This window comes from Calypte anna, chromosome 3 (genome assembly GCF_003957555.1).
Source record: "Calypte anna isolate BGI_N300 chromosome 3, bCalAnn1_v1.p, whole genome shotgun sequence".
NCBI lineage: Eukaryota > Metazoa > Chordata > Aves > Apodiformes > Trochilidae > Calypte > Calypte anna.
In genome coordinates, this window is record NC_044246.1 from 20,329,809 (window position 1) to 20,401,897 (window position 72,089).

The 72,089-nt window shown below is 38.8% G+C and overlaps 1 protein-coding gene and 1 non-coding gene across 3 annotated transcripts; one reads left to right on the plus strand and one right to left on the minus strand.

Moving 5' to 3' along the window:
- Positions 1-6,231: 6,231 nt before the first annotated feature.
- TRNAI-UAU lies at positions 6,232-6,325 on the minus strand. Its single transcript has 2 exons — positions 6,288-6,325; positions 6,232-6,267 (listed from the first exon to the last, which is right to left on the minus strand). It is a non-coding gene; the product is annotated as a tRNA-Ile (tRNA).
- A 5,746-nt stretch (positions 6,326-12,071) lies between these two features.
- Positions 12,072-47,291, plus strand: HAAO (3-hydroxyanthranilate 3,4-dioxygenase). 2 transcript variants are annotated; one of them, XM_030448056.1, is made up of 11 exons: positions 12,151-12,238; positions 15,453-15,487; positions 16,245-16,323; positions 27,561-27,644; positions 29,213-29,319; positions 32,208-32,297; positions 33,031-33,074; positions 42,327-42,472; positions 43,517-43,585; positions 44,734-44,816; positions 46,159-47,291. In XM_030448056.1, exons 3-11 carry the CDS (start codon positions 16,267-16,269, stop codon positions 46,235-46,237), a joined length of 759 nt encoding a protein of 252 aa, XP_030303916.1. In that variant the 5' UTR covers positions 12,151-12,238; positions 15,453-15,487; positions 16,245-16,266; the 3' UTR covers positions 46,238-47,291. The 2 variants fall into 2 exon arrangements, with proteins under 2 accessions (XP_008494812.1, XP_030303916.1); XM_008496590.2 differs by lacking the exon at positions 15,453-15,487 and having other exon boundaries at positions 12,072-12,238.
- The last annotated feature ends 24,798 nt before the right edge of the window (positions 47,292-72,089 follow it).

A 72,089-nucleotide genomic window follows, 5' to 3' on the forward strand; every position in this document is an offset into this window, starting at 1 on the left:
TGCATAAGCAGAAGGCTTCTCTTTGGCCTGACTTACTTACCCTGTAATTTGTACCTCTGTTTTCAACTAGTATTTACTGCTGAATCATGCCAAGAATCACACATACTGAATATTGCAGTGGGTCATACTTTAGCCCCACAAATACCCCAGCTTTCTCCCAGCCAGATACAAACTTCCCATTACTTTGGGCCAATCTTTATCCTCCTTAAGGAACATGAAGCAAATTTACTGACATCAGTGAAAATGTACCCATTATACATTAATACTGCATTAAAAAACCCAGTCACCTCAATCCTGATTCCCTGGCAGTATGGACTTTAGTTTGAGGTACTTAGATGACAGAAGCTACTCCTGCTAGAGTACTTCAAATACTTTACATTTTCTGCAAGAGGTCTTCTAGCTAGATATCCTTTACAATATCCAGATGCTTAGAAGCAGGTAGGCAAATATCTACGTCAGGCAAGCATCCCTAAGCAGCTCTAAAAATAAGTCCAAGAATCCTGTAAAAGGCCTGCAGTTACTAGGAACCTAAAAACACCTCTATCAACAAATTTGCCTTCAAACATAATGACACACCATAGCACTCCTAGTACCTCAAACGAACCACAACTCTCCAACACCTATAAAACTCCCCTAAACCCTAAGCAAGGTGGGCATATTTTTACTTCTAAGCCATTTTCAGCTTGCTGCAACAGTGTAGGAGTTCCTGCAAAAGTGAGAAAGCCATTTTCCAGGACACAGCTCACTGTCAAAGCTATAGAAATTTGCATTATTAACAGCTTTTTAATATTTAGCAGTCTTCATATAGTCTAGCTCAAGTCTGATGTGGCTTTCCTTAAAGACTCTTTCTTTAAACAGCATGTAAGTAGTGTTTAAAATAAGATGTGTAGTTAACAAAGTCTCATCCTCATCAGCCAAACCTTGCAAATAATTTTGGTGTTCATGTGTAAGATTAATTTGACAGCCTCTCCAATAAACCATAAAACCATACAACTGCCTCGAAGAATTTCAGTCTTTTCAGAAGACAGATGTTTAAAAATTGTTGCTTAATCCTTCCCCACAATCTTCATATGTATTAATTTAATAATAAAATTTCTCCAAGTATTTCTTAGAGCTACCATAAATTTGCTGTCTCATATGCAAAGATCTCTCAACTATAGCTGGATAGATGTCTCAACTAAACACACTCAATTGCCTCTTTCAAGGGAGCATCCCTCCAAAATTTTTAATTACAGACTGACTATCCGCAATTTCAGCCACTTCCCCGCTTGTTCTTTCTCTAGGTCTGGTTCAGCTTGTTTTGCTGTATTTTGACTCTTTTCCAAGGTTTCAAATAGTTTGGTTGCACCAAAACTATTTGGAGAAACCAGAGTCTTTTTCCACCTTAAAAGCAGAGCCTAACACAGCAAATTCAGCGTAAGCAAGAAAATTAAATGGGCACAAAACCCAGTACTGATTGTCCATTTCCTTCCTTTTCCAAACGAGAAAGCTGAGCTCTCTAGCCTTCCCAACACTAGCCTCAGTCCCTAGAGAGACCAAGGGAGCTCTTATATTGCCACACTAAAGTAACCACTCAAAATACACAGAGAAGAAAAACCTTCCTGTTGAGATCACTCTTTGCTCAAGCAAAACATATGGGCCAATTTGCTTTCTACAGCAACTCCATCTTGGGTCAGCTCGACTGGCTAACACTTACTCATTTGTTTTTCACTGCCCTAGGCAGCACATTCATACAGCTAGAGCCAAACAACCCATTCCTTTTTTAAAAAAAAAAAATTTTTTTTTTAAAGCTTCCTTACCTATGCTCTTCTACCTGCTTCTCTGTCTCCCTCCCCCTTTCTTTTGTTCTTCTAATAAACACTTCTCTGGTTTCAGAGAGCAATTGCACAAATTATTGCTTTGAGCTTACTTTTCCACTGACCTTCCAAGTTCTTCTCACTTCTCATCAGCCTGTGTGAGCCCAACCATCCCCTTCATCTTTCAGCCCTTCTCTTCACCAAGGAAGCCTCCACATGACTACTAATTTTTCTTTCCCTTCACAAAAGCAGCATGTTCCTATTTGGTTTAAAAGTGTCTTTCCCCACGATTTACAAGCACCTATATTGTGTTCCTGACTTCCCAGCTGCTACTTCCAAGCTTAACACCTCCATAGCATGAGCACCCTCAGTGGGAAGCAGCTGCCTGGACTGGAGGCAGCACTGCAGGAAAGCCTCTAACACCAGCTATTCCTTAAAAAATATTGTTCAAAAGTTGGGCCTGTTATGCTAGCATTTTGACAATGTACTAAATTCACACAGACCTTAAAAAAACATAATACACCCTAAAGACCTCCGTTACTCCAAATGGAACTAATTGATGGGGTTTAATTTCAGAAAGGTCCTCAAGATGTTACATACAAATGGGAGGGGGAACTCAAAAACCAAAAGGATCCATACCTCCAGTTAACTTTGTTTTCTATGCAACCCTTGAAAATTTTTGCCTATTGTTCTCTGCAAGCACTTGGCAAGTGATTTTTATTTTTAGGATGTCTGGGAATGCTTTGGTTTGGTTTTGCTTTGTGGGACCACAGTGCCATCTATTGGAAAAGTTATGAAGAGCAGGCTCCTGATCATTTATTATTTGTAAAGACTTAATATATTTATTACTTGGGTTTCAAAACAAGTAAGTGGGCCGACTGTAAATCGTCGGCTTTTATAAATGTTTTTGACGATAGAAAGTGCAATTCTATTGAAAGTTCCTGACTGACACTTTCCAACAAACTCAAGGAAACACTTGAAGAGCCTAATACCAAAACACTAACATACCAAAAACTGTACTAACATACCAGAAAGAGAAGTTGCCACTTTTCAAATAAAAGGTCAGGAGTGGCTATCCTGCATGAGCCTGGCTTTTCTCATAGGTCCTAAATCTCCCATTCCAGCAGTCACCCCTGCTTCAGCAAGATCATACAGGAATGAACACAAAGCCTTCTCTCTAACCTGACTGCTACTAATTCTCAAAAAATCAGGCAACAGCTAGATCATCATAAATTCTCTCTCCAGCAATCAGCAATAGGCATGCCAAGTGAATTCTGCATTAATAAACTGCTCTTTCCATTAGTCAGCAGGAACTCAGAGCAGCCAGAACAAGCCTGTAGAGCATGTATAGTTCATACTCAACTTTAAATGAAGAGCAACACAAATTTTAAGAAGAGGGCACCTTTTTAAAAGGGTCCCTGGAAGGATTTCAGAGAAGCTGGGGAGATAAAGGCTAGCAAGCATGCTATCAACACCAGGCAAATTGCTAGAAAAAGAAACACCATGGCATAGGGTAGGAGAGGAAGGGCAGTAGATAAACCAGTCAGTGTAGAAGACTCACCATGGGAAGACCTTTTCCTCCAGAGGGCATTTCCAGGAGCCCCTCTAAGCTGCCCGAACCCCTGACCACCTGGCAGCAGACACCAGGCTGAGATCAGGGCTCCCCAGCCAGCACCCACTAATACAAAGCTGAGCACCAGGCAGGGAGAACAAAGCCTGAAAATTGGTTTTCAAAAGGAAAATGAGGCACAGGTGAAACGCATTATTATCTGGGGGGTGAGGCAGGATGGGGAAGGAGAAAATACCTCTCACTAGAGCACAGAGGTACAGCTGGCACTTTGCACCTCTCTCACACAGGTGCTTTTTAAATACATTATCTGTATATATTAAAGACTTAGAAAACAAGATGGCACTCCCACGCAGGCACTGGGAGCTCTCCAAAAGTGGTGTGTAAATATCTTTACATAAACATATATCAATATACATACATATATATATATACTTTTATGTATTTACATATCAACTGTCAACAAGCATAACAGCATTAACCACCAACTCAGGACCAAAACGCCAAACAAAAAACACCTTACTGTGAACAAAACCGAATACTTTAATCTTCATATGCCTGCAAGACACCCAATTTTCAGGAAAAATTTGCAAATCCAAGCGACAGCACACGAAGCTCCATGCTTCACCCTATCAGACCTGCAGGGTCACAACAGGAGCACCCTGGCTGCCCCAGCTCAGCACCACACAAGGATGTGCTCCTTGGGCACTCAGGAGAAACACAGCAGAGGCCCAAGCCTCCTTCTCCTCCTGGGCACAGCTCCTGCCGGCTCACCTCTCACCCCCCCAGCAGCTCACCAAGCTAAAAAAATAAAACAGGCTTGCTAACCTCTGCTTCTACATGGCACCATTCCTCCCAGGCTCTGCAATATCATCACAGCAGCACTTCTGTGCGGCAGGGCGGGAGGGGGGTCCCAAGACTGCCCCTGCCCAGGTGCCCATGGCTGCGTTCCTCCACAGGGGGTTACTCCATCTTAATTCACAGCCCTTCCTCTGGCAGGACAGAAAGCCCTGGTTTTTCTTTCGTTAGATAAATAATGTTCTCTTGCTGTACGGGGATTTTTAATGAATCACATAAATTTTCCTGATTTAGCACGATTTCCAGTGTGAAATCCCCGCCTCAGAGCATTTCCCTCAGGTATCAGGCCATCAGGAGATAAGGCCTCTCCCATAGGAATGCATACAAGTGTCACTTCCTTCACAGGGCGATTTTATTTTGGTTTGGTTCGGTTTTTCCCCCAAATGCAAGGCAAAAATAATCTCAGAGTGAGAGTAAAGGTCAACGTAGGACTAAGGGGATGAAAGAAGTCTCAAGGCTACAGCACCGTGCAGCTCTCACGTGGTGAGGTGGCTCTCTGCCACCTGAGAAGGGTCGCGAAAAAGCTGTGAATGCAGATGAACACCTGCTACGTGCACCTCATATTTGGCAAAAATTGTTCAATCAACCCCCCCACCACACCAAAACAAGGCCCCAAATGCATAACTAGCGGGTCCTCCTTGGTGAGGACAAGCAGCACTGATCCTGCTCAGTTTCTGGAAAAAAGTGGTCTCTGTCCAGTTCCTCTTTCTCTGCTAGTTTTTTGAGGAATTTGTGGGGTTTTTTGTGTTTTATTTATTTGTAAGTTTTTGTGTGTGGGTGTTTTGAGTTTTTTTGTTTGGTTGGCTGGTTTTGTTTTGTTTGTTTGTTTGTTTTTCCTATTGCACTAAACCAGCACTCTCACTGTATAGTATTTCAAGTACTTCTGCAAATACTCATCTGTACTTAAGCACTCACATAAGTACAAACATACTCCTCGAAACTGGGACATGGCACTCCTGCATGAAGATCAAAATGAAAAACTCACTGCAAGCACAAGATCAATTTTATTTACTGTATGATGTATTCCAAACCTCTCTTAATGATTTATACCTCCTTACACTGATCTGGTACATGCTTCAGGCAGGACCACACTGTCACTGAAAGCAATAGCAATGCTAATGCAAACTTCAGAGGGACAAAGCAGGAACCAGAAGTGGGAAGAAGTGGTAATTAAAAACCTTAGTGTCACCTTAGGGAGTTAACATCTGCAGTATACACTATGATTTGGGAAATAAAGTGCCTCTGCCTGCATGATTTTAAGGGTCTCGTTGAACTTTTTTGTATGCATTGCACTGTGAAAGTAGGAAACTAGCCATTAACATGGAGGTGGGTTCATAAGATCCAGGCCTAAACATTCAGGCAGTGTTCTCAGCTTTCTCTTTCAGGAAGTCCTGTGGCGTTGCCACCTCTCAAGTTGTGAAATCTGAGATTGTTTAAATTACTTTCCTTCCTGCTATGGCCTACATATCTGTGTAACTTGTAATGAGCAGTTACAAAGACTGTCGCTGATGACAGAGGCAACTAAGGGGCTTCTGTTACCCTTCAGCTGTAGTGACCACACCATGAAGTATCTACTTGCACTTTCTATTAAAAAAACACAATATAAAGTAACCTTTATTTTATAAAGTAACCTTTATTTCATGCAAGTTCACACAAGCCGCTCTTACCAGGAAAGCGTTCGCTTATTCCACGCTGACAAGGTGCCCTAATCACACCGCATTACACTGATACATAAGCACATACGCCTGTAACCAAACACATGCACGCAATAAAACGCCTCATGCGAGCACTCCACCTCCTGGTGTCACTGCCACCAGTGCTAATCCTGGGACGCGCATGCCTCCTCTCCCGCACACCAAAACCACGGCAGCGTGCGGGCGAGCAGGCTGCACAACTATAGAGTCCATACCCGGCACCGCGGCTGCATAATTTTTCCGTTAAATTCTTTTTTATTTCTCCGGAGCGCGGCAGCGCCCAAAAAAATCCCGTTTTGCCCCCCAAAAAGCTCTGTGCTCCAGGTGAGGCTCGAACTCACAACCTCGGCATTGCTCGGCTTTGTACTGCTATATAAGTACCGCGCGCTAACCGATTGCGCCACTGGAGCCCTGACACTCACTCCTCCCGAACGCTTTATCAAGGCTCGCCCGGCCCCGGCGGGGGAGGGGCGGAACCGGCGTGGTGGTACCGGTGCCCTGTGCTCGGCCCCGGCACCGGGCTGCCCGCTTCTCTACTGGGGTCAGCGCTCTCGTCGTTAAACAGCGGTAAACAGAGCCGCGGGGAGGGCAAGAAAAGGGTCGCTGAACCCTGCGCCCTTCGTGGAGGGCGGCGCCCCAAAGCACGGGAGGAAGGAGAGCGGCTGCGATGCCCGGCACAAAGCCCTCCCGTCTCCCCCGCCGTAGGGACAACCGAGCGCCGTGGCGGGCTGCGGCGGGGACGGGGGGGGGGGAGGAGGAGGGGGGCAGAGCCCGCCGCCGGTCGGGCGGGGCCTGATTTGCGGGGCGGAGCGGGGCAAGGAGAGCGGCCTGCGGGCGGCTGGGCCCTTCGGTCCAGGCGGGTACGTCCGGCGAGCACAGCCGGTGGCGGGCGGACATCGGGAGAGGGCCTCCCTCCCCGCCCCTTCCAATCCCTCGACATCGCTGCCGGCTGGAACGGCGGCTGCAGTTCCGTACTCCGGAGGGGAGGCAGACAGGCCTCGGTCTGGGGTCCTGTGGAACCAAAGCTCCTTTGGTGAAAAGCTTTAGCTTCTGGGTCAGGGAAGTTTATCCTCTTTCGCATTAGTTTATCGCTAATTCGCGTCTGCAGGGACATAACGCACCCGTCTGTAGGGCTCAGGTCCAAGCCAGAGAGAAAAGCAACTAAGTGCTGCCAGTAAATTAAATTTATGATTCCTAGAGTATCGCTAGCTGCACGCCCCCGGGCTTTGCAGTCTTCTTGCTATTCCGCTGCTATTGTGTGCAACACGAGGTGTGCTGTGGCACTTACAAAATATGCGTTAAGAGGACATAAAAAAATTGTTTGAATTATGCTTAATAGAAATAACAAAACCACTGGGTTTTATCACGGGTGAATAATTAATTGAGGGCTTACTTTAACTTGACTAACTTTATGCTACTTCATTATAGTACTTGACCAAGTACAGGGCATCTGTGACTCAGACATCACATAAGCAGGGTCTAAATTGCTTGTTTCAGTGCTTGAAGGTTTTGCCTTGCTGTTTGCCTGAAACTGAAGGATGGAATCAGGTGCTCCAATAGGAAAATGCTCAATAGATCTAGAGGCTAACATTACTGACATGTGGAAACAACATAGTGTATTATGATGTATCATATGCTTAGAAGCGGTTATTAGAAGAAAACATTTCTTGTTAAAGCATGCTGCTAACATGGATTTATTCTGCAGTCAAGGCTGTCTATGCGGCAGGAAGATGGCAAACCTACTTGACATCAGCAGATATTTAAACCCGACTAATGCTTGAACACTGTTACACGGTTGAGACAGAGATAAACTTTTTTTTTCCACCCACAGTTAAGCATTGTCACAATATTTACTTAGCTCTGTTGGGTTACTGACCTAAGTACTACAAAGCATTCTCCTTTCTGCAGCTACTTTCCTGTGAGCAAAGCAACAAGCTCTGGGCATTTCATTATAGTCCGAGTGCTTGTAGGGAGTGCTACACAGCTCTTGGATTTCTGTGGCCTCTAAAAATGTATTATAGGTGGCCCAGCAGCAGATGTCAGGCACTCCACCAGTTTTAACCATCACTGATTTCCCTACTACTTTTGGCAGATTGAGTGGCAGTTCTGTGCAACTTCATTACCTCCTTCCCCACCTCTCATCCATAAATGAGCTGAAACCTTTTGAAGCTGTTCTGAGATGAGGTGCTTCTCCCTTGTCAAGTTTTTTCCTGCTGTTGGTACTATTACTGTGGGGAGTACTTAGAATATCTTCCATGGTATGGATCACTGACAGGTGAAGCAACATGCAGTTGATACATCTGGCCATTGATGAAGGTGGCTGGCATGGAGAAAAAGAAAAAGCTAACAGTTCATTTGAAAAATAAATTTTCCATAATCACATAGGTTTACTGGCATAACATAAAATGGCAGCTGCCTTCATCACCCTTAGAAGTGCAGCGTTGCACTAGGAAACAAACTTTCTTACACCACACAAATGTTGCTGTGAACATAATTGCATCCAAGTGCTTTTTTTTGGCAAATGCAAGAATGTGGGGAAGAATCAAAGCTGTGAATGTACAGACAAGGTCTTCATTGCAGGTTTTAACTGAGGCAAGAGGGAGGATTCAGCAAGTCTCAATTAGGTGCTGGTATGGATTATAATAACTTCCTGTTATGTTTTAATCAGTCTTCCCATAAGGAGTGATATCAATGAAAGTTCCGGGATCTTTAACTCTTCTGTTGTGCTATGTGCTTGTTTGTCCCCACAGAGACTGAGGCCCATGATAGTGTGTTATAAATGTATATATAGCAGTGAAATTTGGCCATGTTAATTAGTATGTGTGAACATAACTGTACTTGTTTTTTTGAATATAAATAATTTTTCATTTTCTTAAAAGTACCTCATTTGTATTCATTCTCAAAGAACAAATAGAAAAAGCACAGACCAAAACCGGAAAGCATGTTCAACTGAGTTACAGTGATTATTTAATCATATCTATTTCTTCCTTTTTTCCATTTCTTTACAATATTTAAAAAAAAAAAAAGGAAAAAAAGAAAATAAAAAGAAGCAGTTAAAGCTATCCTAATGCTGCAGAAAGTTACTTGCTTCCTGCTGCTTGCACAATTCCCAAATTATCATTTGATTGTCGCTCCATTATTTTAACACCAGTGTAGATAAATCAGTCTCTGTAGTGGACAGGAACAGAAAGGCAAAATTGAAATTATAGTAAAAGGATTTTGCCCTCAACTTGCTGGTGAACTCAGACCTCCCCTGGTAAAGATTTTCCACAATCCTTTTTAGCATTAGGTATGAAAAAAGCAAGGCTTAAGAGTCAACTTTTACAATGCTGTTTGCTTTCAAGAGTAAAATGGGCACAGTGCAGCAAGCAGCCTCTGTGCTTGCTGGTTTTATGTTCTCTTCCCTCTCCCCTTCCCTGGAAATCTAAACCATTGTAGGTCTTTAACATCAACTCTTTGTATAGAATAAAAGGCAATAAAGGAAGTTACAGAAAAATGACAAAATATCAAATATAGAAAAAAAATCTTGGCCAATGAACATGAATACCTCTTCTAACTAAAACCACATAGCTTATATGCTTTTTCTTAATAAATGCTGCTTGTTGTACATCTGATAGTAAATTTAAGTCTCTAGTAGGTCTGGTGCTTCAAGAAAACAGAAAAATAGAGTAGGTGATAATCTCATTTTTTTTCCACTAGCACATTTTTCCTGTACCCTCAGAGCAAAAATGAATTATTTTTGTGTAGCAGTTTTGTATTTCCGTAGTCCTGCACTCCCCTGGCAGCAGAAGCTGAAAATCAGGTCCTTACCTTTGAATAAAGAGAAGGATCTGAGCCAAAAGAAAAAAGCAGAACCCCCAGCTAATGGAACATGGCATAATGGGTGTGAAGAGTCACTGTGAAATAGATAAGCAAGAAAAATCCAGGCCCCAATCAGGTCCTTGTTTATTTAGTCTCACAGAGGCTGCAGTGGTGGCTCTTTTCTGTGCCTCTCCAATACACTTCACAGGAATCAGGTTTCATGCTCCCATATTTCCAGGCCATACAGACCATTTCTTAGCCCTCTTCAAAACCCAAAAGAACAAAGTTCCCTTATGCCTCTTATATGGACAGGAAGACCATTAACTGCGTTTTTCAAAACCAATTGATTTCAGAAGGTTGCAGAAACTGCTGCCCTGTGATAATAAGCTCAGCTTCATACTAGCAGTGAGCTCTCTAAGTGAACTCCATTTCTTTTTTTTGTCTTTGAATGGACGTAGCTATCAGGTTTTCATACTTCAATCTAGCCACAAAATGGATATATCAGCCTGCAACTGAGACTGTTTTCTCTGCAGGTATTAGTACTTTGTATGCTGCCTAGTGGAAGAATGTGGAAACTAGAGATTAGAGTGGGGGCTGCAGACAATAGCCCTGCACTTTAAACTGGCACATTAATACTGTGGTGAACAAAGCTCTGCTCTATCAATTGCAGGATCTGTGTGTTTCCTGCTGTGGCTTTGTAAAATCTCTTGGGTTTTGTGCCCAACAAATGGAGTCCTGCTCTGCAATACATTTTACTAATGATGAGGCAGAGCTTTACAAAACCATGGTCATTAAAATAGTGTCTACAGTTTTCCTGGTCCCACCAGGCTGGGTCACAACCCTCTAAGTGAAAGTGCATTTTAAATAGGTCTGTTTCCTTCAAAGCTAAATACTGTGCCAGAAAGCCTACAGTACAAAAAATATTGAAATACTCCTCTCTGTAGGTCCAAAGCCAGTCCTAATGACTTAGGTACACACTAGAAATTTTGTGGGTAAAAATAAATAATGTGGATTATTTTTTTTTTTTTTTATAACTGAGTGAAATAATAATGACTTTGGGCTTATTCCAGGGGATATTATTGGCAGTCTCATTGTGATTGTATTACTAAAGCAGTAATTCACCTGTGGAACATCTTATCCCCACAAAATATAGATTATTTTTTTTAATTATTATAATATTAAACAAAACTGCAAAGTAATGATAAGTGATGAAGGGAAAATAGAGTTGCCCATAAACATACTGGAATAAGAGCATGATACTATTTCAAACTCATAGTCTACTGCATTTTCATATTGGAAAGTTATTATGTAAGCTAAAGAATTCCCAGATTTGTATTGTTCCAGCATACTGACTCTTCAATCCAGCAACTGCATTGCTCATATGCATAAGCTATGGAGGATGTATCTCTCAATTTAAACAAATTGAATTATAACCTTATGCCCATACATATTCACTCACCAAGAAAAATGTAGGTATAACAAGAAGACAAGAGCAACAGAAAAGTGCTAAAAATCTATGATGTCTTGATTTTATTTTTTTTTATCACTCAATATATTTCAAGTATGAATGTAACTGTTAAACATATTAAAAAATGGGGGTGGCAGGGAGTGAGCTGTCTCATAGGAACTATGTAGATGTTGAACAGAAACTAGTGGTGGAATAAAGACTAAGATCTGGAAAGCCCAGTAGTTCTCAGTTTCTCATTTGCTTGATAATTTGATGACAAGATGCTGCACTGCCCCAAAGGGCATCAGAGAAGGTTCAACTCTGCAACCAACCCTGCTACAACATAGGTAAGGAGTGCATCAAAGTAAAACGAGCATTTATGGACAGCTGCTTTTGGTCTTAGAAATGCAAGAGACATCTTTATTTTTGCTGTCTGGCAGAAGTAATTCCTAATATTTTCAAACACACTCCCCCAAACATTTAGCCTAACAAGGTTGAGAGGAGGTGGGAAAATGAAATGGGGTTCTGCTATCAAGCCTGACTCATCTATACATAGATAAACATGTATAAAAACTTCTTCTACGGAACTAAAATATAAGTGACTGCTCACAACTTGCATTTAGCTGTGACATCTGTTTCTACATGAGACTTGAAGGATGTGCATGCCCCAGTCCTGCCATTTTCCTTACTCTGTAGCAATGCAATTTCACACACACTCCAGCTGATGCAGTGAAGAGACTCAGAGACCTTCTGTGGGCCAAATAAGTCTACGATGAAAAAATACATTTAAAAAAACAGTAGTCAATTATTAGCTAAACTGCTGGAATATCAGAACTCTTTACAAAGTAACCTTTGGCTGATGGACCTGTCCCCTCTGACGCTGAAGCCTGAAGGAACCTCCTACCCAATCCGCTCAGCTCTGGGGATGGAGTCACAGGCAGTTTGCACTCTGCAAACTCCAGCATCTCCCTCAAAAGTTTCATAGCTGGCAGACCATGGAGCTCCTTGTAAATGTAAAAAAATGGATAGAAGAAAACAAAACTGCCTTTTTGCCACCTGTGTGCAATAAGCTCATGTAAGTAAAGTTTTTTTGTTTGTTTGTTTTACTTACCTAGACATATGAATATTCATAGCTACAAGAGGAAGCTGCTTAAATGGGTACATGGTAAAGATTGGTAAGAAACTGCAGTTCTTCTGAAACTGCAGTCAGAGCGTTGTTTTGAAGAATGGAAATTGACTAAGATCTGGTTTGCAGTAACTCTTCAGAAGCTGTGAAGATCAACATGAAGATATTTGCCTCAACTCAGTCTCCTCAGCAGTTAGACCAAGTCAGGGGAATTTGTGTCAGGCCCTGTGACAGTGAACTCAGAGCAATCAGAAAAGACAGGATCACATCCACAGATGATAAGATTTAGCTAACAGACTGGTGCTACCAAGTTACAACCTGAAACAGCTGCTGAGAGCCTTTCAGCATTCCCGAGGAGCCAAAACGGAGTGATCAGAATTCATGGAACATACCTTGAAAGATAAGGAGATGTGAAGGGCAGGGGAACTGGAGGAGCAGGTATCCAGGGCATTTCCAGGGCTGTCGAGACAAGGGAGGACCCTCTGCTCAGTGAGAGGCTGAAGAGGCAGTGCTTCAGAGCTAAAGGGTAATATAAACTCAGGTTTTATAAATAAAATAAGAAGCATTTTTCTTGCTTTTAATTTTTTATGCCTTTCCTTCCTACTTCAGTAATTAAAAAAATACCAAAGAACATGCCTCTTGTCCTACCCTGGGGGTAGGATTACCTTTAATCAAAAGCTGAATGGGCAGCACAGTAGCAGTGATATTAATTTCCACTCACAGGTTCAAGGGTTACTTTTCTAAGCAGTGATTGCAAGATAAAAATAAGGTAAAGGGCATCCTTACTGAGATGGCTTCTTTGAAACTACAGTTGCATTTTTAACTGAGAAATTAGGAAACTTGAATCACTACAATAGTTTCAGAGCAGGAGAGAATGGAGTCTTCTCCTCGTGTCACTCATTTAAAAAAAATTAGGAAGCATTCTGAAAAGCATAGCTATTTCTAAAGCTTACCAATGATGGTGGTGAAACTTAAGTATTTTACAGTATGTAGAATATTCATGGGTTTATTTCTTAATCAGCACCTTTTGTCACTACTGCCCTGCCCTGTCTAGCAGCAGTTCTGTGTAATCCTGCAGTAACTCTGGGTTGTGACATTATATCTGAGGTCAGGGAGTCACACAGATCCCTAAGTGCTGGGTATTAACAAGTCTTCCCCATAAACATTGCAAGAAGCCACAGTGAAACAAAGAACATTCTTTGTCATAAAAATTGTGTAGATTAAAGAATCAATGTTCCAACATAGCTTGAGCCTGTGAAGGAGAGGAAAGCCATTTACTATCTGGATTCTAAGCCTCACCACCTGCTCCTGAAGCCATCTAAATGCTTTCAAGCTTTTCCAAAAAGGTTTTAGATGATTTTCCCAAAAGTGACTAATAGATTTTCAGCATTTTTCCAAAGGCTTTGGTTCTTCCTGTGCTGAGTACAGATGTTTAAGACAGTCTTTTCACAGTCTCCTACATCACTGCTAAGCGACCACCTCAAAACATTTAAATAACTCAAAATCCTGGGTTTCAAGAGGGAATAGTTAAAATCTAAATCTTACAGCAAATCAGCAGGACTTTTGGTGTCTACATTTATTATGGCTTTCAAGCATTTATTCAGTCATGTTCCATACCCTTGAAAGGGTCAAAAATTATAAATATCTATTTGGATTTCAAAACAAAAGCACAGTTCCTGAACCACCACCTGTTGAGAACTTTGCCAGAGTCAAGAAAAGGATCCAATATAAGAGCTGCAGTTTAATTAAATGTAATTAAATGTAATTTAATGACACTATCTTGCAAGTTTAAATGCATTTAACCTTGACAATGAGCAATTGGTGCAAAATTAGAACACTTGAAATAGCTGATTTTTACAAGGTAGCTATAGTACTTTTAAAGCTCTTCTTTGAGGTCACATTAACTATAAGGAGACCTAACTGGGGTCATGTACTATCTGATTCTCCATGGTCCTAAGACTTTTTCAAAAGGTTGCCTGGTAGTACCATTTTCATTGTATGATTAAGAAGAAAGATACAGGAGAATGTAAAACTTAATAGGTCATTGATGAGTACCTTATTCTAAAAATAGTGCAATTGAGTAATTTTCACCCCTGAAACCTTTATGATACTCTAATGGAATTTGGGCAGCCTTGGCTGAAACTTCTTTACTTCATTGTGATTTTTCTTCTTAACTTAATGCAACTATGTTAACCAGACAACTTTATTTAGCAATATGAACAAAAAGCCCTATTGTAATTTTTGTATGTATTTGATAGCTGGAATTCTTTTATGTTGTCATTATATATTTGTTAATGCTAGGAGTGACTATCCTATGGTTGCCTGTTCACTGTGTTAAAACCCAGATAAATCCACAGAGTAATAGAAATAACGATAGATCAGGCAAACAAAATGTTAATCAACAATGATTTTTAGACCAGTATTTTCAGTTCTAGCTACTGAACTAAGAATGAATTTGTATGGATTTCTGTAAAAAATTATTTCATGTTAAAAGTAGCGTAAAAGATACCCACCTCTTATTTTATTCTGTTGGGCTAATTTTAATTTATTTCATTCATTATTAATTGTATAGTTACTTTTCTGGTCTTCCTGCCCTTCTTTAGTAGAAGGGTTCATTAATGCAGGAGTTTTACAAGTGTTGTTGAAAACAAATATTAAATCTGCATGGTACAAACTGTTTTGATTTCAGTTCCCTATTTTAGGACACAGGCATGAATCAAGTGCTATAATGTATACAGCTTCCTATGGTGAAAATAGTCAATTTAAGAATTACATTCTGATTTAATTATTTAGACTTTTATTTAATCAAGGAATTTGTCACTGTTACGTGTTATTTCTTCTACATTAATCCCTACTGTGTTCTTCATTATCATTTAAACCCTTTTTAAAGTAAACATGGTAGTAACAAATTGAATGCATGTGTTCAGCAGATCAGAGTAACTTCTAATTAAGGCTTACAAGGTGCTGAGACAGAGGCACATTCTCCTTCCCTGGGTGGCCACCAGAGAGGTGGCTCTAATGGGAATCTCCTTGCTGCAGAGTAGAGGTCAACACTCCCCAGTTCACACATCAAAAAAGCTTAAGGACAAATTTTGAATCATAGCTAACAGACCTGATTTACCAGCTTTTGGGTTTTTTGGGTTTTTTGGGGTTTTTTTCCTAGGAAATGAAAGCCTGCTACTTTACCCCTTGATTAGTGTCAGTAGACTGATAGATAATTGGGACAATATCTATTTGTGTCAGCTGAGAGAAGTGCTCCTTGGGGTTCTTAAAAGGGGAAGCACTAAGATAAAAGAAAAATACTGGATTTCTTTTCTGAATCAGTCACAACCACAGTGAAACCATTATAATACTGTTCCACCTTAGCAAAACCAGTACAAATAGCAGAGCAATTAGCTGATAATTCCTACCATCAGTATCTGTAGTAATTCTTCCAATGGAGAAAAAAATATGGGTTTGCTATTATTAGGCTTAAAAAGTGTTTTACCTTTACAGAATCCTGCCCTTATCAATTTATGTTTAAAAGACATTTTCCTGTCATTGCTGTCTCTTACGTAGCAATCTTTATCTTACAGTTCAAAGCCCTTAAACTCTTTCCCCAGCTGGTAAATATAATTGTCCCCTTTTCATAGCTGGAGGCACTGAAATGCCAAGAGGAAGGTAGCTGGTCCCCTGGCAGGACACTGACAGAGCAGAGAGATGTACCCTAGGTTTTCTGAGTTCTCATTCTGGATGTTGCTTGTCACTCAGTGTTGTTTCATTGGCTCACTCAGTAAACTCCCCAAAGAATTAAAAAAAACCCAAAAAACAATCAACCAACCAAAAAACAACACAAAACAAAACCCAAAAAAAACTCAACAAAACCCAAGCCCCAACACCCTCAAGAACAAGCTAACATTATATGAAATAAAGAACATAAGTGGAGGTAGCTTTAAAATGTCACTTCCTTTTCTAGGCATCGGCATCAGCTGAACGTGATGTTTGTTGGAGGGCCAAATGAAAGGAAGGATTATCATATTGAAGAAGGAGAAGAGGTAACTCATAGGTTTTTTGTGTTTTTCAGGCTTAACTGATCTATGATAATTAAAATGTAGCTACTTTTGAAGTTACAGCTACAGTTTAGCAATGCCAAACTCAATGATGTTGTATTTATTTGATCTATTAAAAGACCTAAACAGAATCCTTCTCCACAACCATGTACCATCTGTGAATTTTCTTTGAAACAAGCACAGGAGATCAGATCTATTTTGCTATAATTACTTGCCAACAGGAAACCAGAGGATGCATTCTAACATATAAAAATGTCTCATTTCAACATTTTGGAACAAAACTTTGGAAAGGTTACAATATTTTTCAGTGATATTTTGTAGCAGAAGATTGATCTATATTTCAAAAGTGACTTTGTATTTAAAAAAAAAAAAATCACAATTATTTGTTTGGATTGGCTTGAAAATATATTTTCCTGGACTTTATGAATAATACCAGCATTTCCAGTATTCATTCATGTTTGGAACGATGAAGAACAGTCTTAAATATTTTTCAAACCACTCTCCTTTCCTCCTTATCTTCTGCATCAAAAGAAAGCCATCCCACTGCTTTGGGTTGTGAGTAGCCACTGTGCCAAATGCAGAATATAGGAGGAAAGAGTAGCAAATAATCAAAATTGTAACAATCTACATCTAAAATTTGTTTACTCTTTTATTTTCATGGAATTGTCTGTTTGGCCTGAGGACTCCTCAGACATATCTCTGAAGGAACATTAAAGGAAGGGGAACACTGAAAGCCTGGCAGTAGGGACTTCAGATAGGGAGACAACTTGCCTTGCTTCCCAGCAGAATAATTTAATTTCACAGTAATTCCTCTAAAATTTGGCCACCTAATTTTAAGTGCCTTTGGAAACCCGAGCCTAAGCATCTGTATTGTTCAAGACAGAAGTGAGTGAAGTTCAGTAGACCCTTTTACAAAGAAAAAAACCCCAAAAGTTTACTTATCATTGAATTGCTTCTCACAAAACCAACCCAAAAACTTCATAACAGCCTTTGTCAATTTTCTATTGCAATTGTGCCATGCAGGTGTTTATAGTCATTATAATTCTACTGCTTTGAAAGAGCAGTTTTCAACTGCCCAGTTCCAAGCAGGCCAGATTCTTGCCTGCTTTGCTTGGTCACCACTGCCTCACAGCCACCTCTGGTCACCTACCAGGTTGCCCAAGATGCTGAATCCCATCCCCTCTTACTGGCTGCACCTGGCAACACCTAGGCACCTGTTGGCAGGTTGCTTGGGCTGGGAAGGAGGCAAGCCAGGTCTTGGGGCTGTGTGTATGAAGTGATTGTTGCTATCCAGAAGAATTCAGTGTCCATGATATGTTTACAAGGAAGTTCCAGAGATATTTAGCTGGGAAAAACAAAATGTAATTTTGTCAACATGTTTATTTATGTCCCTGGGAAAGGAGCAAGCACATCTGTAGTGTGACCACTCAGAAAGCCCTGAGAAGAATAGCTAATCTGTACACTGGTGTTATGGCATATGATTAGGTGTTATATACTAGATTTAAAGTGAGTGAATTTTATTAATGAAGTCAATGACATCAAGGTTTGGCAAAGCCTAAAGTGAAGGTGCATGTGGAAGTTAATAATTCCAAACAATTATTTCTGTAACTTAACCTTTTTGGTTTTGTATAATTAGTTTATTACTCTGAATAATACATTAGGGCTATATATACACTAAGAGAGGAACACAAAATACCAAGCTGAAGTTTAGCAGGGACAAAAATCTGCATTACAACATCAAATATACTTTTTTTCTTCATGGTTTTGTCTCTCCCTGCACCTACCAGTTTGTACTGGATTATCCTCAGCCTCTGAACAATTCCCGTGCCTCTTCATTTTATTTTTTTTAATTAATCTCCTCCTTCCCTTCCTTTCAAATAAGAGTTCAATTAATTTACTTTTTTTTTTTTTTTTTTTTGTAGATATTCCCTTGTTTGAAAATAATTTGGCCTAACTTAAATAAGCCTAGCCCCATTATATCACTTCCCAAGAGGAAAAAAAAATTAGTCATACCTATAAAGGCATAATTTATATCAACACTATAGTAAATTAGTGCTTATTTAAGTGGATGTAAGATTTTCAGGTATCAATACATCCTTGTTTATATAGCAATTTTCCTTGCAATTACTCAGCAGCCAAAAATGGAAAGATAAAATTCCTATCTGATAGGAAAAATTGGCAATATACACATCATAAGGATTATCAGGTACAGGTCAGTTTAATGTGTGGGCTAATTTTGCCACTTTTATGGAGGTACAGTATAGTCAGGTGTTGCATTTTAACATAGCTTTTGAGCAGACACATTTGCACCTTCCAGTGATCTATTTAGGCCTTTAGAACAATATTTTTCATTAGACAAGTATTGTGAGGCAGAGTAAAAGGGCATATTCCTAGTAAAAGGGCATACTCCTCAATTAGACTTGGGATTAAAAAACCAATCATATGCAAAAACATGTTCACCTCATTATTTTGGCAGGTAAAAGGTCATTTATAGTTCTGAGTGATAATTTGAAAGACAAACTGTAGAGGCATACTGTTAACAGCCCAAATAATACATGTGAAAATCCACAAAAATCCTTTATGCAAATTTATCTGATGCTGTCCTACTCGTATTATTCTGATAGCAAAGATGTGTTGGTTTAGAAAAGAAAGTTAAATTTAGGATTGTTGACATCTGTTTACTCGTTATTTTTTGCCTGTTATCATGCAGCTGATAGCATCTCCTGTGGCACAACTTGCACTTGTCAGCAGCAGGGGGTTCACACCCAGAGCTGAAGCCTTAGGAGCATCCTCCAGCTGCCCAGCTCTTCCCTGCAGGCACTGCTAATGTGTAGGTGTGTTGGGAAGATCAGTGGTGACTGCCTAAGCATGAGAAAAACTGGAGACTTGATTTCCACTCTCTTCAAAATCTTTTAGGATTGTTTCCTGAACATTTGTTTAGGCTAAAACAGCAGCTAGTCTTGCACATTTTTTTTTCTCCTCTCAGCAAGCAGGAGATCCCTAAATATCTAACTTTTTTCCTTCGTTTTCTCTGCACTTCTTTATTTCCTTCTTAATTTTCTGTGCACTAGGTATATGCATCCTTCTGCACAGAAGTACTGCCTCATACCTGAGACATTGTTTCCCACTGGGCAGGTTTATAAGGAGCCAAAACAAGCTTACAAGAGACAAACCATTCACGTTCTTTGCCTTGACTTGACTCTGGGCTATATGCATTCTGTTTCCTCTGTGTAAATGTTAAGTTCCTCCTCGCTCCCTTCATCATCAGAACAGCGATAGAGTTAAAAACCACCTGCTTGGACAGTCTCTGTCTCTAAATTGGACTCATGCTCAAAATTAAACAGAATAGCTTTGAGAAATGCATTTTCTGTTGAAACATGGCAAAAACCTGATCTGAGAGTGGGTTTATATAGCTAAATAGACAAAACTGTCATGATAAAAAAGAGAAAGTGCTTGTGCTATATAGCTAGTTCTGTTAGTTTTCAGTGGGATGCAATGTACCTCACTTGTCAAGAGAGTTTTGGGTTACATGGACTAGCTAATACAATTCTTGTGTAGTCAACTTGATGCATTCACTGAAAGCTTCTTTGGTTGCCCTCATGGCTATGGTGTAGCAGATACATTCCAGGTACCAGGGAGTGGTTCTGGATGTACCCTTCCCTCGTGAACTTTTAATCATACAGTCACATTTGAGACTCTTTGTGTTGCAAAGCCTAAGCTAGGGGGTGGAAAAAACCTCCAGTCTTATTTTACAAGGTAACCTTATGACTTTCAAGAAATAAGGTAAGTGAAAACTGTATGTTTTAAGGGAAGTTAATCAGTCTGGGATTTTATATACAGCCTTGCATGGGCTGCTTTGTGGCAAAGTGAGATATGCTAACACCTAGGATCACAGGAGTGATAGGTTAGATATTAGAAAGAATTTCTTTACTGAGAGGGTGATCAGGCATTGGAATGGGCTGCCCAGGGAAGTAGTGGATTCTCCATCCCTGGAGATATTTAAAAAGAGACTGGATGTGGCACTCAGTGCCATGGTCTAGTAACTGTAGCAGTAGTGGATCAAGGGTTGGACTTGATGATCTCTGAGGTCCCTTCCAACCCAGCCAATTCTATGATTCTATGATAAATATTTAGGATCTGTCTTTACCCACTTCAGTCCACCATTTGCACACAATGAATCTCAAGCAGCTGACCGATTGCTTAACAGTTTATATTCTGATTTTGAGTCTACATAAAACAGTTCAGTTCCATGCAGAGAAATTCAAGTAAGCCTTCCATCTACCACCTGCAATACTTTTGCATCTCAGTGTTCTGCTTGGTTTTAAAGTCCCTGCTTCTTGTTGTGCTGTGGGTATTTCACCTTAAGTTTTTGCGTTCAGCATCTAGGTTGTTTTCTGTGGGTACAGCTCCCTAAGTCCTGATGCAGCCGCACAGATCAGAGACACTTCTGTCCTAAAAAGGACTCTCAGAACTGAATTTTCCTCTCCTTTGATCATTTTGGCCAATCTCTTCAGCTTCTTGTAGCGTATTTATACTGTCTGCTTGAGATATAGTTACATCTTACCCTGAAACATGATACAGATTTGAGGTCACATCTGCCAAAGCTTATTTGAGTTTTCTAACCTGAGTTTATATTTATCTTTTTGTCCTCTTCACATGCACACCACAATTAAGACTTGGCTCCAGTTTTTGACAAATTACCTGCTTAAATGAAGCCTGACCCCTTCTTCTAGTGTTTGCTGCTCTCTAGGCAGCATTTTGAGAAATTCTTCTCTGGAAGTTCCATTATCCCTTTGGATTGTATGGGGATATTGGATACCTAAGAAGGGGAAAGAGGGGCTGTATGAGCATTCCAGTAGGTGGTATTGTGGTGTTTATCCCCTGAATAAAGCAGAAAATGAGATGCAGCAAAGCAAGAGAAAACTTTTTGCTTCTTTACATTTTAAACCCCCCCCCACTGATCTCATGATCTCTTTGAGTATTTTAATAAGAAACAAAGCTCCTATTACAAAGGGATAAGCATGATGATCCCTTTGCATCAGAGGTAGATTGTGTCTTCAGAAATAATTTTGCTGCATAAAATCATTGGGATGAGTCTTGACTAGTGATCAGGTTTCACAGATGACTTTTAAATGAGTAGAGGGTAAAAAAGCACCACACCATAACAGTTTTCTCTCCCTTCCTCATCTGTTTACCTCCCAGATTTCAGATGGCTGAAACACCTTGTGATGAGAGAGAGAGAAAATTGTTTTTCTGGTCTCAAATAGACCAATCATGGCTGAATTCTGGAGAACACCCAGGCTCTACTCCCACATCATAATTCGGTTTGCTCTGCAAAGTAATTCAGTATTTAGCAATCTGGCAAGTAATACAAGCCAGGATATGCCAAGTCAGAGCCTAATCCTAGAAGTGTCTGAGCAATCCCAAATTCCACTTTCAGAAGCAGTCAGTACTTGAAATACACTGAAAATTGCAGGTATCTTTAGAGGTCTGGGAATAAGCTCTCAGCTACAGAAGCCCTCAGAGTTCTGGGCTCCAACAGCTAGGCAGAGAGTGATATCAAAGGTGGATCTAAATTAAATTGTATACATTACTGTACATAAAATAAAATAGACTTGTTTTTTAATTGGCCTACAAAACCAAATTAGAAATATTTTGCTTTTCTGCTACTACATCCTTGCTTCCCTTTCTGCTAGGATACCCATACCTGGATGAAGAAGCAACACAGTTCTCACCACATTAATCCAGTGAGCTTGACAGTGCTCTTTTTAAAGTAGTGTCTACACATTATACTACCCTGTTAAAATTAATTCCTACCAAGAGAAGTAGCTTTCGTGATGCTTCCAGAGAAGATAATAGTGAACTTCCACCCCTCTGCATCTCAACATGTTTTCTACAGAGATACCTGCATAATTTATAATGAGTCTGCATAACTGAGTGGAAATATCCCTTTACAGACTTGACAATGATTCAGCACTGGTCATGATGGCTTTCATTGCTGCTTAATACAATACTCTCATCAAGCATCATCAAGAAGGCTGAAACAGACTGAAAAAAACCAGCATGCATTTCTCCTACAGTAAAGAGAATGTAATGAAAGTTAAATTAGTCTTAATCTTAAGGGGCTTTCAGTTTAGTTTGCACTGGTTATAACTACAGCTTTAATGATCATATTGAGCAGTGTTATGTAAAATATTATGCTTAAAGAATGAGTTCTAGGTGGCTCAGCTTCCAGAAGTTAGGTGAGAATTAATAAAATGTTTTTAATGTAATTGTAAAAAGAAGATGCTACAGAGTAAGCGGGAAAATTAAAAGAAAGGCACATTTAGTAATAAAAGGGATAAAAAGAATGGTGAACATTTGCTTCTCCCTGAGCCACATTTCTCACCCAGAACAAAAAATCCATGTCAGATTTTACCATTATGCAGTAGAAATGTACATATATAGACTTTTTTTTTTTAAAGGTTATGTATTTATATTTTACACATATCAGATACTTTGTTATTAATAAGATACTATTAGAATGAAAATGCTACATGTTTCCTCAGTTTTCAGTACTACTGGGAAGAATGGAGATCAGATTATCCCAGTAAAAACAGACTAGGAAAGCTAGTATGGCCAGGTGGCATAAACTCTACTGACTTACCCTCTATATACACGTATGTATTTGTGTATATACATAAATATGTACATGCACACACACACCAGTACTTCCTTACTCAGGCCTTGATTTTCCAGGAGATACTTAGGATAAGGTTACATTTGCCCAGAGCATGAAACTCAGCAGTTAGAAAAAATAAGATTCAAGCAAAAAGACAGTACAGGACTGCATTGCTAAACTGTCCTGTTAAATGGGCATGGACTGGAACTGACTGAGAAAACGACTGATGGTTTTCTTGGTAAAAGTTCAGGGTATAATGTAAGCATAGCAGTAGAATCAATAATTACTGCCACTTATATTAATCACAGTTACATCAGATGGCTTATGGATGACTGAATAACTCAGACATTTTTCAAAAAAGATTTTTGAAGATTAGACTATAATTTATAGTCAAAGGTGCTATTTAAATTCAATCAGAAAAACACTTTTATCAGCAACGTGTAGCCCACCTTGTTCCTCCTCTCCCATTGCAAAACAATTCTTTTAATTCCAAATTCAGTGTTGAGTCTTCACTTATAACAGTGATGTTCAGCTGTTGAATTGAATGGCTTCATTCCCCTTCCTAGTCTCTCACTACCAGAAAGCTGCTTAGTTGTGTGATTCATGAATCACAGAATGCTTAGGTTGGAAGAGACCTCCAATATCATCCAGTCCAACCTTTGACTAACACCACAGTCAACTACTAAACCATGTCCTTAAGGACCAGGTCCAAATGCCTTTTAAATACCTCCATGGATGGGGACTCCACCACTGTCCTGGGCAGGATATTGCTATGTCTGACAACCCTCTCAGTGAAAAAATATTTCCTAACATCCAGCCTAAACCTCCCCTAGTGCAGCTTATATCCATTTCCTCTGCTCTATCACAGTCCACTAAGGAGAAGAGGCTTTTTCCCTCCTCAATCCATCCTTGAGGTAGTTGAAGAGAGTTATAAGGTCTCCTCTCAGCTCCTCTTCCCCAGACTGAACACCCCCAGCTCCCTCAGCTCCCTCCTCACAGGCCTTGTGCTCCAAGCCCTGCTTGAGCTTTGTTGCCCTTCTCTGGACATGCTCCAGCATTTCTATGTCCCTCCTATAGTGAGGTGCCAGAACTGAACACAATACTCAAGATGTGGCCTCTCCAGAGCTGAGTACAGAGGGACAATCACCTCCCTATTCCTGCTGGCCACAGTGTTCCTATTACAAGCCAGGATGCCATTGGCCTTCTTGGCCACCTGCACACACTGCTGACTCATATTAAGTTGACTGCCACCTAATACCTCCAGGTCCCTTTCCAATTTACAGCTCTCTAACCACACTTCCTCAAGTCTGTAGCTTACCGTGGGGTTGTTATGACCCAGCTGTAAGACCTGGCATTTGACCTTGTTAAACATCATGCAATTAACCTTGGCCCCTTGGTCCAACCTGTCTAAGCCCCACTGTAAGGCTTCCCTACCCTCCAGCAGATTGACACAGCCACCTAGTTTGGTGTCATCTGCAAATTTACTGAAAGTACACTGAAGCCCCTCATCCAGACCATAAATGAAGATATTAAAGAGAAGAGTCCCCAGTACCGAACCCTCAGGAACACCACTTGTGACTGGTCATCAGCAGAATAAGACTCTACGTGGTCACAAGCAGAATAAGACTCTGCCTCTGTTGTCCTTTCTCTGTTCATGTGTCCTGTACATGCTCAGTAATAGCTCCCCCAATGGTTATAGGGAAAGTAACATGCCAAAGCTCAAGGTTTCAGAAAGGATTTTCAGTTTCAGCATTACCAGCTCCATATTACCCATGGCCTCTGATAATGCACCAGGATCTTAAGGTCTTAGATGAGCCCTTTTTGAAATGAAGGAGAGACCATTTCCCCACTCAGATCACTTTGTGCTGTACGATGAGCATTTAGCCTTGCCTGATGTGCTCTGTAATGAGGGCTGCTGTAGCATTTTATACCATCATTCAGTAATGCCAAAGAAAATGACAGGAAAAGAGCATGGGGAAATGGAGTACAAGGAGGGCCATTGAGACAAAAGTTACAATTTATAGTGGTGAAGTGCCTGGCACAAGGTGAACTTTTCACTCATGTCAAGAGCTCTTTTCCAATACTAATTCAACTCTCTCTACAGTTTCATTCCCTTGGCAGCGTACTTATTCTTTCTTACTTTCATAAAGGTGTTTCTGAAATTCTCATATGCATGCATTAATATTTAAAAATATCTTCGGAAATAATTCTAATTATTAAAATTTTACAAAATCACAGAATTGTCACAGTTGGAAATGACCTCTAAGATCACTGCGTCCAACTGTCAAGATCCCCCCCTTCTGAATAAAATATATGTATCAAGATCTGTATCACCCACTAGAGCATGTCCTGAAGTGCCTCATCTACATGTTTTTAAAATGTTCCATGGATGGCAACTTCACCACCTCGAATTCCAATGCCTAACTACACTCTCAGTAAAGAAAATAATCCTCAGATCTAGTCTAAACCTCCCACGGTACAACTTCAGGCCATTTCCTCTAGTCCTATCACTGTTCACTTGAGAGGCCAACACCCACCTCCTTACAACCTCCTTTCAGGCAGTTGTAGAGAGTGATGAGGTCTCCTCTCAGCCTCCTCCAAACAAAACAATCCAAATTCCCTCAGCCTCTCCTCATAGGACTTGTTGTCCAGACCCTTCACCAGCTTGCTTGCCCTTATCTGAACTTGCTCCAGCATCTCAATGTCTTGCAGTGATGGGCCCAGAACTGAACACAGTCCTCAAGCTGTGGCCTCACCAGTGCAGAGTACAGGGGCATGATCCCTTCTCCTTCTGGCCACACCGTTCCTGATACAAGCCAGGATGCTGTTGGCTTTCTTGGCCACCTGGGCACACTGCTGGCTCATATTCAGATAAGCATCAAGCAGCACCTCCAGGTCCTTTTCTGCTTTGCAGCTTTCCAGCCACTCCTCCCTAATCCTGTAGATTTCATAGAGTTGTTGTGCCCAAAGTGCAGGACTGGGCACTTGGCCTCGTTAAACCTCATTTTGTTGACCTCTGCCCACTGTCCCAGTCTGCCCAGGTCCCTTTGCAGAGCTGTCCTACCCTCGAGCACATCAACACTTCCATCCAACTTGGTGTCATGTGCAAACCTATTAAAGAAGCCCTCAACCCCCTCATCTAGATCATTAGTGAGAATGCTGAACAGGACTGGCCCCAAAACTGAACCCTGTGGAACACGACTGGTGAGCAGCCACCAACTGGATTTAACTCCATTGACTGCAACTCTCTGGGCCCTGCCATGGATCCAGTTTCTAACCCAACAAAGAGTATAAGAGTCTATGCCATGAGCTGCCAGCTTCTCTAGGAGAATGCTGTGGGAGATGGTATCAAAGGCTTTACTGAAGTCCAAGTAGACAACATCCACAGCCTTCCCCTTGTTCACAAGGCAGCTCACCTGATCATAGAATGAGAACAGGATGGTCAGGCAGAACCTGCCTTTCCTGAACCTGATCCCCCGGCTGTCCTGCACTTGCCATGTGAGTGCATTCAATATGAACTGCTCCATAATTTTTCAGGTGGTTTCTTCTTTCTCCTATTTATTTTTCATTTTGCTAAACTGGTAGCGAATTACCATAAATAAATTTATTTTAATTATAGTTCTAACTTTAAATCATGTTTCAGTCAATTTCAGCTGCACTAGCAATTATATGAATTAATCTGTTTGGCTTCTAGGTATGGCAAACAGAGCGTGGAAAACATATAGAAGCTTTGCAAAGGGTGGGAGAAAATTAAAGTTGTCTTTAAGTATTGTTTCTATGTATTATATAAAATGAGGAAATAGGTGTCCATTTTTCCAGGTCAAAGAGGGACCTGCTCACAGATCATAGCACAGTTCTGCTATGAAACATGAGGCTAGTTCTGAGTACCAACAAAGGCTGTGGAAAGGCCACTGAAGACAGAGCAATGGGTTCAGTGCTTCTATCCATATAGGTGCTTTTAATGTAATTCTTTTACACACATACAGTAGGAAAGTGGAGCAGCTGTTTCTGGGGTTTGAGGGTATCCACAGAAATAAAGCCGAACACAACTTCTAAATGGACAGTTATTCCCATTTGACAGAGAGAAATCCTCATTAAAAAATAAACACACACCCCCAAAAACTGCATGCATATTTGGAGCTTATTTGGAAAGAGGGCATTAAATTTGACTAAATGTAACACTCAGACCCTGCTAAATCTGAAATGAAGCTTTATATACAGTGTAACTAATGAGTGTCTGAACCATGATGCTGGAGTTCCACAAAGTGTAATTCTCAGTAGTAAATACAGTGTAATTGTTTTCCACTGTGTTCACAGAATAGCTCTACAAGCAGCTACAGACCTCTTAGGTAGATTGTCAAGTAAAGGAAATCATACAGATTTAGTAACATTTTCAAAAGCAGCAAATATTGGAAGTCTTATTTATTGCTAGGAAAAAACCCTGCAAATATTTGCAATTACAGACTGAATGTGTTTGTACATGCATCCTTTATATATAGAGACTGCAAAGCACAGAAGGTTTTGGAGTAGGTGCCTTAATATTATTTTACTATTCCTTCAGCTTTTTTACCAGGTTAAAGGAGATATGTGTTTGAAGATAATTGAAAATGGGAAACCAAAAGACGTTGTCATCCGAGAAGGGGAGGTAAAACCGTGTTATTTTTCTGTTATTGTTGTAAACAGGCACATTAAATGAATATTTTATGAGGTATTTAAAAAAAAACAATTTATGATGTGCAAAAGATGGCATCAGAATTAAAAAAAATAAAGGAAAATCCTGAACAATAAGCAGACTGCTTAGAGCTTAGAATATTAAGAGATTCAGTCTATTTTCAGTCCTCTTTAGTCCTTGTAGCTACCCTCCACAACCATCAGTGGTTTAAAAAAGCAGTTTACTGATAACATGTATGCAGCAGCACTCAATTGTTTTTCCTTATAGTAGTGGACATACTAAATCATAGAAATATAGACAGGTTTGGGTTAGAAAGGACCTTAAGGATCATCTAGTTCCAATTCCCCTGCCATGGACAGAGACGCCTCCCACCAGACCAGGTTGCTCAAAGCCCCATTTAACCTGGCCTTAAACACTTGTAGGGAGGGAGCAGCCACAGTTTCCCTGGGTAACCTATTCCACCCTCATATTAGGATATTCTACCTAATATCTAATCTAAGTCTACCCTCTTCCAGTTTACATCTATTCCCCCTTGTCCTATTGCTACATGCCCTTGTAAAAAGTTCCTCCTCATCTTTCCTGTAGGCCCCTTTCAGGTACTGGAGGGGACACTGATATGGTGTTACTACAAGCTATTATATGGGATACAACTGCCAGTCATTATTATTGTCCCAAACTTGAACTGTACTTGGTCATCAAAAGGATTTAAGAGATCTAGTGAGGCAGCTTTTATAATGGAAGACAAATGTTGGCCCAAATAGCCTGATGCCATTAGAAGCATTATTTTCAATGAAATCTATGTTTTCAAAGCCATAAAGAGTGAGGTTCTGGTAATACATTTCACATTGGAGAAGTACACCCAGCTGATATCTTGACATGTATCAGAAGCAATAATGAAAAGGAACACACCATATCCGTACTGGGAAGACTGACACTAGTGATGGTGAGGCACTATCATTAGCTCTGCTTTTCAGACAGAGAAAATGACTTGCCCAAACTTGGCTAAGAAATCTGTAGAAGAATAGTACAGTATAATCACCTTCCTACATAGTCAGATAGCTGCTGGAAAACAGTTTATTCTCAGACTTCAATAATGAACTTGTCCCAACCAAATGTCATGTGGTAGCAGGTAGTCACTGTGTTGGAGGGATACATGTGGTTGATTAAACATTTTCTTGGGCTGACAACAAACTTGATTCTTATTCCCATTTCTGCTACTCAGAAATTGCAGTACATTTATAAATTCCAGATGAGTAACTGGTTAGGTTTGTATTTCAGTTGTGTCCAGCAATGATGATCAGACTGGGAGAAGAGCACCAGGTTGCCAGGCAGGCAGTGCTGGGTGCAGTCAATGGTCATCATGCACTGAGAAAGCAAGAACCAGCATCTATTGGTACAAAAGTGAGTGGAGCTGCAAAAGAGCAACACAGGCTCAACAAAGAATAGGGGAAAAGAGGATTTTGGAGTCTGGGAAGCAGGGGAAGAACGCCACAAAGGACAAGAACTTACTGGCATTGATGATTTGCCATTTCTTTGAACAGATGTTCCTTCTACCTGCTAGGATACCTCATTCTCCTCAGAGATACTCCAACACTGTGGGTCTTGTGGTTGAGAGGGAAAGATTGAAGACAGAAATCGATGGACTTAGGTGAAGTATAAAATGTTGCCTAATCTGTTAGGATTCATAATAGAAACTAATTCCTCATGTCAATACAATACCATATTTTCCTCTCCTGGCAATTTATCAAACTCATCCTGGCAGTTTCATACTTATTTTATCCACACATCTATTTATCTGTAAATACATAAGCAGAGGTCTTATTTTTGCATTTGATCTAGTTAAACAAGAAACATGTTGAAATGTCTCAGATGAATGTTGTGGTAATAGCTATCGACTTATGTGTCACCTACTACTATTGCCTTAGGTTTTAAAAATGTTGGAGCTCTCTAACAACACAAATCAAAAAAGATGTGGTTTTGTGTTTGCTTTTTTTAATCAGTTCTGGCAAGCAGAACATGAATTCCTTTGTAAGCACTGAAGGCAAAAAGATGAAGATGAGCTTTCTTAGCAAGTGTGTGGGAAGCTGGAAACAGAAGCCAATTTTCTTAACACTAACCCCTCTGCATTGCACACACCTCTGCCTAGGTTTTATTGCCTTATGAGAACTACATCCAAAAAAGCAAAGGTTTTACCTTGTATTCTAGTGAGGGCAGAACTAAGCCTTTTCTTGTGGTCATACAGAATTCATACATGTAAGTAAGAAAGTCACATCAGTAACAATAGCCAAGTTAGAAAAGCTGTGTTGATATTAACCAGGTACAAGTGACCCAAAATTATTTACAGCTATTCATGTAATTTGTAAAGATTTAAATCTGTGGTAATATCTGTAATATGCTATTTCTGTCCCTTTCCTACAATTGACTGTTGCATAGGCAGTGTCACAGCAGGAAGACTGCAAATAAGTGGAATTAGGAAGATAGATTTTCATTCCAATAGAGAAGGCTAAAGGAAGAAAAACTTAAGGGACCATTCAAAAAAACACCTGATTGAACTCCAAGCAAAAGACAAATCCAGTTCATTTAAAACATTGTTCAACTATACACAAACGTTTTTTTCCTTTTAGTGCATGTCTGTGATTTGTACTTGTATTATCAAAAAGATATTTTGAACTAAAAACAATTGGCCAGTGATTCAAATAATAATGTTTGTAATAAAGGAACATAAGCAGTTTTAGGTAACTTTAAGCAAAATAAGCTGGAGCAGTATGTCCAGTTCTGGAGTCCCCAACATAAGAAGGTCATTGAGCTCCTTGAGCATGTTCAGAGGAGAGCCACTAAAATGATCAGAAGGCCAAAGCACCCCCCCTATGAAGACAGGCTGAAGAAGCTGGGGTTGTTGGTAATTAAAAATTAAACTAAAAGCTAACAAATGGCTTGCAAAATAATTTTGAAATATTTGAAAAAAAAAAACTGGCTTAAAAAAAGCACACTCTTAATTGAAAATATTAATCAGGTACCTGAAAATAAATCACTTGGAGATTTTTGGTAACCTTGTTTTCACACTGACACGATGGTTACCTGAAGCTTTAGAAGTGAACAGTCATATAATACTGTTGAACCTACATTCTCTCTGTGTGTTTCTGGGAGAGATGGAGATTTACAACCAGAAGCTCTAATCTCACAATTTTCTCACCCCCAGCCACCTGCAGCAAAAACTGTACAAGAGGAAGTAAAAAATAAACTTTGAAGTATGCTGACTCAAGGTCTAATACTACATTACTGTTCCATTATTTATGATGCCTGCAAGCTTCAGTCATTAATCAGACCCCCTAGCATGCCAATTATTGTACAAGTGAAGTACAAGTAGTCTGCCCCTCTGTTTCAGCCTAAGGAATGATTACATGCTTTGTACTGTAAGAAAAAATGCACTGGCTAACCTTAATCCTATGGCAAACAAGTAGAGAAACAACTAAGTTTGATGTTCGTTGTGTGGTCGGATTCTTCAGTACTTAGTAACATGCAAAAGCCTTCCCAGGTGCAAAGTTTTCTCCTAGCTGAGACATTTGTAATGTCTCCTCTGTAAATCCTCTGTCTTCAAAAATCTGTGCTCATAGCACAGCTTTTTCCAAATTTTTTCAAAGCTCTTCCAAGCACCCTGTTTATGCAAAAAGGAGATGTGGAGCTCTTAAGCTTCTGAACAGCATGTATATGGATATATGACATATACATATTCATGACATATACACATTAATTTATATAAGCCTTGTTTCTGTCTTCAAAAAAACATTCTAGTGACTTTAACCTAAAAAACATTTAGGACCTATTTACAATCAGTCACAGTAGGAGTCTTTGTACTGGAGCATCACTCCCTTGCCAGTTCATGAAGTCTTTTGAAATACATAGGTAAAGTATGTCTTTGGCATTACAGCAACCTTGACCTATTGATATCAGCATAATTTATTTGTTGAGACATAATATAATACAAGTGATACACTACATTCCTCTTCAAAGCAGTGAGCTAAACAAAACCTCTCAAATTTATGCAGCTGGCAAATATTGTTTTTCAAACAAGTCCATAATCTACCTTGTTTTCTTATCACTCCACACACCAGCAATAAGCAAGGTGACTCACTTAAACCTTAATATTTATCTTAGAGCTGAATGGAAACAGCCACTGGAAATGGTATTTGGGGCCAGTTATTTTTGCAGTAACTACAGTTATTGGTCCCAAGGAACTATGACACCACTTGTTTCCAGGATTAAATTTGCAAAGTTTGCTAAGGGAATTTGATGATTTATCTGTGGTTCATCAGCAGAACTACAAGGTTGTCCATAGAAGTGTGAGCACCCCACCCATCAAGTCAGCTAACCAGGGAAACAAAGCATCCATAAATAACCATTATTCAGACAAAAAAAGTACACCAGGCTTGAGAATAACACTCTTACACAACATCAAGTAGCTATTTTATTGAAAAGACTGAAATTGCCTGATCAGTTAGTTAATAAAAAGATTGACAAATGTTTTTACTTTGTCAGGTACTATGTTGGAGAATCAACTAATGTCCTCTTTGAAAAATGGTTTCACTGTGAAGATCTTGGCACTCAACTGATACCAATAATTCAAGAGTAAGTTTTTCTCAGTTTAAAGTTAAAAGAACTGTTAAATATAATCTAATATACCATTAGTATATGGCTTACATAGTTGATTTCCTATTTATGCTGCATTTTACATAGTCTTTTGAAAGTTAATTGCTGCTCTGCAAATTTTTAAACTCACTAAATCGGATTTAAAATAAAGAAAAATCAGATGTGCCTTCTATCTATCTAGAACATATTTTTGAGCAAGTAAAAGCATAGTGCTGCTAGGTGCAAAAAGAACTGAATGAAAAATTAACACTGAATTGATGCTAGGTTAACTAAGTAAATGACTACTTTGCCTTAGGGCTTCTTTTACTCTTGCTTTAATCTAAGCACTTTCAATCTATATCATTCATGAATAAACAGGACTGCAGCACATTCAGTAGAGAGCTGCTTTCTAGGAAATAAATACCTGTGGCTCATCACTAAACTAATCCATTTCTTAAGCAATTGCTAAAGGTGAGCAAGGAAGTGGTTTCGTGACACAAATTTGGGAGGACTTTCAGAGAAACCCTCTGCCCTGTTGGGTACATTGATTCAAGAGAGTAGAGCTCTGTTGAATACATGTGACAGTCACTGAGCTTGCAGCACATCCATACTCAGCACAAAGCTTAGTGGCCAGCATTACTGCTCAGTCTTCTCTAACTGACAGAGTAGGTGACTTTTTTTTTTTTTATGTGAAAGTGACTTTTTACTGTTGTTTAAATGTTTGTTATTCCAGGTTTTTTAATTCAAGACAATATCAAACTGGAAAACCCAATCCAGGTAATGCAAGTTAATTTCAGAATTAGAATAATTATTGTATCTGGTTGAACATTGATCTCTGAGGTCCCTTCCAACCCAGCCAATTCTATGATTCTATGATTCTATGATAATGACCAGGGTTCTGTTTTTCTTATGTAGACTAAAGTTATTTTGGGAAGTAATTTCTTTCATTACCCAATCCACAAATAAAATCCATGTGTGTGATTACCAACATCACCTTGGTTCATCTGATGCCATCATAATGGTGACTGGTAATGGTAACTGCAGAGTGTGAAGTTTCAGTATCTTTATCATTGCATGCCATTCAAGCCTTATACTAGCAAAATTTCATTTCTCAATTTTCATTTTCAAATGTTTTAGCTTCTTTAGAAATCAGATGCCTCAAACTTGTAACAGCACCTTCAATGGGAAACTTGTTTTGCTGAAATCTTATAATGCTGTTGGCCCCCAGCTCTACATGAGCATGGAGCATCTGCATCATCCATTGCTATTAATATAAATTATATGCAAAATGCCACCCATCTGTTTTAACCATGTATGAAAGACTACAGGAAGTGACCATTTCTGCACCCGCAGGAATAGTTTCTATGGACTGTTTGCCTGTGTTTTGCTTAGGTTCAACCAGGTCAGTTCTGATACAGGAACTACCTGGAGAGTCTCCATGACATTGCCAGGTTCTTAATGTGTGGAAAAGTAAAAAACAGCATAAGTACAGGAGGAGCTGCCTGAGATTGTCACCTGGTGAGTTCCTGCACCAGTTAGCCAAATGCTGTTCTGAAGGCCACCAGTTCAGTGAATCCCATTGCTCATTTAGGGTTGTTGTTTCAGATCAGTCTATTGTCTCTTCTGTGACAGGAGAGACTGACTGAGGAGACATCCTGCAGGAAATTTATGGCTCAGGTGCACTGCATGTGCACACATGCACAGCTATAATACCCACCTATGCTACTCTTAACAAGTACATAAACTTGAATGTCATCCTTCAGGCACACCCATAACTTAAATTCCCTAGCTCTTGCTACAAGTTAAAGACAAATTTTATTTCCCCTCTAAGAAGCTTTTGGAACCAGTCATTCTTTAGCTCCATATTCACTCCTGGATGTCTTAAATTGACTTTTATGGATTACTCTACTGGAGCCAAAACTTCTAGTGAAATATTATTTCCACATCTGTCCCTCTTGATAGTCACCCTAAAAGTGACAGTGCTTGCTGCCTCAGCCAATAATGGAACAAAGTGCTTATTAAAATCCTACAAAAAGGGAACAAAAGTTTTGGGGTTTTTTCATGAATATCACCTTTCTTGAAAATAGTCAATTAAATCATCACCACCAAAATAAAAAGTTCACAGAACAGTCCTGTGTACAAGATGGCAACTTTACAAGCCTTTGCGATTAGGAAATGGTAACCCAGTTAGAAAACCCACCTGAAAGACATTACATCTGAACCAGTTTATGGCACTGGCTCTTTGACTGACTGGGAAATGGACTTCTCAGCAAAAGGTTTGCTGTTTCATACAGACAAAATGTTATCTCCAATATCTTCCTTTGTAGCGAAACAAGATAAATCAGGTGCCTCGAGTTGCCAAAGAGTGGGTGTGAGTCCACCTGTGCCTGGTTAGGACAGGCCCCCTATTACCAGGGGGCCAATAAAGGTGGGACACACACCCACAGAGAGCAGCAGCTCACTCTGGTGTGAGGCATGAAGAGGCCAGCAGCTCATTGAGCCTCAGAAGCAAGAAAGGTTCTTCCTGCTACATTCCTTTTCTTTATATGCACCATCAAAATGTTTTTGTTTTACTCTGAGCATGTCACCAGTGTGATGTTTGGGTGCTGATGATTTTTGGGGTTTTTTTGTCAATTTGTGGGTTTCTTTGCAGAGATGAGAGGTAGCGCAGGTACTGTCTCTCACTTTGTTTAGCAAAGAAATGATAATTTCAGATGAAGCCTCTAGATGCTGCTATAGTAAAAAAAAAAACCCTCATGCATACTATGCTTGTGCAATACAGTGATTTCCAAAGAGCATCTCTCACCACGTTGAGCTAGGAGCTTATATCTCAGTAACAAATCAATTATATCACTGCAGGAAAACAAAACATTAGATTTATGTTTTTAATATTTTTGCAGAAGAGTAGAGCTCAATAACAAACCTGACAATCAGTCAGAAGCTATGATATATCTTGACTTTTTTCTTTTAAATATATAATGGAGAAATTTTTATAGCGAAATCCAGTTAATTGGTTCTACCCTTGTAATTTACACACAGCTGTAAAAAGGCTGAAGAAAGCCAAAAGGCACAAGGCTTCCAATAAAACTAAAAAAAAGCAAAACAAAAAAAACCCCAAAAAGAGGTTCCTTCAAGATAATTAAAACAAGTACATGTTGTTATTTTGCTCAGAGCTTGGTATATATTTTTGCCCTGAATTTATTATCTTCTTGAGTTAGCCATCAAGACAATAAGAAGCTCAAAATCTCAGTAAAGTCTTATATAAGATTAAAATACCCTAGATTTTTAGTTACAGAAGTTTTTAGCTGGCAGCTCCTGTAACTGCCAGTGAGACTTGTGTTAAAAAAAAAAATTTAACAAAGTTCAGCTGAGATATGAGTAAGCTGGTAATAAGTTCCTTCTGGATGCAAACCCAACTGATGGATAAATAATGCTTTGGATTTATTCCCTCAGCAGATCTCTCCTTTTTTTTTTTTTTTCCTCTCTTAAAAAGTAGAATTCAACAACCAGCCTGACACTTGTAACATATAACAAGCTACCACTAGTTTCTCAAGATACTTCATTCCAGGCATATTTTAACAAGATCTGAGCTGGCCTATGCAGAGGGCTCAATTTCAGCCTCTTCCTTCAGTTTTCTTCTGAAGACCTAGAATCCCCTAAGTTTGAAAGTGCCAGCTTAAGCACTCTCAGATTTCTCTCTCCATAAGCCTGAAGTGCCTCCCTGGTTTAGAGATAAATAGAGTAAAATTGAAGAAAAACATCGTGAAAGAATCCCTTGATTGCAGTTGACTCACAGAGGAAAGCTGTAAGTTGAATAAATCAAGCTCCAATTGCTTTTTAAAAAAGCACCACACTAGTGGTTTTTTTGTTGTTGTTCTTTTCTAAACGACAAAAAAAACCCCAAACAACCCAACCAAACAACAATGAAACTAAAAAACAAAAAACCAAACAACAACAAAAAAACCCCACCAGACATCCCTTGATTTATGGTTTCTGGCTCAGACACTAGTAAGGCAAATCCCTCTGAAAGCAGGGTACTCAGAATAAATGAAGAGATAGCAATAGCTATTAAAAAGATAAATTTTTAGAAGAGGGGCTCGAGTACCATCAGGTGAAATACAATCAGAAACTCACATTGCATTCAGTCCTTATCTTCCCTGGAACTGAATTACCAGCCTCTTCTTACCACAGGTGTAGTTAAAGCCTGAGAAAACTCTCATCTCCTTTTATCATTAAGGGTGAATGAATATGTTTAGGCTACAGTCTTAACATGGAACACTCAAGATAGGTTGGTTTGGTTTACTTTACACAATTTTTGACATGAGGAATTAGTTATCAAAACAATATTTGCTACATGCAGTTCAATCAGACTGGAAGCAAGATTCTCTCAAGGTTTCTGTTTAATCCCAATTGTATAGTCCAGAGGACAAGACACAATTCAGACAATAAAAGTTATAATGAACAGTGATGTAGCGGGAAGAGCCTTTCTTGCTACTGAGGCTCAACGAGCTGCTGGCTTCTCCATGGCCTCGCACCAGAGTGAGCTTCTTTCTGTGGGTGTGTGTCCCACCTTTATTGGCCCCCTGCTAATAGGGGGCCTGCCCTAACCAGGCACAGGTGGACTCACACCCACTCTTTGGCAACTCGAGGCACCTGGTTTATCTTGTGTCTCTACACAGTGATGGCTAAATATTGTTTGCAAAAGGATCCAGAAGTTCAAAACTTTATCCTGCCATGTTGACTGAAATAATACAGGCTTCTTTTATGTGAAATTTGGTGGGGAAACGTGCAAGAAAATACTTTCCCTAGGTCAAGCTTGTTTAATAATGATCTTCAGGAACATTAATGATATAGGTATGTAGAATGTTAGTTTTTTGTTTATCCAAATTAAATAATCAACTTCTAATTATCAGTGAACTTTTAATTCCCATAAAAACTTTCTTGTCTGTGGACACAGACAATATACTGCAAAACCCAGTCCTATAATTAATTCACTGGCAAAACTTTCTTCATTTCTAGGTGTATTACAAGTTATTTACACTCTAGACTTAAAACTCTGGTTAATATTGTTAGAATACAGCACAGTTCCATGCTTGTGATTCAAAGGATCTGAAAGTATGAAAAATTGGGAGCTTTCTTCAGTCAGCTGAAGGAGGAATACCATATAGTCTAGGGCATGCTCTATAAACAAATGTTTTCTGGGTTCAGTAGTGCTGTTAAACAAATAATAAAGGTGAGTTCAGTGCTATAAAACTCAGCTTATGTGCTGTCATCCTCTGTAGCTAATTGAGTGCATCCTCTCTAGACAGTATTTGCTTTTCAGTCTTGGTTCACTGGTGTACAAAAACAAGCAGAACAGAGTGGTAATAACTGAAATTAAGAAAAAGCTAAAGAATAAATATAACTGGCTATTAGATAATACTAATCTAGTTAAAACTACCTCAGAAAAATACATCAGGCTCCCAGAGCCCACGACTGCTAATGACAGCAGTCAAACAAAAACTAACAAAAAGTCTCCAGGTCTGCTTCTCTCTCAGCTGAGTCTCCTCAAAGAGAAGCAGAACACAAACTGTAATCTCCAGGAGCTCTCCTAATGTTTTATCATAGGAACCAAACCACTACTGCCCTTTAGTTCATAATGTATATAATTAACCTATCAGGAAAACTGGAATAAGTGCCCTAAAGTTGTTTTCCTTTCATAATTTAGTGAAAAACCTAATCTTTTAAGAGCTCTGAAGCTCAGAGAACTTTCACAGCAGGTATTTATTTCCTAATAAAGTATTTTCTTTCTTTGTAAATGTTCCTCAGACAACCTCTGAAACAGAAAACTCACTAGTTGAGTCAGCCTGAGATTTTCCTTAATGTTTCTTAGGCTATTGAATAGTAATAGCTCACACATGATGTACAAATCCTTGTTTCAAAAACTTAGTGAGATATCAATGTTTGTTATAAACTTCAATTCTTCTTCTATGGAAACAGAAGTTATGCACAAAGGCTATTAATGAAATGCCTACAGTAATATAAAAGGCAGATTCAGACATAAAAATTAAGATTCCTGAGTTTAATATTGGAACAGTAGTATTTCTCAATACAATGTACAATTCTTGATTTTAAATTATTACCAATTCATTATTCATTATTGATAGAACTTTATAAAGTATTAACCATTGACCTAGCTGTATCATTAAGAGTTTTCAAACAATTTTGGCCTGAAATTTGCAATTCCCTTCTGTCTGGCTGGTGATAGCTCTGTGTGCATAGGGCACCTTTATTACAGAAATATTTTTTAAAGCTTTCTTTATCATCGTTTCACTTAGGAAAAAGAATTTGTTTAGTTTCCAGCATAGATTTAATGACGCAAAGGAAAACGTCCCTAAAAATAATTACAGGAACATGTCATAAATTATCAGTCAAACCAATTCTCAGGGCATGCTACAAAACCAAATACACTGACACAGGGAAATGTAGGATTACACCAAGTGAGAGCTGTATTTTTGACTAAATGTTTCTGCATCTCTACTCAACAACAGTGAAATGAATCCACTGCACCCAAAGTAGTCAGTTACTGTCGGTACTATTACTTTGGATTTTTATAGGCTATGAGCAAGCTACTTGTTTTTTAAAACCCAGATACATGAAATTATAGCCCCCAGACCACAGGTTTTGTTTGCAGTGGTACTAAACGGCTACCAGTCTCACAGATATTTCTGTTAACATTGAGAATAAAGCAGACTTTTCACAGGAATTAGTTAGGCTCATATAGGAAAAACATCCCAAATATGCATTACTTCTGGCACTGGCAATAAAATGTGAAATGCTGCAAGAACACAGAACTATTTATACTGGTGTAGTATTCTCTAAGAGATGGAAGGGGAAGTTAGAAAGTAGACAGAAATAAATTAATACACAATTCTAATATATTTTGTGAGCTTCTTATCCATAGGCTAGACCATTTTACGCTCAGTTAAAGGACAGAAAAAACAACCAAAAAACATTTCTAACTGCTTCAGTTTTAATACAGTTGTCTTTGCCTTTTGCAGAGGGAGACAGCATTGGTAAGGGGCTTTCTCATGCCCTTGCATGGTGCTGGGGCCACAGTATGGAGGAAGACTGTTTCTGAGGCACTAGGAGGATTTAGAATGAAGGAGCTCTCATAATTAGTAAGAACATATAAAGGTGATTTAAAGATTTGAAGATTGTTCCATCTAGGAAGTGCCATCTAGAAATGAAGGGTTGTACATCACTGAAAAATGTTTTTTCTTAAAGTCAACATGCAATCAGTTTGACAGTTGACATGACTGCAGTACATTGTATTTCATGGGCTTTATTGCTCTTTTCTTTTGCAACAAATCTCAAAGAGCAAGTTTTGCAAGAGAGCTATGGAAAGAGCTTGAGGACAGTAGGGTTCAAGAAACATTCTGGGTGAATAAGATGGTCTGACTTCTTCACAAGATCACTGGGATAGGGAAGGGGGAGTTTCCATGCAACATGGAAGTCTGGGGTAAGCAAACACACCCAGATACCTGGCAGGCTAGTGGCAGTCCTCTTCTACCTATCCTCTTTATTGCTATCAGAAGTACAGTACTCCCAGCAAGTTCAAACTCTTCCTTAGATAGTCTCTGCTGAGGCTTTAGCTGTATATTCACTGGCTATTTTCTTGCAAGATGTTCTCTCCATTTTTGCAGAGTTTCAAACTCTCTGTCTCAGTATAGTCTCTATTGTTTAACTGAAATCAGCTTCCTCTAAAACCTGTAATTTCCTTTTTAAAATATTTACAGACTCATTCAGTAAACATGATGTATTTTTCAGCTTGACATGGCATCATCACATTCTAATTTAAAGTTGAAATGAGCTATGAAACCCATAAAGAACACATTGCTCTGATATGAATATTTAATAGTAATGATCCACAATTTGCTATTGAAGTATTTAAATGGATCTCCTGAACACGTAAGAAAATATTAGATTTGATGTTCCGCTTAGTGATATGTTACTTGGAGATGTGAACAAGACTGTAAGCTGACTAGCTTAAAATTGCCATATTTTTTTATTTTGCTGGCATGTTTTTACCTTTACCATCATCAAACCATCATGCCTCCATGTCTCAGTGTATTACTGGAACATAACTCCAGAAAAACATCAACTGACACTTCTGAAATAATACTGAAAGCCAATGTAGTCTAAGCAGGAATATATGCTATAGTATCTGAACAGAGGCCATTAGCCTGATAAGAAACAGTTTATCTGGAAGCACCAGGCTTCAGCTCAAATATATATATATGGGATAGCAAAATACTGGATCATCCTCATGTTGGCTCAAGCTCACAAACTCTTGGGCACCTGCAGCTTTCAGCTCATGCAAAGGATAAGTGTCAGGGTTAAATGAGGACTCAGTCACTTAGCATCTTAATAGTGTCAGCCATACATCATGTGCTTCATCACAGTGCTCATTATTTGTCCTCCAGTAACAGGTCAGCAAATCTAGATCACACAAAAGGTTCATTTCATGCAGACCCAGTTTCCAAAGGCCATTAGGCTATCTCTGGGAATGTATTATTAACATCTGAATTAGTAATAAACTAAAATTCCACCACATACCAGGGCCTGCTGACAAGTGTCCAGGCAGCTCTTGTGCTAAAGAACTTAAAATCTAAATAAATCTAAATTAATTATCTAATCTAAATCTAAATTAAAATCTAAATAATTCCTTCCTTGGCTGCGGATTTCTTCAAATTGCTTTCGGTATTTCCTAAAAGAGGCACTGCTGAGGCAAATCATTTGCATAAACATGTTGTCTCTTCCATTTAATTGATTATAATGGAGAAAGAATTTGAATGGCAAAACCTTCTGCAATAAGTGTTAGTATCTCATCCAGATTGTCTGAAGATGGATGTAGATTTTCAATGCTTATTATGGTCCATTACAGAGGAGTGGGTTATTCAGTACACTGCTGTCCCTTGGATGGTCCCTTGTCACCATCTCACTTCATGTTCAAAGACTACAATCAAATGGCCTTCCATGAAAGAAGGAAATGGTACATTCAGAACACTGCAGAGCAGTGAAATACAGCTTTAGAGACCAAACAGAAGAACATGGAATAATGAATACACTAATACTTGAAAAAGACTTACTTTGTGACTAGCACTGAGACTGAGATTTGGCTGCGAGATGGTTTCCTCAATGCATTTGGGACACAGCTATTGAGTGAGTTTCTTCTGCATTTAGCTGGTATTATTGTTTGAAATTACTCCATGGGTGTTCTCCCAAGGCATCTCAGAACGAACTACTTAGCATCACCAAGGTGATTGTACTGTCTGTGCTTCACCGTGGGCTGGTAAATAACTAAAGCTAATTCAATATACCAGCAACACACAGCACAAATCTTGAATTTCACCAGCTAGACTTGAACTGCATTCAGTCCTCCAGCTATTTCAAATCAATTCAGTTATGAAGGGGAATCACTGGAAATTAAATCCAGGTACAACTCCAGAAACACCAGGAAAAAAAAAGTATTTTATTAAATTCAGGGTTGTGATAACAGGCTTACTCCACTATGGTCAGTGAATTTAAAAACGCATGGAGAAAAAGAAATAAAAGCCAGTACTAACTATGTGAAAGATGTAGAATAAGCTGGTTCTATAGGCCTAATTCCACTTACTTGTGAATATGTAAGGGTTAACTCAGTAAAGGCTTAGACAGGACAAATCACATTTTACCTGTGCAAAAGCTGGTCAGAAAGAGAATTAAGAATATGCAGGCAAGAACTAGGCAGTCTACTGCATGCATTTTTAACAAGTATGTTCTGACAACAGCTTCAAAGAAGCAACTCAATAAAGATACATAAACAATACTTGCATCTTACAAAAGCAACTAAGAAGTCCTGATAATGACCATAGCACTGTTTGCTGTTACAACTGACTTTTGATTAGATAACTGTAAATTGAAACCTTCAAGCTGTGAACAAAGGTAAAATGTTTGCAAAAATCAAGGGTAGCAAGTGTCACTGATAGCCCTCTGCTTTCCTTACAGAGGAACTCCTGAAAGAAACACCTTTCCCACTGAATCCCACTTCTGTTATGGAGCCATTTTCCTTACAAGGCTGGTTAAATGATCACCGTGGGGAAATAAAACAGAAGAAATCCTTGAACATGTTTGGAGATAACTTTGAAACAGAGGTAGGGAGGTCTAAGTTCTCTGAAAGAGATGGATGTTTTTAAAGGTGCAGACAATCATGGAATGGTTTGGGGTGGAAGGGAACTTAATGCTCATCTAGTCCCAGCCCCACTGTCACGGGGGCAGGGACACCTTCCACTACACCAGGTTGCTCAAAGCCCCATCCAACTTGGCCTTGAATGCTTCCAGAGAGGGGGCATCCACAGCTTCCCTGGCAACCTGTTCTACTGTCTCACCACCCTAACAGTGAAGAATTTCTTTCTTCTTTCATGTGTTCAGCTACATATCTGAACAGCATCATTGGTGCCAAGCCCAATCTGGGTGTTTAAACATTTTTTTTCCCTTGCCCTCAATCTACATAAAATGTAAACAGGAAAACTGGACAGCATCAGAGAGCTGGGGCTGTGGTAAAGCATTGCACTTCTCAGTTTAGTTAAACAACATCTAGTTTGGGTGTAAAATAAGCTGTCACCATTTGATATCTGTGCTTTATGCCTGACAGTTTACAAAACATATTATTTCTCTGGGTTACTTGGAGTCACACTCAGAAGAATCCAATACATTTGACAGCAAAGTGACAGAGTGTGGGACTGTCAGAAAGAACACAGAAAGGGCTGATAATGAGAAAAATAAGGTCTGGTCTGCCACTTTTTTGATGATAATAGAAGGACCTTTTCTGCTTCAACAGGCTCTTGACAAGCCCCAGAGTTCATGAGGAGGAAGTGCCTGTTCCAAGAACAGAAGCAGGAAGGATATAGATGCAAAACTGAGAGTGGGAGGAGGCAGAAGGAATAGATAAGTGACGATGCAGAGGAGCATAAGGAGTGGCAGGTGTGATCAGTTCCCTTTTTATCAGTAGGAATCAATATGAGAATACCAAAAGTAATGTGAATTTTAATGTCTGTAAAAATAACGTCATCTTCTATGAATGTTTTTCTGTAAAAATAGAATATTTTCATTGCTGTAGGAAGATAGGAACATGAATACATACACTTTGGTTACTGGAATGAATCCATTATTTTTTTTATTTTTTATTTTTAAAAAAGGTTACAGCTTATGGGCCAGGAACGACTGAGAAAAGCAAAAAGAATTCAGATATCTGGATATGGCAGCTGGTACGTGGCAATTCACACTTGTTAACTGATGAGTTCATGCTTGGGTTCAGACTAAACAGTAGTAAAGCCTTTTAGCACCAACAAGAGAAATTAAAACAATCACCTTCATTCTTACAGAAAAGATCAACAGGTACCACCCTCCAGCTTTAAACTATCATGAAAAATAACTGACTACTGTCACCATAAAAATACTCTTTTTCCTCATCTTGTATGTTGAGGACAGAGATACTGGTATCTTCCACCAGAGGTCTTGGTGTGGATTTTAATAGACCCTACTTAGAGGTATATCCTGTAAATTTATCAGGATGTCTCAAGGAGAAAATATCATCACTTGTTTCTTCTTGAAGCATTTTTCCTCATACTGAAGTCAAATTGGAACTGGGTAGAATAAGCTAATGAAAAAGTGAGAACTTGTTTATACTAAAGCACAGCAGTAGGCGATACAGATGCCTTTCATTCAACATGTTCCTTTGAAACACTTGCAACCCAAGGGAAAAAAGAGAAAAGCTAGTTTTCACTTACACGAGGCAGGTTAGCTTGGGAGGCAGATATTTCTATCAGTTCCTGTTCTGTTCAGGGACTGTCAGCTACTAATTAAAGACAAAATACTCTTGAAAGACTTTTTTAACACAGCAACTTATAGCAGCCTATGCAATCAAGGCCTTGTTACTGGCAAGAATCTGCTTGACAAGATAATGACAAGTCCATTCCAGTGTGGAGAGACTCCTATTAGTGATCTCTGTCAGATCCCTGCTGACTTGTGAACTGCTTTTCAAGACTTAAAAATATATTAGGTCACAGAAAAGTTGAAGAGGAGCCTGAAGTACTCCAGGAGCTTATCTGTAATTTCCAGAGCTGTACCAACTTGCAGGCTGCTAGGTTAGATTGGCAGCAGTGTACTCCCATGAATCAGGTTGTGGGTTGATGCTTTATGATAGGGAACAATGAACCATGAAGAATATTTTCATTGATGCTAATAGCATCAGACAGGGAAGATCAGATGAATATTTAGCAAGGCCTCATGAAACACAGCAGGATTGAAGGGCTTTTTGAGTGGGAATGATTTCCATACTTACCCACAGCATTATCTTCCTACTAGTGACAGGACATGGATAATTAAAACCTGGTAATCTCTTCTTTCCCTTCAGGAAGGCACATCAACTGTTACCATGGATGGCAAAACCCTGACTTTATCTGCTGGTGACAGTCTGCTTGTCCGTACCCAGTCTATGTGAGTTGAGATGAACAGGGGTTCAATGCATAATTTCCCAGGTTCTGACAACAAAAATTCTTTGTATTTGATCCACATCAAGCTGAGCATCAACTGGTGCAGAAACTCAGCACCTGTAAATGCAGAATTTTCAATAGCCTCCATTATTCCTTGGGGCAGAAGTGTCTTTGGGGAAAAAAAGCCATTCATTCATTCTAGTTCACCTCTTAAGATTTAAGCTAGGGAAGAAAAAAAAAAATAAAAAAAGATAAGCACCAACAAGGAAAAGCAGCATGCAAAAGAACATGCAGAAAGGTAAACAGCACTAATACATTAGCAATGACAGCGGATCCTCTGAGCCTCAGACTGGACTTAATTAACATCAGTACAGCAAGACTTGGGGTTCAGACTCAGAACCCAACTTTCTTCCTGAAGCAGGATTTATATGGCTGTTTCATCATCAAGACAACATGATATATGTAAAGGAAAAAAACAAACAAACAAACAAAAAAACAACCCAGTGAAAATAGTTTCCAAAGAGAGCCTATCATGAAGATGATGAAGGGTGATGTCTACTTTCTGGTAATATAATGCAGAAGATGATAAAAATGGCTACCTTTACTACAGGAAAAAAATCTTATAAGTAGCAGTGCTAACATTTACACCTTTTTTACAGCACTGATAACATTTGCTGAAAGAGCTGAAACCATACAGCTGTGCACAGAACTGTTCTCTGCACCTGTGATTCCAACACACAGCCACCTCCTCCCTTCACCATTACTTCCATCACTTAATTTCCAGTCCTGCAGTCCAATTAATGAGCTTGTTTTCAAAATCATAGCTTGAGGCATGTACAGAGCTCTGCTAGCACAGTTCATACTATTAGATATTTATCAGATCAGCAGGCACCTTTTGTTGTACACATCACTGTTGCAAACTGGTTGACCTCTGGCCAACTCTGCAACAGACACAAAAAGGGCTAATACAACAGTGATGACCACAAGAAAATTACTCTTGGATTCATAGATATTTATTTTGTTAAAATAATATGTGTATTGAGGTGATCCTTTTCCAATCTTCATATGTCAGAGATCAGACAGGATGCCTTTCCCCCCTGGTTCACCCATAAGTAGATATAAATTCTTTCCTACCATGTCACACTGCTTGGCTTATGTTAGTGATGGTGAAGAGTAATTCCCTGAACTATCACAAGATACACTGATATAGAAATAGAGCTACTGGAATCAGAACAGAACCCATTTGTTTTCCCCTCATTTTCAGTAGCATCAATATTTTAGTAGTTGGTTTGAGTGTGTAGTTCCCCCTCAAACATATTGGATCATTTCTCTCCCCATTTTTCCAGGTACTGCTGGAAGAGAACAGAAGAATGTATTGCTCTCAGCCTTGCCCAGGATCCAAAACGAAAGCAGCCTTATCCCTAGTGCCTATGCCAGCTGACTTTGATGAAAACAATAGTTTTTACCTTCTTGTCTTAATGATCCTATAGTCCAAATGCCTGGAAATTTGAATAGTATAACACAAAGATTTCAATTAATTAAACCAAGTGCTGTGCTCTGTTAAAATATTTTTCCCAAGTAGTTCAAGTTTAAGCAAAATCTGCAATCAGTAGTTTCTTTTTAAATACACAGAACTATAGCTCTTACCTGACAGTAAATAAAACCAGATGCTAGTAGTAGCATTACTTATGTGATAATATATATGATACTATCTACAGTAAGTTAAAGGCTTTTCAAATTAAAGTCTCTGCCAACAGATGTAAAAAAGGAGACAGGACAGATACTGTTATTCCTACTTAGGTAGCAGTATTAATTTCTTTGTCTCATTTTTGTCATTTGTAATAAATTTGGTATAATGTTAGTTACCCAGCCCACAGCAAAGGAGCTTTAATTGGCAGCAGTTCACAGGTCCAAGATCTTTGGCTAAAAGGCTCCTGTAATTTACTATCAGTTTTTCAAATCTGGCAATACAGTATCAATCACACTTATCATCAAGATGCCACACATCCCACTCTGGATGCTCTCCATGCACTACACTATCAAGAACATAGCAGTGCAACTAACACAGGAGCACCCAGGTCATGGGTGTTCCTCTGCAGCAGAAACCTCAAGTCAGTGTAGCTTAAGCAGTGTGTTGGGAGACAAGCAAGCAGAAAAAAAATGTTATAATTGGTTTCTACTAAGTGCTGATTGTTTTTTTAGAAGCAGAAAGTGTCAAAATACCTTTTACTGCTTTTATTCCAGGAAATCTCCAGAAGGGACAATTATTTTTGTTTGGTTGGGTTTTTTTATTGTCCTTGACATTATTAATATCAGAAAACTGGTTGCTTAAATGGCTGCATTTATTATCAATTACATGCTTGGGAAAGCAAAAACTTATAATTACAAAAAAAAAAAAAAAGAAATGGTAAGTTCAAAAAATATTGTTAATACATCTATCATCTACAAAGCTCATTAAACTGAGATGTCATGTGTTTTATTCAAGTGTTCATGCTTCTGATGAGAAAGACTCAGATGGCTTGACTTTGATCTATAACATACTTAAGTTCAATGGCTTTTCTAGTTAAGCATACAGCAGAATTTTGCTATGTCCTTCTGATAACAGAGGATCTAATGTAAGAAACTAAGCATAGTTGAGCCTAGTCCTCCAAGCTATTTATGGGGATTAACTACTACACATGAAAAGCAGCTATAACACTCCCGCTGAATTGGGGAATCCTTTATCTTATTACCATTGGTATCAGTGTGTCTGTAGCATTGCCAGGTCCTTGAGTGAACATGTATGGTTGAGGGAACCAAGGTACCAAACTGGTTTATATTTATTCAACCAGTTAGATGATAACACAGAAATATTCCTATATTTCATACTGAATTAAGTGAATTAAATACAGCAACACAGAATAATGCCCAGAATAGTCAAAAATTCTTCAGCCATTTAGAGATGCTGAGCACCATGGAAGTTTGAGAATAAAAATTAATCACTCCTTCAAAGGTGCCTAATCATAGTGGTTTAGAAACTGTAATTTCTCTTTTTCTGTATCTTCAAATAGTTTCAAGTCAGTTCATCCTTTTATGGTGCTTTATTCTCTTTCCATATTATATATATTGTAACCTTCTCCCAAAATGGTATAAGTAGATGCACTCATGCTCCTCGGTTTATGAGGAAATTGACCCAATTGAAGTTTGGTTCCTGGAGTCCTTTTAGCTGTTAGGAGTGGTTTCTGTGTATGTGTGGGCAGCTCAGCAGATACTTTAGGACCAGAGTTGTTGGGATTACTACGTGGGGACTTCAATCCTAATCTTGCCTCATAAAGAAGGATTTCAGGCATAGGTCAGTGGCAAAGGCTTCGTTATGCACCCTGCCTGCAAAGTACCCTAATGCAATACCACTGACAACGAGCCTGTTCATGTGTGTCCACAACACCACACCAGCACCAATGTCCTATGCATATACATCCCTGTTCTCCTTTACAGCTCTGTCTATATAAGGGGCACCTGCACCCTGATTTGGGCAGCCATTCTATATATCCTATTCTATATATCTATTCTATATCCAAATCCTGCAGATATTGTCACCTCATACTTAATAAACTGATTATATTTTGGCAGGATTGTGCTATCCTCAGTATGGCATATCCAGTCCATCTGTTGCTCACTGTTTCTCCATGACTCAAAAGCAAAGCCTTTACACAGATACATATTCTAAGCAGTATTATGGTAAATTCTACAGAAACCAGAAGCCATGCACCATGTTTCCTAAATTACTACCTTAAAGTACATTTAGGATTTTCCAGAACCACAAGCTGGAGCTGACTTGAAAGCTCAGAAATACAAGCTAAGGAGTTTAAGTCTACCTACAAGTATCCAGAAAGAGATATCCCAAGCCTGAATCTCACCTGTCCTGAAAGCTGCTTCACTTCAAATGGGAACAGATGATGCAACCCAATCTTCCCAGTTGTTTTGTGAAATATCTCGAGAGGCTGCAGTTGTTTAGTGCCTTTAAAATGCTTAATCCCAATGATAAAACTGTTTTGTAATGAGGAAGATTAACCACTCCTTTTTAGCTATCAATATATTTTGATTTCTATTATTAGAGAATTCAAATGGTATAATGAATGCTACTAGCATTATTAGTCAAATTGAGTAATTTACATTTTACAGTCAGTCTTTAAATTCATATAAATTAGCAATCTAGATCAAAAATATTTAAAGTAATTATTGTCTCCTATTGCCACTAGGCTAGTTAGGTATGACCTGGCAGAGTATTTAATGATCTTATTTTGAGCTATGCTGACTCACTCTATTTCTCCTTATTAATTGTTGAAATACAAGTCAATAACCAAAGTATGTTAATTAGCAAGGTTACAGTACACATTGGCACTTGTTCAAAACAGCTAGCATTGTTTGAAGTAATCATAATACTTAAGAAACAATCCTGGTATAGCAAATAAAACTTAAGTCTTCATCAGCTGTTTCAATAACATAGAAATAAGCCCTACAGAATGCAGGTTTATGCAAAACATGCACATTTGTTGTTCCGAGAGAACTAGAGAAAATAATGACAATCAAGATCATGTACTAAACAGAGACCAAGAGCAGAGCTCAAGCTTTTCCAATTAAAATTAAAAAAAAAACCAAAACAAAACAACACACCACAAACACACCACAGAGCAGTTAAGATAATGATCCAATGCTAACTGCATTTCACCTTGCAATGCATAAATTGACAGCTTATAAAAGTCAAGACAGGAACTCTTCTTCCTCCATGCTTACTTTATTTTTAGATCATGCTGATTCCTTGAAGTAACAAACCCTACCAGAGGCAGAAAACTAGATTAGGTGAATCAGTAAACTGGTAAGGACAGGTGTGTTGTACTAGACTTTTTCCTCAAATCCACACAGCATTTACCCACACCTGTAAGACAACCTTATCTTGTTGTATAAAGGTAATAAATGGACAGGGATTTACTTGAGAGAGTACAAGGGAGGGCTACGAGGATGATTAAGGGACTGAAACACTTGCAGCATAATGAAAGGCTGAGAGACCTGGGGCTTTATAGTCTGGAGAGGAAAAAACTGAGAGAGGATCTAATTCATGTATTTAAATAAATAGAGGATGGGCATCAATGAGGAAGGGACAGTCTGTTCTCACTTGTGCCCTGTGATAGGATGTGGGGCAATGGGTTCAAGATAAAGCACAGGAAGTTCCACCTCAACATAAGAATTTCTTTAAGAGCTACGGAGCCCTGGAACAAGTTCCCCAGAGCGATTGTGGTTTCCTTCTCTGGAGACTTTCAAGACCCATCTGGATCCATTTCTGAGTGACCTGCCCTGGTTTTGGTCCTGTTTTGGCAAGGAGGTTGGTCCCTTCCAACCCCTGACAATCTGTGATTCTGTAATAAATGCTTGACTATTTTTTAACAACAGAACTGAATTGTACTCTAATTTCAGCTCTCCAGACACACTTATTTTCTAGAACAGATGCACAGAAAGCAACCCTCCCACCATCAGTGCATATAAGTAAAGGAAGAAAAATTACTAAAGCCATTTAACAAAATCCTACAAAAAGCTTGTGTTCATAATACAGAGATCAAGACTTTGGGTGTTTCTTTATTTTATTCTCAGTTAATAATGCAGGGTACACTTAAATGAATACTTCACACTACTGAAGGTCAGTATCTGCTGGTCGGCTTCTGATTGAATAGACAAGTACTTGTAGAGCTACTCTTCAACATCAAAGAATGTAGAATAACAGCTGGTTGGACCCAAAGTAAGTTGTTGATTTTAAAGTAATAACAGAGAAGACAGAGTCAATATCTGCCCTGCAGCTCAGAGAAAATACTTGACCTGTGGGTCCTAGTGTTATCTGGTACAGAAAGATAATATGCTCGATCCAATCAGCAATATTTTCTGTGATTGTCCAGAAATTGTAAAAGTCCATAAAAACTTGCCCTTTTACTGTTACTGGAATTTTTTTTTAAGCTTGAAAACTATGTTACTATATACAAGTGTGAAGGCAGGCAGTTTGTATCCAGCACCTTTCCACAAGCTCAGGAATGGCTAAGTCATTATGCAAATCAATCCCAATCCACACATCAGATTCTCTTCTGCAGATACTTCTCCAGTTTGGAGGTCTACAAATTGAAGAACAATTCTTTCTACATTGCTGTTTCTCTAGGTTAACTAGATCTGTGATATCTTTGGCCTGCTGATTCTGGGAGATTTGAACACTGCTTTGTATTTTAATATGTGCCTCTACATGTCTGCAATACAGCTAAATAAAATATGTCTGCAGTTTGGGAGATAAAAAAAAATCACACTGAAGTTGGAGTGAAATAATCTGAGTTCCAAAAACACTAGAATAACCTTCTAATCCACTGAAAAGAAGTCATAGCTGTGACAAACTAAGCATAAGAACATTTGGAGCTTCACTAAGGAATTCATTATTAAGAGAACAGTAGGACTGCTGCAGTGCTATACAACTACAGAAAAATATAAGTTAACATATTTTTATTCTTTTTCCCCTCAAAGGAAATTAGGTTGCTCAGAAGGCAATAATAAAGCATGTAGGTGATGAAATCTGCCATGAGTGAAGTACAAGCTTCTACTTTTCTATGTGGTGAGTTGCCCTTAAATTCAAATTGTATACTTTGTGGTTTGAAAGTAAAATTTGACAATCCAATTGAGTAAAGCAAGTAAACATGTGCCAATGCATAGAAGTGAGGCTTGAAAGCTTCAGTATACAATTTCCAAACAGTACCAGGGTTCAAGCCTGAAGAGCATTCATTACACCTTATCTAGCTTTTTTGGTATCTCTCTCTTGTACCAAAAAGCCCAGAAAAGCTTCTGAAGTCCAGGTAGGAGTCAATAGCAGTGGCTGTGCTGAGCAGAGAATAGCATGCACAGCACAAAGCTGCCCATGGCTGAACCACAGGGAGAAGCCCCCAGGGTCATTCAAATGCCACCTGTGCCATGCTCCACGCTTTGTGTGCTGCAGAGACACCCAGGCTCCGCTGAGGAACCAACAGGGCCCTGTACTTTACTTTTTCCAAGACCCAAGCAAAATTCATTCTCTCCTTGCAAATCCTGGCCAGAGACCTATAACTTCATTTTATCCAGTAGTTCCACAATAAGGACAGCCTCAGAAGAAGCCCCAGAAGAGCTCCCATCACTGCGCAGAAGAAGGAAGTCAAACTCAAATCTTTGTTGTCCTGCTATAACATCCCTGTCAATAGCTCTGCTGTTGGAGGCATTTCCACCCTCCCCTGGTACAGCTCCACAGTATTGCAACAAGACCAACTAAGCCGTAGAGGAAGCACCACAGTTTTGCTAGTCAGCTAAAGAATAATTCCTGGTCACCAAAATACAGTTACACAAGTATTACTCTATTAAAAAAAAAATAAAAAATAGCAGCAAGTACTGACAGAAGTTACACACCATTACAAAACCATGGTTTCAGTGGCTGAACACAGTTGTGAGCTGAGCTGTCTATATCATCTTGGCATAGATCACCAAAAAAAATGGTGAACAACACATTCTGACTTGGGAAAAATTCATCAGCAGATTTTTGAACCACAAATAGACCAGCTTTGTTTATGACAACCAGAGAAAAATGTTAGCAGTTATCAATTGCTTCCTGATATTGATGACTAAAAACCCACATGGTTCAAACCATGGTTCATACTTTATTATCAAGTGGCAAATAAACATTCAGTGTGGAGGTCTGATGAGAAAACAGTACCTTGTTATTCTCCTCAGGAGAATGGTAAACATGAAATTAAACTGAGTAAAAGCTTCACAGAATGACAATTAATTTCACTTGATTTTTTTTTAATTCAACAAAACCTACTAGATTAATTTTAAACCAAGATAGAAAACTGTGTGCCAGCACTGGAATCAGAAATCAGATTGCCTTATCTCATCAGACTTAGATTTTAAAATTAAAATGAACTAATGCTGGCTTGTACTTCCAATACACATGACAATGTTCAGTTGTCTGAATCTATTTCTTCCAGCTTTTGGATACAAGCTAGGCAATTTACACTCAGTTCCTCAATGAGAGCAATTTGCCACTACTTATATCTTTAGCCCTTCAGATGCAGCTGCCCTGATTCATGCCAGTAAGTCAATATAATCAGGTTCCTACCCTACAATAACAGAAATCTGCTCTGCTTTTACCTCCCCCAAAATACCATTGCAGAGTTATTTATATTGCATACACACACACACATATATACACCTATACACGCCTTTTGAGTATTTTTATGCAGTAATTAGTTGCATCATGCACATGCTGATGAAATTTGTGCCAAGCATGCTGTGTGTGCTTGGCGTTTTGTAACACAGCTACCCCATTATTGGCAGTCAGAGAGATTGAGATTGATACTAAAGGTCATTTTTATTTATGTCAGACACAGGATATTTCAGAAGCTTTTATGGAGCAGCTACATCTGTGGTCTCTGTGTAGATACTGCTGGAAGACAGAAAAAGCAGATCATACAAGAGGGAAGCACTGTCCTGGGCTTCACTGGAAGCCAATGGCACTAAGTGTTCCACCTAACCCAGCCTTTTCACAGCATCCATGCAGCAGAGCTGTGCTGCTCATAGACATTCCTCATTGGGACAAAGACTGTTTTTCACTATCAGTTTTAATATAATAGAAAGATTTCATGGCATTTATTTCCTGTACAGGAAAATTAACTCTACTTGCAAAGCTTCCTCCCCCTCAGAGGGAAGTAAGATGTAGGCTCGGAAGCCCAAATCCGCAATGATATTTAAGTGCCTGAGGAACTGTGCCAGAGTGTCTGGCAGGGAAAACTAAACAGATTCAATTTTAAAAGAAAATATAGTGAATGGAGAAATAGACTGAAAGCTCAGAAGAATGAAGCACTCAGTTCATCTGCTATGAGGGGGGTAGATGTTAAGTGGCAAAGCAAACTTCTTCTCTATTCTTGCATATCTGTGTATTTTGATCCACCAATAGCATCATCTTCACTTATATTTGAGACTGCCCTTTGCTGCAGCTGGCACCAAATTAGTCACAGATGCTCTTTCCATGATACCAACATCACTGCAGTTGGACAGAGATAAATACAGCTTGTATGATCACATGGACAGCTATCTTCAGGTTCTTTGCCCTGCAGGACTAACAAAAATACTCTTTGTGAAAGGTACTAATATTCATCTTGCTTAAAACCAGGACAGAAGTAGTAGAAAATCTTTCAAAAACCCATGTTACTTATTATTTTATACAGCCTGTGTATTTTGTCATTAGACTTATTTTCCATAATTATATCCTCATATTTTGCACTGAACCCTTTTTATTAATTTCTTCATGCATCTATATTGGGGCAAATACTATTCTCAGATGTATATTTGTAAACATGTAGCTAATGGGATTGCCCTGAGCTCACAGCACTGCAACAGAGGACAAGTTGGCTCTCCATCTACATGGACTTTATAGCTAAAGGCTGACACAATGATGGAACAGCATCAGCACATGAAGGGTGCTTAACATGCAATACACTCCAATATGATGTTTTTAACCTGCAGGTTATAACTTCACAATAACCATGTACCTTAGTTAAGATAAAAGTAAAATATTTGGTGGTTTAACACCCTTATTGCAGCTGAGTTAGTCTGTACAGACGTGCTAGAAGAACAGACATTAACCACATTCTGTTGAAAAACAACAGCACCCAGATATCAGTATGATTGTGTGAAAGACAGCACTGGAGAGCACGGACAACATCTCAAAAAAGAAAACAAAAACCAATTTAAAAAAACACCATTAACTTCTTAATTTCTTATTCTAGAATTCAACTAAGACTAAATGGAGTCCAAAGTGGTCTCTACACAACCTTGTAAAACATTTAAACAAAAAGGTTACAAACTGAAAGACCATTTGTATTTTCTGCTTTTTAGATCTGGCCCTACCCTAGCAAAGATTACACCTGCTTAGATCAGACTGTAGAGCATAGCAGTGGGAAGCTTTCAAATGCCAGTAATTTCTCCTATATTTATATTCCTAAAAGCTCAGCATATAGAAACCTTTTAAATAAAGAAATAGGTTAATCAGAAACAACTTAGGAGACAGGGAGGTAGAATATTTAAAGAAATTCATTGTATTGCTTTTCAAATGAATCAAACTATTACAATCTGACAATTTATCTCAGTTGAATAAGGTTAGGTGATATATACTAGAACAGGCAAGGCATTCTTGTGCATGTGTTTTAAAGGCATGCAAGCCCCCTTGCACTCTTATTTCTCTAAATGTATCTGGCACTAGAAATAATTTAGGTTGTCTGCAGTAAGGTCTTCACTAATGAGGTTCATACTGTGAGAATTTCCATGGCAACTACTTAAAGTGACACAAGCATTTATTTTTGAAATTGAGAGCCCAGGGACATGATTAGGTACAGTAATGACACTGTGTAAACCACCTAAACAGAGATCTTTTATTTAGGGCCAAGTAAACTACCTTTCATTTTCCTCTATGGAAATCAACTTCAGAATCACTGACTAGCTTACAAAAGCCTTCCATTTTCTATCAAACCTTTTACAAAAAACAATAAATCATTTATATATACACATATAACTGGAAAAAAAAAAGAGTTTGCTCAATTACCTACTAGGCAGTACATCAGGTAGCCTATAAAAAGTCTACATGAAGATTACACCAGGGTTAACCCAAAGAGGCCAACAAAAAGATTTTGCAGAGTATTTCCAAGTCTATCAAAATTCACCTTGAAAGAGAGTGCAAAGAGATGACAAGTGCTCAACAAGCAATAACATATTTCTAAAATAAGTACTCACCAGTATATTGAAGTTGCTACAACACACTGAAGTTGTGGCATGATATAGTGGTAAAAAAGAGGAACCAAAATAAAAAAAGCATTGCTAAAAATTGAAGAATAAAAATACAAGCCGATACCTGCCTCAGCAAAAAGCTGGAGCAGCCAGACCCTTTATACCTGTTTCCCTTCTCTCCAGGTGCAGTCTTGATTTTACAAAGCATGAGTTAGGGACAGGAATTAAACACTCTCCCAATCCCAACCTGTAGACTCTAATTTCGAGATTGCAACCAGCCAGCACAAACACAATCCAAGGTTAATTTATAATGGGATGGGGCTGAGAGTGAACAGGTCTCAAAACCACTTGGCCACAATTTCTCATCCCTGGCCCTCACAGTGATTACTTGATCCAGCTGGATGTGGTCATCTCACAGAGCCAGTGGCTGATACCTTTACCCATCAGCTCAACTCATACTTTAAAAGCTCTTTCTGCAGCATGGTGAGGTTGATACAGATCATTAAAGCCAGCTTGAAAAATACAGCTTACCTTTATGCAATCATCTGAAAGAGAGAATTTTACATCAGCTCAAGTAAAGCTCCACAGAATACCTTGTCTTTATATTCTTTTTTTTTCCTAATGTCTATTTCAAACCTCCATTAAAACTGCATAATATTAATTTATTCAGGAAAGCTTAATAGTCTCCTCTTGGAAGTTTTCTCAGTCAAGTTGATAATACTGTCACTTCGTAGAAGGCCTGAACAGATGATTTTGTTGTGTGGTTTTGTTGTTGTTTGTTTTGGTTTGTTTTGTTTTTTCCTGTAAGGGTTATTATTCAGAGTTATGCTCATAGAGACAGTTTCTTACAATAAAAGTGCCAGGAAATAAATGTTCTCTGTCAGATACCATCTCATCTCCTTGTCTTCTGACTGGTCAACAATGACAAAATCATATTTTTTGTTTTAAAGGACATTTAAGGACTCATTCAAGAAAAACATGATAGTGGTAGAGAAACAGCTCAAGGAAGAGCAGTGAGTCTGAATGTCAACAACCATATCAGCTGGAGGAAGTCACATACATCCAAGCAGAACATGAACTTCTTGAACAATTCTACTCTGCCTATTTTTAGTACTGATAAATACTTTGACTTCTACTCTCTTGGGAGAAAGGAAGATGGCAAGATTTAAAGGGACTTTTCCTAGGATTGCAGCAATAGGCAGCAGAGCCCTTGCTATGGGTGTCCTTCAAATGGGGCAAAGGAAAGGATAGACAGCTAGAGAACAAAGGCAGAGTTAATGAACAAATTCCTCTACCTGCTCATCAGCTACTGTCCTGAAAGTGGGGACTGGGCACAGAAATAACTCTCTTGCCATATCTGAGTTGGAAGAGGATATTTATTCTCACTGCCCCACACAGTTAATGTCACTGCCTCTCAACCTGAGCACTGGAGAAGAGCATATCCTCCTTGTCTTTATTTACTCTTACTAAGTTAAGTGCTTTTCTTCACGAGAAGAATGTTGGGTTCCTCAGTATACTACATGTAGTTTTTTTCTGCATTCATCTGCAGTAAAACATAACCATATACAGCTATAAATCAGATGGATATGGATATGACTTATCATATGGATAAGACACAGAGTGGTCCAGTGTGGCTTGGATAGACACTGCTACTGCTTCATGCTCAGAGGAGTTTTTGTTTAGGATTCCCTCTCCTTTGGGAAGAAAGATAACCCTCTCTCTGCGTTGGCTTGTGCTATTCCTGGAGACCAGGAAGGAAAAGAAAAGCTGCACAGAAGGCAAATCCTGCTATATTTGAGTGACCAATAAAGCAAATAATCTATGATGTAAGGCTTTCATGCTCAGCAAGGCACTGTAAAAATTTAGATTGAGACAATCTGTTTCCCTGAGGCTTGTAGGGTAAATAACAAGCTAGAGAAAAGGAGCTAAACAACAAGTAGAAAAAGGCATCTCAAAGAAGCCTTGTTATCCCTCCATTTCCTTTACCCACAGTATAGTTTGTTTCTTCTCAGACCTGGCATTTCTGAAGGTCAGTATGCTCAGTGCTTATCCTAAGTATCCACCAGTTGAGAAACAGACTGTATAGCCTGCTGAGCTAAAGAGTTATTGTGTTAAAACTTTGCTTCCATAATCACTCCATAGGGTGAAAACTTAGGTGCCCAACTGAGAAAAAGATATCTAGAGCAGAACAGAGGTGACTAAGAAAAATCATTCCAGCCACTTTAATTGGTTTTGTACCAAGATATTACCTCTTGATGTGTAAACATCCAATATTCTCAGAGTGAGCAGTAATATAGGAATCAAATAATTCCCTCAAGCTATGTCACAACAACTACGTGCTCTCCTATCCTACTGTCTTTTCCTCAGTATTTGGCACACGGTGCAGATTATACTTTAGAATACCCTGATTCTGTAGACACCACTAAAGTCCAGTTATTCCAGACTTTTGTACTAAGTTCAGTACTTTGAAGCTTATCAGCACTTGTACTTCCATACTTGAGAGAGAACTGTATGCCATGGCTGGCAGCAGTAATATGGGAATCAGTGAGTCAAAAAGTTACTTCAAGAGCTGTGTTTGTACATTGATGGTTCTCTCACATATTCCACTGAAATCTGTTGGAGATAATTTAAAATCCAGTATTACCTAGTGCTTCAAAACAATCATAATTTCTTTCACTGAAAGAAAAGCCTATTATGTATGTTAATTTTCTTTTTTTACCCATATTTCTACTTCAATCAGAAGAGTTTCTGCAATATCACTGTCCTGTCACTACCTCACAGAATATCCTTCATAATCCGAGTATTTCCTTTACCAGCAGCTTAGATATTGTCAAGTGAATCTTAATTCTCATTGCAAAAAGGAAACTGCACATTTTGGAACTGTGAGCACTGTGCAACTTCATTCAGTAAATGGTCTTGGATTACCCTGTGATTCAGGATGCATCTCTGCTGCTGAACAGGCAAGTGCTGGAAGCAAGACTGAGAGCTGTTGCCAGTTTCATCCCACAGCTCAGACTGGGGTGTTCCAGCCACCCCCTTCAAAAGCAGGGAGGACTTGGAGGAAAGAGCACTCCTAGAGACCACTCCTTGCACTTGGAATAAGAATTCAGATTTGTCTCCCTCCAACCTTTGTAATTCCCTGGCACTACCCCACCATCTCATTTCTGATACACCCTCATACCACATCCCAGACCATAAAACATATGGCACAAGCACCTTAAGTGCACCATGTCCTCTCAGTGAACACATCTATATGTTACACCCTCTTTCTATGACTACGCTAATATATACAGCCACATTTGAATGAATATTTATAATGAAAATGTTGTTTTCGGTGATGTGTTCCCTGTTCTCCAAGTTCAATCAGCAAAAAATCAGTGGATGTCAACAGTATCAGTCAGGATTTTCATTTGTGTAAATAGGAGCAGCATCTGAGAGCCATACAAATTAAGTCTGTTCCATTGCAGCCATCTGTAGTTCAATCTCCAAAATATTAATCAAGTTTACCTGACATGAATTTTCTTCCATCATCAGCTCATGTTGCTTATTTTTTCTTGGTTTTACCCTTACACACGAATAGGGTTTTATTCCCCTGAATATTTATGCCTTTACTTTAAGAGAGATTGAGTTAGATTTATTGGACATCATTTTAGTGATCAATATCACATTACCTTCTCTTTAATTGTTTGGTACATGGCATGTGTTTCCTTTCTGTGGTCTGGTCTTTGCACTGGGAGCCTAACACAATATGTTTAGGTTTAGCAGTACATATCAGTATTATAGCTCCCTGTACACTCCAAGATTAGTAAATCAAAAATAATTTGATTTTTATGCTGATTTCTTACAGTTTCATTTTATTAGTCTCAGTTCTCAGGCCTTACTCTGAAGTAAGGTTACATTTCATTTTTCTCGATGATGACAAAGGCTCATCATGGTACCCTCCACCACCCTCTCAAATCTTTGATTTCCTTAAGCAGATTTTTTCTGTTGGAATTCAGAAAAACACAACCTCTTTTGAGATCTGACAGTAATGTCTATGGTATAAAGTCTTTTTGAAAACCTATTGATACTTTAGGTGGTTTTTTTTATAGTAAAGTACTGCAGTTGCACCTCTATACCATTTTGCCTTAATGTCTTATCCAGGGATGACTGTCCCACTTTTTTTTCGGTGTGCTTGTTCAGCTGTACTTCATAGTACTCTTTCCTAGAATTAATAAAACATTAGAATCTGAATATATGCCTCTAGAGCTCCTCCCCTCTCACATGACATGATATGATATCAAAATATTTCTATGGTCCAATCTTGGCTACTGAATCCACAATATGCAACTTTCAGACATTATGTGATTTTTTAAAATCTCCTCAGGGCTACTTGAAAGTATCTTATTTTCAATTATTTTTAGGTCTCATTAAATTCTAAAGAATGCTTCAATAGGAGCAAATTAAATGATCCAGGTATTCTGTATTTTTAATATCTTTTACTTCCCTCCAGTCTGATCAGGAACAGTCGACCTTGCTGGATCTTTATGTCTTACTGACAATGTGTATGGTATATGGAAATTCTTTTTTTCTTAAATAATCTTTTCATATCTTACTATTTTTCTCATTAGCCAGCACAGAACAGTGTACCAAACTTTTTTTACTGAGATTATGCAGATAACAAAGATTTTTCTACAAAAATACATATACTGTATAAGTCTATAACTGCTTGAATGGGCTGAGCCAATGTAATTTTTTTCTAGAAACAAGGCAAATTTAGGAAAAATAGTAACTGTCATATTTTGACTCCACTAAAGCCCTAGACACTGCTTCACACAGTAGAGAAGCAAATCAAGAAAGTATTGTTTAGGCAAGAATACAATTGAACTTCAAGTGATATTTCAAATTAATTGAATAAAATACTGCAGAGAATTGTTAGCCATTGAGCGGCTAAATGGTCTTGCTTTCAATGCTGTATAAATCACAGTAATCAGGATACAATAAACAGCATATGAATTTAAAACACATACGATCCCAAACCAGATAGAATTCCAGTATCCTAGAGGTCAGGTTTAGAACTCAAAAGTTGCCTGATAAAACTGTAGAAAGTTTTAAAAACAACAGAGAGAAATTTAGTGGGGACAAGTGAACGTACATAAGCAAAAAAAAAATCAGCTGTGTAAAAATGTGGGCAACAACTTGCTATGTCAGTGTTCTACTGAAAAACATTTGGAGGTTATTCTGAATCACAAGATGAAAATGGATCAACAAGGCATTAGAAAGGAAAGAACAGGCTGTACTGAGATGCACAGCTTCCTAAAGGAAGTCCATTCAGTCAATGGGAGACTCTCAAGACTGCAGGGAAAATCTTGTTTCCCGTTGTGAATTTCACATCTTAGGAAGTAGTTAGGCAATACATAGTTACTCTCACCTCCCCAGACAATACCCACCCTGCAAACAAGTCAGTCTGTGGTTTTGATCAATACATGACATCTGAAGAATTTCTCCACTAAGATGGATATTTGTTAAACTTCTCAAATCAAAGCACCTTCCAAACATTCCCACAGTATCTTATGCTTTTTAAAAGCCCTCAACATTTATTTTTAGATTTTAAAAACTTGTCTGTATCAGGTTTGGGGGAAAAAAATATTAATTAGACAAAGGCTAATTCTCCACCTGAATGCTGATAAATTACAGCTGATAAAATCTAAAGGGCTGGGATTAGTAAAGCAGTGTTTCTGTATCAGGGGATTATTCTTTTTGCCATCCTTCAAATTACAAAGACTTGACCTATTCATCCCCTGATACAGATTCCAAGGAAGTTATAACAGACAAGAAATGTTGCTTCTACACAACATTACTGAGGAAAAGTCAAGAATCTTAAAAGAAAATTACCTCAAAGTGGAATAAAGAAAGTGAGTGTTAATCCTGCATTGTAATAAAATCTCAGTAAAAGTTTTCTATTTCTGGCGCTGCAGCTCAAGAGGACATAAATTACTGTTTCATTCCACAGATGGCAATTTAGCCTTTTTAAAGTCATTCTAAAACCTTGTAAACTGCAGAAAAGACTCTTCACAGTTGGCCAGTGTTCTGCAAATATTAAGGGTGCCTAAATTTGTAACATTTTTAAGGTATGCTGAGTTTACATACGTCAAAATGTAAATTATTTGCTTTTGTAAATTATCTCCTTTTGGCCTCACTATTTGGCCCAATTCTTTATTAAAGTAAATCTAAAGTAATACCAGTTAAATTTAGGGAAAATTATACTGATTTCAAAGGCAGGAATACCTTTCTTAAGGTAAAAAAATTTTTGTTGTATCTGGTACAATATCTGGTATTTCAGATGGAAACAGTTGCCTTTCTGCAAACGCTTGCATTTACCCCTTAACTGTCAGTATTGTTACTTTCAGATCCTAAAAATCCTTATCACAAAACTGATTTTAAAATAATATTTTGTAGAAAAAAAAAGTATTTAAGATTTCCATTTTTACCCATCTACTTTAAGATGTAACCCATCTCGTTGACAAGCTTTACAGCATTATCTCAAGAGCCAGAGACATCTCGGAAGCAGGAAATACACTGGAATTTTTCCCTCCCTCTCTCTCACTGTCTTGATGCCAAGTATTATGTGATTGAAGAAGGGCTGGCAATCTCAATTATCACAATTAAAATGACAAACTGGGTTCAAGACCATAATCCAGACAAGCTGTTGCTCATTCCTTTTGCTTGTATTTATAACAGCATCTGTTCCCTCCATTTCATAGCAAATAGCAAAGCTGAAGAAACAAGGAAATTTCCCCTACCTGCCTGCTACTCAGTACATGTAGCATGTGAAACCCATTTTGGCAAGACATGAACCACTACCTTGCAATTTTTGATGGAAAGAAGAGAAGGAGTTTTAAAATTGCAGTGAGGGGAGATGATTACCAAAGGCATTCTTTGTAACTGCTGACATTTTCAGTGGGAATAGTTCATGGTACTCAAGGTTGCAGAGAAAAAAAAGATCATGCACAGACTGAAGATAGTGTGTGAAGAAGTGAATAAAATGAGGTAATGGGGATGAAGAAGGAGGAACAAAAAATCCCCCAACAAAACACTGAAAATAATTACACTCCTATAGCAGTGACTCTCAGAAGGTATCTGGTTTCTAGTTGTTCCTATAGAGTTGAAAGATATAACACTGAAGAGAGAAATTATTCCTGATAAATATGAAATATCACACTGCCATAACTATGAATAGATGCTCCCTTTTGAGTAATTAGAAAAGTACAGCTAAATGTTTAAGAGAGAAGTTTCCTAGCCCAAGACACTAATGTGGGATGCCCTAGTGGCATCCTAGCAGGTAAGTAACAGTTCTATTTTGGAAGCCACATTCAGCGTATTCCCAAATAAACAGCATCATGGAAAACACATTTCCTCTACAATGTTCTAGAGAAGTTTCAGAAACCGAGGTGACAACATGATATCAAAATGCAGCCAAATATATCTGCTATTTTAAAATAGTCTAAGACTAAAGAGTCTCCTTAAAACCATAGAATCAGTTTTCCCAAACCATGTGCTAGAGAAACATACTAATAAATCCAGCATTTCACATGTGGCTTGGGGTTGCAGATTTGAGTGATGAAGGACTTTGGTTTTCATAATGTGTTTTGTGTTCAGCAAGGAATGGTAAAACAGGAGAACTTGTGGTTCAGCCTAAAGGAGAATGGTAGGGGTGTGCTTTGCCCCAGGCTGTGTGCTACACATTGGAAGACAGATTCCAATACAAGGTTCATCAATATTGTGATTAGACATGGCTCACTGATTTCATCTCAGTGGTGGTCTCTATAATCATAACAAAAAAAGTTTTTTAAAAGGCCAAAAAAAAAGCTAGGTAGATCAGTCCCATGGAGGTCTTTGAGCAAACAATCAGTATTGTTGAGCAAACATTAGATTAAAAAAAGATCAAGAGTTTTTCCTTTAGTGGGAACAGTTTTTAGGGTAAGCTGTTGTTGAACAGTCATGGCAGATAATAGGGTTTGTGGGGCGGGGTCTTTGGCTGCATTTATAAATGTTTGTTTATTCATTTATAAATATAATTTGAAACATGGACCATTTGCAAATTATTCATTTGCCTCCTCACACATCAACAGTCAAGTCATTTTTTTTTACTCGGTAATTAAATTGGTTAACTGGCAACTGAGTGATTCAAAATTTATCACATAGTTTACCACTAATCTTTTTTCCCCCTGTTCCTCTGCAGAGAATTTGACAAGGTTGGCATTAGTGGATCCTTTTAATTTAGCTTTTAATTCTGTTCATGAAAAAGGTTCATGGATCGAATCTCCTGTTCAATTACCTAGCACTTTCTATTGATATTTCCCTGGTAACATCAACAGCTATATGAATACTGGAGCCTTTCTGCACCTCAGTGTAATGCTAAACTGGGCACACTCCACAAGCTCTGTAAAATTCTCCTTAAATCCATTTGTTTTCTGGAAGAGACTCATTCCATTAATCACACAGACAAATGGGCTCCCATATGGTACAATTGTCCTGACACTACTTTCTTTGGCTTTCATAGCAATATATTCATTATTGCTAATGTCCAGGAATAGCAGGTATGCCAGGACATCTGTGGTGTCAAAGCGTGTTCCTGAAAAATAGCATGCTCCTGAAAGAATCCCTGTCCACTCCCAGAGTTCCTTTCCTGAGATCCTTCCAGACTTTTTATTTTGGTTGATGTCTGAAAAAAAATAAAATAATGTTCTGAGTAGCTGGCCAAATCATGTCTGAAAATCCTTCTTCATATTAGCACTGTATGTTTGCAGCCCTCATTAGAGTGTGCTTGCATAAAGGCACATCTGTGTGTGTCTAGTCCCTGCTTTATATGCTAGTCAATATATCTGATTCAATTTTTGTGATCTCAGGTGACAATCAACTCCTCTTGGAGAATATGGGGACTTCAAGTGCATAATAATGCAGGTGCAATTTGGGACAGGTCAGACAGATGGTTTACTAATTATGAACATTACTAATGCAGCATCTCTCCCTCTGGTCCCTCGTTCTCTGCCAAGTGTTTGCAGAAACCCAGCCTATGTACTGGTTCAGAGAAAAAAATTAAGGAGGTAAGGAAAACAGTCATTTTAATGTTAACAAAGCCAGGTGTCCATCCCTGAATGCCCCCCTTGAGAAGCTTTCTAACTGCCATGTTTCTAAGGAATCAGGAAATAACACAGAATCACAGAATGTTTAGGTTGGAAAAGACCTCCAAGATCATCCAGTCCAACCTTTGACTAACACCACAGTCAACTGCTAAACCATGTCCTTAAGGACCAGATCTAGATGCCTTTTAATGCCTCCAGGGATGGGGACTCCACCACTGGGCAGGCCATTCAAATGCCTGACAACCCTCTCAATGAAAAAATATTTCCTAACATCCAGCTTACATGACAATATGGAGCCTATAAGAGGTGCACAGCCAGTACAGGCTTAGCTCAGAAGCAGAGAGCTGGAAACAATCACAGTTAGCTTTTAGTTGAAAGGAACATTCTCTAAGTAAAGGTGGCTTCTTAGCCAGACTTCTCAATATTAAATATAAATCATTTTACCACCACACTCCTTCCTCCCAAGCATCACACACTATAAACTGTCTCAACATGTGGTGTGAATTTTGTAGGTGTTGGAAGTTAATGTTTTAGATTCCAAGCAAACAGTAGCTGCTCCTTCAACAAGAATTGCTACAAGTGGACTTCAACTTGCCATACAATATGCTGCAGTGGATCTCTTATACTGTCCTGTAAAGACACTGTACTTCCTGAGTAGGCAGAAAGAGTTCCCTCCCTTAGTGAGAAAAAACAGCTGGGAGAAGAGTACACTACAGAGCAGATTGCCAAACTTGCAAAAGATTGACTGCTTAAACAGACAGATTTTGGAAAAACCCAGGGACCTTGAGAACAGGACATTAAAAATAAATCTTCACACTCACCTATAATACATGACAGCTTTATATTATCCCATAAAATATGCCCTTCCTTTCAATGAGAAGTGAAGTTTATAAGAAGAGAGAATATCTTTCATTAGAGCAACACAGATAAGTTCTGCTTCCTCTTCAAAAGTCTCTCACTGGTGGCAGCAACTTCTAGTCCAGACTAAATGCAGGATCCTTCTCTCAGTTCCTTCTATCCTTCACATTCCTCTCCCTCTGTATCTGACCAATCACATGCATAAACTACCAGGTGTGCCAGGGAAAACCCTTGCCTAGGGCCATGTCATATCGCTGTGACATTGGACACCATTTTGCTGGGGGCAATAGTGGAGGCCATGCTGGCATGCCATTCCTTCTACTGGCATGCCAGAGGCAGAGCACACCTTAACATAGCCCTGTGCAGGATCAGAGATGGGAAACTTGCATGTCAGCAGGAACCCCAGGTAGGTGATCACAGGAGGGCACCAGCCAGTGACATTCTTCACAACGTTGGTAGCACCCAAATAATAGCTGAGGATCCTCAGCACCATCCGTTTTGTTCTACTGCTCCACTCCTGTGTGCTGAATTACAGATGTAGATGGAGCCCAGGGGAACTAATTAGTTCCCTCTAGAAGAGAGTCAGGGAGTGAACTAACATATCCACAAGTTTGTATAATCAGAGAAACAGGAACCAGGTCAGGCAGCTGTGTTATATGGCAGAACAGATTTTAATCTCTCTGCAGTGATATCCACTGGTCCTGCAAGGAAACAGCAATTTACAGCTGTTGTAACACCAAGGTAACTGCATTCCTCTAAGGAACAGATTGCATACTACTTTTTCTCTCCTTCTTTCTTACCGACCCCTGCTGCATCAATAAAAAAAGACATAAACATTTAGTCAGATCTCTGACTGCTATGGATTGGATACAAAGGCAGAAAGGATACTGCACCAAAGGAGAAGAAATGACAGATGTGGGACTTCTTAGGGAAAAAGTAGACAGAAACCACTTTTACTTAGATTTTTTCATTAAAAGAACATTTTAAACCTGTTAATAAAATGTTATTAATATTGTCAAATGGAAACAAAATAACATTAAAAATTGTCCTGGACCACAGCATGGTAGGAGCTGAAGAATTAGGAACTATTAAACAAGATACAAAAGTCCCCATTCTGTTGCAACTGGAAGTCTGGTGAGTAAGAAGAAATTGTTAATCCCATATGCAATTCACATTGTTTTACTTAACCTGGCTATATACCAGTGTATAACAAGAGGAGCCTTGAGCCTTATGTGTTTTTGTCGCTTATCCACCTTGTATACAGGTCCAAGAAGAGATATCGTCTTCCCTGCAAGCTTTGTTTCTCCTGCATCTTCAATCATCTTTACAACAAGTATCTCTATCTTACAACTGCTGTTATAAGCAACAATAAAGCATAGTGCATTAGCATTTTTATTACAAAAGAACACTGTATTGACCCAGATTTTCTTATATTTTCCCTACTGTTTTATAAGTGTTTGAAAACTTTATACTCATGTGATACTTTTTTCTCCACAGTACCAAAATTTCACTTACTGCACACACAGAAAGCTAATATCTGGGGAGTTAACACCACTATTTTATTCCTATGCTAATTTGTACCCTAGCTTTCTACACTGCAGAGCCCATAGAGAACTTGTAGTGTAGGAAAACACTGTACCTCTTCTCCATAAGACTAATTTTATTGTTTTACTATCTAATAAACATGACTATTACATTATTCTTCAAGTTGACACAACCATCACATTTTTTAAATACTTCACTTTTGAGAAAGAGAAGCATAGAATCCACAAATTATAAAAGCCTGAGATATACTGAAGATACTGTCTTTGGACATGAATTACAATAATTCATACTTCTCAAAACACAGAGAGAAAACCCCACTAATATGAACTGCAAATGGTACAGAAGTATGAACTGAAGTACTCATATATAATTATTGTATATATAACAGGAAGAGGCAGTCATGAAATGCATTCCTGAGAGTGATCATTTCTACTTGTTCTCAAGCCAAAGAGGGAACTGACTTCTGAATCTGAGGTTTTTCAAAGGCTAAGTGGCTTTTTTTTCCCTATCAGGCCCCGGAAGTCTTTTTAAGATTTAGTCCTACTTCTAGATTAAATCCAATCAGAAAAACACAAAGATAGAGAAATAAGCTTACTGTGAGGTCAAGTGTTTTGGAACAAGGTTGGCGTTTCATAAAACCTCAGAGGAGAGGTAAAGGACTCAGAGTTTGTCTCCACAAAATGACAGCCATTCTTGTGAAATAATTACAACAAATTTTCAACAATACCAGTGGGAGTTAAAGACACCCACCAGCTCCCAGAAAAGCTCAGCATCTTGCAGTAAACTGTAAATGAGCAAGAGGGAAAAATATTTTTTTATTCAGTATTTCAGTGTTTTTAGATCAGAGTTAAATATAGGCATATTGGCTAGATAGAGTAAGAAATGCATGTTACCTCTGCCAGTGGTATGAAGACTGTTGGTTTGGCAGCTTTCAAGGGTATAATTTTGTACATGGACTTCTATCAAGGAAGTTTCCTCTTCTGCATCACCAGTGGGAACAGTACACAGAAATACATGTAGTCACCAGCATCTCTGTACTTTATCTGTGTGACTCATCTCTCAAAATGTAAGATATTTTATGCCTGTGAAATCCCAGTACTTTCTGTTCTAAATTTTCAGCTAGGATGCCAAATTCAATTAGTGTCAAACATACAATGGATGTTTCTGAGACCATAAAGGTCTGGTCAACCGACATCTAAATTTTAGCCAATTGTTTTCACTGAAGTTGTTGGGCTGTTCTCAGTTAGTTTGTATAAAACAGGAGTGGTCAGGACCCTCAGTAAGGTAGCACAATTTACAGGGTGCCTGAGGAGAAAGAGATGTGGAACTATGATCCTAACACCAAGAGTTTCCAAATCTCAGGCCCTGATTGTGCTATGTTTGCATGAGTCATAGCTCAGCCCACTCTGGAGTTGACATTTGTGTAAGATACTACATGTAATACACAGAAGTATATGAAAATGACAACTTGTGAAGGAAAAGAAGGGGAACAAGAAAATGCACAGACTTTCCATCCACTTCCTTATATACTTTAATTATCAGGAAGAAAAAGTGTCAGTCTTCCCTGTCTGCCTCTTCAAGTATTATTTACTATCTGTCTTCAGCTCCTTGGACAAATCTGGGTTTGGAGAGTTTGTGTTTCAGACCGACTGAGTCTTTGGGGGATTTTGTGGAGGCAATTACCCTCAAACTAAAATTCCATTGAAATAAGCTGACAAATATTGAGCTGTTTATTTTCTATTTCTCTTGATTAAAGTATGAGCTCATTTTTTACTCTGCCTCTTTCATACTCGTAATAAACTCATGCCCTCTGGTACTGGTGACTTTTACAAATCTACTTCTCAACTACCCATCAATCTTTACACAGAGCATTAATGTTTTATTGTTCTTGTTCTCATAGAAATTATTTTTCACTTCCTCTGCTGATTTTTTTAATCAAAAGTAATTCACAGCACTGTTCACCAAGATGAGCCTTTGCCAATTCTAAATACATCATATGTGTATTCTCTGCCACCTGGTCAAATAAGAAATCTGTCTTTTATATTTTATTTGCTTTAAATCAAGCCACACTGAGCAATAAATAGGTTCTCTAGGAATTTCCTTAACCATTTATACAAAAAGAAAATGTGATTTAATTCACTTAAAATTCTTTTTTATTTTTTTCAGTAAAGCATTTTTGCAGGCAATTTTATTGGGCATAATTGCATTAAATAACCTTTTAAAATAACTTACAATGCTTTGATCTGCAGTCTCATTAAAAACATAGCTCTTAACACTTCCAGATAATTTGCCATTATTTATGAAACCATCACATTGGAAGTTATTCAGCATTAATATGAATCAAAGCAAACACCTACCTGGGTTTTCCTGTAGGATCCATTCTACAAGAAGCTGTTCTGGAGTTCTCACTTAGGAAGATTGCACTCATGAAGTGATATCTTTACCAAAGATTGTCCATATAACATTGGCATAAACCTCACTTTTAGTTCTCTGCAGTGCAATAGAGATACGAGAATTTCCTTTCTAACACAGCTTTTTGTGCTTTTAAGATCATAAGATCCTTGGATAGTGATCTTTTTACTACAGGCATTTTATAGTATTTTTATTCCATCCAGTAGGAATGGTAGAAAAATTATAAAATTAATACCTATTAAATCTTCTCAGTAATAATTTATATCCATTTTCTAAATGCTCAGTGAATAATTTTCAAGTCTTGTGTTTTTTTACATTGCTGCAACCAAAAATTCATCTGGTTAATCTATGGATTTTTTCCACTAATGTGCTTTATAACATCATCAATGCTTAAGCATCCAGTCAATATTTGTTAACTTTTCTAAACTTAATATTTGGATTTATATATATTTGAATTTTTTTTGTCTCTTGGAAGTTTTTCAGAGCTGAAAGCAAGATATTATCTTGGCAGAGACATTGTAAAAAGGCCTTTTTCTGTCCATATCCCCACAGTTTAAGAACTAGGCTCATGAGATCACAGACAGTAAGTGCTTGTTCCTTCAGACCCTGCTGCCAAAAAGATTCATTCTACAGAAGAGAGTTTCTTCTGGCAGTGTGTAATCCTTGAATTTTGAATAAGCTTGACATTTATAGTATATAATTAGGAGTAGCAGTTATGTTGCTATGCTGCTTTTCCCATATGGCACAAAAATCCAACATCAGAGACTGAAAGTTCATGACACCATTATACATCCAATAGCCCATCTTCACTGAAATATATTTTTCCCTTCTCATTTGTGTTATAGCTAACAATTTTTACTACAGGGAATGTTGCCAGATGGAACAATAGAGGAACTGGAATGCAAAGATATGTAGGAGGGGAAAAGTTGCAGGGGTGATATTATCACCTCACGAGGTGTCCTGGTTTGGTCCAGGATAAAGGTAATTTGCCATCTTGTACTTCTGCTTTCAGCTAAGTTTCTTGTAAGTAGCTGCACTCCCTGAAATTAACAGCAAGTTTCTCAGACAGTGTCTGCCTATGGAACTAATAACACTCAATGTTTATAGTTAGTGCTAGAGATTGGTGTGCAGAACCAAGGACATTGCTCAGTTCTAAGGAACATTTTGCCCTCCTGAAGGAGAAAAGGAGTAAAGAGGTCATACCTGCAACCTTCCCTTAGGGAGGAACGGACAAGATAAATGATCAAAATTGACCAGAGTATTCCATCCCATACACATCATACTCAGTATAAATTTGAGGGATCACAAGGGTCAAACCCCTTCCTGCCTCCCCTTTCTCACCTGTCCCTGTTTGCTTCAGCATCCTGGGAGGATTCCGTCCATTCGCCTGCCTGTGGTCCTGATCCATGCCAGCCCATATCTGTGTGTTCCTGCCTCCAGCTCCTGACTACTTCCAACCCCAGGGATCCATCCTGAACTTTCCCAGGGCTGCCCTGCAGCCTTGGTGGTGACGTGAGAGTTATTGGGGGGAAAAAAAGAGGAGGAAAGTGGTATCGATTTTCCTGTATATTTGTATATATTTAGTAATTTTATCTATTTGTCATTACTGTTTCATCAAAACTGTGTAGTTCAGTTTCCAGCCCATAAGTCTCTCTCCCTTATTCTCTCTCCTTTCTTTATCAGGGAGGGGAGTGGGATTAATAGAGGGCATCTGTTATGTGGTTTCATTGCCAAGCCAGTGTTAAACTGTGACAGATTTATTGGTGCCCATCGTGGAGCCCAAGCTAATTAGCTCAAGCCCAGTTCAAATTTTGATTAATTTGCCTGAATAGTTTGAATTCCAACTCCATTGGGAGGATACTGGTACGGCTTTGCTGAGCGGGAATCAGACCTCTTTCTCTGGAAATTTCAAAGGTTTGGAGATTAATCTAATTGTGCCATACCTTTGGAATTTAGGGTATGTGATATATGCTTTTGCAGCTGGGAATACTGTTAATATGCGGTTTATTTTTCGTAAGAGCTGCTTAAGAAGTCTCTGAATTGAGAGAAACAGAATTTAATATGAGGAATGTTATGAGCGCTCCTGAGTGAGTGTGGAGAGGACATGAAAAAGCGGGATCAGAAACCTACTGCTGTCCTATAGGAACGAGTATGTAAGTTGCTGAGTGAGGTGAATGCAAAAGGAGGTCCTTCTAAAAAGATGTCTGCTCAAGTCTCCAGTGTGGAGTTACCCACAGCAAATATGCAGGTGACTCAAGGTCCCTGTACATCAGGTGTGAGTACTGGGGATGCAAACCCCAGTAATGCACGTACTGACAGTTTTGTATGTGCTCAAACTTAGAGGTGCCCTATCTCCAGCCAGGTGGAAGAGAGGGACAACAGAATTTATTGGACTGTGTGGATCTGATGGCCTGGGATGTTAGAGCCACAAAAGTATAAAGGCTTGGTGGACACTGGTGCACAGTGCACCCTAATGCCATCAAATCAGAAAGGGACAGAATCCATCGCTATTTCTGGAGTGACAGAGG

What these genes read in the sequence shown, in the direction of transcription:
- HAAO (XM_008496590.2), top strand. Translation starts at nt 12,159, where the DNA reads ATGGAGCTCCTTGTAAATGTAAAAAAATGGATAGAAGAAAACAAAACT. An exon ending in ACAGAAATCGATGGACTTAG is followed by an intron (nt 29,320 to 32,207) that starts GTGAAGTATAAA and finishes TTACTTTGTCAG; the next exon opens with GTACTATGTTGGAGAATCAA. An exon ending in CTTGTCCGTACCCAGTCTAT is followed by an intron (nt 44,817 to 46,158) that starts GTGAGTTGAGAT and finishes CCATTTTTCCAG; the next exon opens with GTACTGCTGGAAGAGAACAG.